General features: G+C 47.1%; 1 protein-coding gene across 6 annotated transcripts; it reads right to left on the bottom strand.

Moving 5' to 3' along the window:
• Window positions 1–21,945: 21,945 nt before the first annotated feature.
• On the bottom strand, window positions 21,946–57,698 carry LOC119956254 (EEF1A lysine methyltransferase 3-like). Of its 6 annotated transcripts, none has more exons than XM_038783351.1 (4): window positions 57,625–57,698; window positions 39,489–39,783; window positions 35,125–35,236; window positions 21,946–22,916 (listed from the first exon to the last, which is right to left on the bottom strand). In XM_038783351.1, exons 2-4 carry the CDS (start codon window positions 39,657–39,659, stop codon window positions 22,504–22,506), a joined length of 696 nt encoding a protein of 231 aa, XP_038639279.1. In that variant the 5' UTR covers window positions 39,660–39,783; window positions 57,625–57,698; the 3' UTR covers window positions 21,946–22,503. The 6 variants fall into 6 exon arrangements, with proteins under 6 accessions (XP_038639279.1, XP_038639241.1, XP_038639251.1 ...); XM_038783313.1 differs by lacking the exon at window positions 57,625–57,698 and adding an exon at window positions 57,082–57,253; XM_038783323.1 differs by lacking the exon at window positions 57,625–57,698 and adding an exon at window positions 57,104–57,235.
• Window positions 57,699–72,089: the final 14,391 nt, after the last annotated feature.

The following is a 72,089-nucleotide window of genomic DNA, read 5'->3' as shown; positions in this document are numbered from 1 at the left end:
GGTGTGTGGTGAGCAGTGTCAGGGGTGTGGGGGTGAGCACTGTCAGGGGTGTGGGGATGAGCACTGTCAGGGTTGTGGGGGTGAGCACTGTCAGGGGTGCGGGGGTGTGGGGGTGAGCACTGTCAGGGTTGTGGGGGTGAGCACTGTCAGGGGTGTGGGGGTGAGCAGTGTCAGGGGTGTGGGAGTGAGCACTGTCAGGGGTGCGGGGGTGTGTGGTGAGCAGTGTCAGGGGTGTGGGGGTGAGCACTGTCAGGGGTGTGTGGGTGAGCACTGTCAGGGGTGTGTGGGTGTGTGGTGAGCAGTGTCAGGGGTGTGTGGGTGAGCACTGTCAGGGGTGTGTGGGTGAGCACTGTCAGGGGTGTGTGGGTGAGCACTGTCAGGGGTGTGGGGGTGAGCACTGTCAGGGGTGTGGGGGTGAGCACTGTCAGGGGTGTGTGGGTGAGCACTGTCAGGGGTGTGGGGGTGAGCACTGTCAGGGGTGTGGGGGTGAGCACTGTCAGGGGTGTGTGGGTGAGCACTGTCAGGGGTGTGTGGGCGAGCACTGTCAGGGGTGTGGGGGTGAGCACTGTCAGGGGTGTGGGGGTGCGGGGGTGTGGGGGTGAGCAGTGTCAGGGGTGTGGGGGTGAGCACTGTCAGGGGTGTGGGGGTGAGCACTGTCGGGGTGCGGGGGTGAGCACTGTCAGGAGTGTGGGGGTGAGCACTGTCAGGAGTGTGGGGGTACGGGGCAGTGGGGGCGAGCACTGTCAGGGGTGTGGGGGTGCGGGGGTGTGGGGGTGAGCACTGTCAGGGGTGTGGGGGTGAGCACTGTCAGGGGTGTGGGGGTGAGCACTGTCAGGGGTGTGTGGGTGAGCACTGTCAGGGGTGTGTGGGTGAGCACTGTCAGGGGTGTGTGGGTGAGCACTGTCAGGGGTGTGGGGGTGAGCACTGTCAGGGGTGTGTGGGTGAGCACTGTCAGGGGTGCGGGGGTGTGTGGTGAGCAGTGTCAGGGGTGTGTGGGTGAGCACTGTCAGGGGTGCGGGGGTGTGTGGGTGAGCACTGTCAGGGGTGTGTGGGTGAGCACTGTCAGGGGTGTGGGAGTGAGCATTGTCAGGGGTGTGGGGGTGAGCACTGTCAGGGGTGTGGGGGTGTAGGGTGAGCACTGTCAGGGGTGTGTGGGTGAGCACTGTCAGGGGTGTGGGAGTGAGCATTGTCAGGGGTGTGGGGGTGAGCACTGTCAGGGGTGTGGGGGTGAGCACTGTCAGGGGTGTGTGGGTGAGCACTGTCAGGGGTGTGTGGTGAGCAGTGTCAGGGGTGTGTGGGTGAGCATTGTCAGGGGTGTGGGGGTGAGCACTATCAGGGGTGTGGGGGTGCGGGGGTGTGGGGGTGAGCACTGTCAGGGGTGTGTGGGTGAGCACTGTCAGGGGTGTGTGGGTGAGCATTGTCAGGGGTGTGGGGGTGAGCACTGTCAGGGGTGTGGGGGTGAGCACTGTCGGGGTGCGGGGGTGAGCACTGTCAGGAGTGTGGGGGTGAGCACTGTCAGGAGTGTGGGGGTACGGGGCAGTGGGGGCGAGCACTGTCAGGGGTGTGGGGGTGCGGGGGTGTGGGGGTGAGCACTGTCAGGGGTGTGGGGGCGAGCACTGTCAGGGGTGCGGGGGTGAGGTGGGGTCTGAGCTTTGTTGAAGGTGTTGGTCTGAGCTTTGTTGAGGACGTGGGTCTGAGCTTTGTTGAGGATGTGGGTCTGAGCTTTGTTGAGGGTGGGGGTCTGAGCTTTTGTTGAGGGTGTGGGTCTGAGCTTTGTTGAGGGTGTGGGTCTGAGCTTTTGTTGAGGACGTGGGTCTGTGCTTTGTTGAGGGTGTTGGTCTGAGCTTTGTTGATGGTGTGGGTCTGAGCTTTTGTTGAGGACGTGGGTCTGTGCTTTGTTGAGGGTGTTGGTCTGAGCTTTGTTGATGGTGTGGGTCTGAGCTTTTGTTGAGGACGTGGGTCTGTGCTTTGTTGAGGGTGTGGGTCTGAGCTTTGTTGAGGGTGGGGGTCTGTGCTTTGTTGAGGGTGTGGGTCTGAGCTTTGTTGATGGTGTGGGTCTGAGCTTTGTTGATGGTGTGGGTCTGAGCTTTTGTTGAGGACGTGGGTCTGAGCTTTTGTTGAGGACGTGGGTCTGAGTTTTGTTGATGGTGTGGGTCTGAGCTTTGTTGAGGGTGTGGGTCTGAGCTTTGTTGAGAGTGTGGGTCTGAGCTTTGTTGAGGGTGTGGGTCTGAGCTTTGTTGAGGGTGTGGGTCTGAGCTTTGTTGAGGGTGTTGGTCTGAGCTTTGTTGAGGGTGTGGGTCTGAGCTTTGTTGAGGATGTGGGTCTGAGCTTTGTTGAGGGTGTGGGTCTGAGCTTTGTTGAGGATGTGGGTCTGAGCTTTGTTGAGGGTGTGGGTCTGAGCTTTGTTGAGGGTGTGGGTCTGTGCTTTCTTGAGGGTGATGGTCTGAGCTTTGTTGAGTGTGTGGGTCTGAGCTTTGTTGAGGGTGTGGGTCTGAGCTTTCTTGAGGGTGATGGTCTGAGCTTTGTTGAGGGTGTGGGTCTGAGCTTTGTTGAGGACGTGGGTCTGAGCTTTGTTGAGGGTGTGGGTCTGAGCTTTGTTGAGGGTGTTGGTCTGAGCTTTGTTGAGGGTGTGGGTCTGTGCTTTGTTGAGGACGTGGGTCTGTGCTTTGTTGAGGGTGTTGGTCTGAGTTTTGTTGAGGGTGTGGGTCTGAGCTTTGTTGAGGACGTGGGTCTGAGCTTTGTTGAGGGTGTGGGTCTGTGCTTTGTTGAGGGTGTTGGTCTGAGTTTTGTTGAGGGTGTGGGTCTGAGCTTTTGTTGAGGACGTGGGTCTGAGCTTTGTTGAGGACGTGGGTCTGAGCTTTGTTGAGGACGTGGGTCTGAGCTTTGTTGAGGGTGTGGGTCTGAGCTTTGTTGAGGGTGTGGGTCTGTGCTTTGTTGAGGGTGTGGGTCTGAGCTTTGTTGAGGGTGTGGGTCTGAGCTTTGTTGAGGGTGTCGGTCTGAGTTTTGTTGAGGACGTGGGTCTGAGCTTTGTTGAAGGTGTTGGTCTGAGCTTTGTTGAGGACGTGGGTCTGAGCTTTGTTGAGGGTGTGGGTCTGAGCTTTGTTGAGGGTGTGGGTCTGAGCTTTGTTGAGGGTGTGGGTCTGTGCTTTGTTGAGGGTGTGGGTCTGTGCTTTGTTGAGGACGTGGGTCTGAGCTTTGTTGAGGGTGTGGGTCTGAGCTTTGTTGAGGGTGTCGGTCTGAGTTTTGTTGAGGACGTGGGTCTGAGCTTTGTTGAGGGTGTGGGTCTGAGCTTTGTTGAGGGTGTGGGTCTGAGCTTTGTTGAGGGTGTGGGTCTGAGCTTTGTTGAGGGTGTGGGTCTGAGCTTTGTTGAGGGTGTGGGTCTGAGCTTTGTTGAGGGTGTGGGTCTGTGCTTTGTTGAGGGTGTGGGTCTGAGCTTTGTTGAGGGTGCGGGTCTGAGCTTTGTTGAGGGTGTGGGTCTGAGCTTTGTTGAGGGTGTGGGTCTGAGCTTTGTTGAGGGTGTGGGTCTGAGCTTTGTTGAGGGTGTGGGTCTGAGCTTTGTTGAGGACGTGGGTCTGAGCTTTGTTGAGGGTGTGGGTCTGAGCTTTGTTGAGGGTGTGGGTCTGAGCTTTGTTGAGGGTGCGGGTCTGAGCTTTTGTTGAGGGTGTGGGTCTGAGCTTTTGTTGAGGACGTGGGTCTGTGCATTGTCAGATTGCTGGCTCGGGTGAGCAGTATCGGAATGTGAGCAGCTGTTTTTTTTCGCTTTTCTGAATCACTGTTTAACAATGTCCTTCACTAATAACAGTGGGCTGCACATGAGGTCAATATCTAAGTAGGTAAAGGGAATAAAGCCCAAGTCTCTGATACTAAAGTCAGTGTTAGAGACATCAGGCCAGGCGTTCTGATCTCCGGGGTGGTGTCTCTCAGTTGCACTGGCAACCATCCAATATTCCAAATTAAATTTTGGACTTTGATTGTTCTAGTTGCTTCACTAGAATGTTTACCCAGGAAGATAGTTGGTGAACAGGTTTTTTTGGTAAGAAGTCTTACAACACCAGGTTAAAGTCCAACAGGTTTGTTTCAAACACTAGCTTTCGGAGCACTGCTCCTTCTTCCTTCTACCTGAGGAAGGAGCAGTGCTCCGAAAGCTAGTGTTTGAAACAAACCTGTTGGACTTTAACCTGATGTTGTAAGACTTCTTACTGTGCTCACCCCAGTCCAATGCCGGCATCTCCACATCAGGGTTTTTTTTGGGGAGGGGGGGGGGGGGGGGGGGGGGGGGTACGGAGTGGCTGCGTTTTGGTGAGCCCCCTATTTTATCCCAGTGCACATTTCAGAATTGTCTTTTTTTGGGGATATATGTGTTGCATTGTGTCCCTGAATGATCCTGATTGGAGTTTTGCATTGAGGAGCTGAGTTGAATTGTGGAGCATCCTCATTTGTCTGTGGCGGTTGCATGTGGGGCCCTGCTTGCAGTGATGTTGTTGTTGGTGAGTGGGCCTTTGTCTTGGTGGTGCTGTGTGCATCAGGATCATGGCTGCTGTTGAGAATGCTCTTCCAGATGAGGATCCCCACTCCATGGTGCAGGTCTCTCGAGCTCACTCAGAGAAATTGTGAGGTATCGTTGGGAGAATGGTGGAGATGCAGGAGAGTATCATTCTGTTCGTAGAGCATTTTCTCTGGTAAGGCCCCGCCATCACTACTTTGAGGTCCTGCTGCATGGTGTGTCGCCTACCCTGATGGGTTCGGCAAGCAGGGGTGAGACATGGAGTGCCTGTGAGCCCAGTCCCTGTCGAGAAGTGGAAGATGAGTTCCCGATTGAGCTTGAATAGTGGCTGCCCTGCTTTAGTCATCTTGATCTGGATGTTGGCTGTATCAGGTTCGACGGAGAAGCGTATCCCCCCCACTCCACGGCCAGGGCCTAGGTTGTGGATCGCTTGGGCGTCGGGACAGTGGCACGGTGAAATTGAATTCTAATCATTGTGGTAATGGGAAAGGAGTGCTTTTGGAACACCCATCTCATTTATAATGAAGGTGAGTGGAGCCACGGTGGGGTGATGGGTGGTTGGTTGGTGTGGAGATGGGTGGTAGGGTTAGTTAAGTCCTCACTCAGATTCAGGATAGCCCCCAGGTTGAGCTAACTGTGTCAGGTCTCTATTTTATTTTTTATTCATATTGAATTTAAGAATCTTGTCTCCTTCGATAATCTGGGCAGGTTATGTATCCTGGGAGGACTGGGATTTTTCTGACTTTTCCTTGCGGTTGGTGATAGCTTGTTTTGGGTCTTTTTTTAAAGAGCTCTTCAAATAGAAGCAATTGAGTGGTGTCGCACTCCAAGGTGGGTTCGGTCAATCCTTGACTGATTTTTTGAAGAGAGAGACTGTTTGCAACGCCTCCACATTGGGGCAGCACGGTAGCATAGTGGTTAGCACAAATGCTTCACAGCTCCAGGGTCCCAGGTTCGAATCCCGGCTTGGGTCACTGTCTGTGTGGAGTCTGCATGTTCTCCCCGTGTGTGCGTGGGTTTCCTCCGGGTGCTCCGGTTTCCTCCCACAGTCCAAAGATGTGCAGGTTGGGTGAATTAGCCAGGCTAAATTGCCCTCAGGGTCCAAATTGCCCTTAGTGTTAGGTGGGGTTACTGGGTTATGGGGATCGGGTGGAGGTATGGGCTTGGGTAGGGTGCTCTTTCCAAGAGCCGGTGCAGACTCGATGGGCTGAATGGCCTCCTTCTGCACTGTAAATTCTATGTAATCTATGTAATTGTTGTAGCCCTTCCCTCGGGTGGGGATAGGTTTGGTGGTGAGTTAGATGCCATCCTCCAAGTGGCCCTATATGGTGACTTCGTGAGTGTCCTCCTTGTTGTGGTTGGGTTTTCCATGTGGAAGCAATGTTTGTGTTTATGTTTGAGGCAGTGCTGTCGTTTCCATTAATATCCTTTATGTGACGGTGTGCAGTGCAGGGCAGCAGCTAATATTCCTTGGTCAGTCGAGCATTAATCCCACAGGAGTTTCTTTCTTTTTCTCTTCATCTGAGTGGACAGTATGTTTTTATAAATCCTGGTCCGATCCTGTGGCCGACAGGAAGTTCCCTTTATTGTACCGGGGGTAAGGATTCGGTACGCCCTCCCTGGGTGCCCAGTTGTTGGGTGCCTTGACAATTCTTCTCTTCAGTAATGGGGACTCCCGATCTGGGGCTGGCATCATCTTTCTTTCAGTGTAAATGGGGATGGTGCGCTGCTCTGGGTGTGGTTGATGAGGTGTAGAATTGGCTGGGGTCTACGTGTTGGACTTTGCTGGAGGTCCTGGGGTGGTCCTGTGTGTCAGAATGTGCTGGGCGAGGCCAGTTTGGGTGCTGCGGTTGTTATCCTGTTGCCCCCTAGTGCTTGGGGTGTCCCTTCCTGAGAGGTTGGGACTTGCTTCTTCGATGCTTGGGTCATGGCGTTGAGCTGAGTCCTATACTTTGGTCAATATCCTGTTGCCCCCGTTCTCACCCAACGCAACCCCCCCGCCCCCAAAATGGTTGGGACTCTTTCTTGTTTAAATGAGCAACTTGTTCTCTTCTTCATTAATGGGTGATGGGTGTGTGTCGGGGAAATATGGACCAATGGCAGGATCTGATACATTGTTGTCCTGTGAACCACTGCTGGTAGCTCTAGTTCACCTTCCTTTTTGTTTTTCTTGGGAGGCGTTGACGGTACTGATCATAATCCGAGCATGTTACTGCTGGTCCTGTCTGTCTAAGTATGTGGAATGATGTTGGTTCTGTACTGGGCCTGAGACTGGGTTTTTGTTGCATGTTTCTTTTTTTTAAATGGGTGGTTAGAAAGAATCCGTGATTGGTCCCTTCAGTTGTGCAAATGGGTCTGATATCTGAGGCGAGGAGGTTGCGGTGTGTCATTGATGCCTCTGGCGCTGTTGCAGAGGACAGAGATTTATATTGATGCGTGCCCGAACACAGTGCAAAAGATTTATCCTGAACTCTCGTAGCAATTGCAAGCAATTGCTGTGTGGGAAGATGTGCACCAAAATACCATGTTTTCATGGTCTTATCGTATTTCTCCTTTGTTCTCTGGTTGAGCCGATAGAGGCATGAAGTTATGTCCAATGATTGTATTGGGCTAGCTATATTGTTGTTCTCCTGTTCCCCCCTCTGTATCCATGTTTGCTCAGCCTTATTTTTGCTTGCGGTGCTGTATCATTCTTGTGGCTTTGTTGCGTTATTTGTTAAGATGTAAAATCTTAATAAACGTACATTTAAAAAAAAAGAACAGGCTTTAGGGATTGAGGAGTTGAGTTACACACGGCGGGATTCCTGGCCTCAGAAATAAGAGCAGAAATAGGCCATCTGGCTCCCTGATCCTGCTCCGCCGTTCAATGAGGCGCTGGCTGATCTGACAGTGGCCTTAATTCCTCTTTCCTGCCTGCCCTCCCATAACTCTTGACATTTTTGTCAATGAAAAATCTATCTAACTCAGCCTTGAATAAATTCAATGACCCAGCCTCCACTGATTCCTGGGGAAGAGAATTCCAGAGATTACCGACCCCGTGAGAGAATAAATATCTCCTCACTGCAGGCTTGAATGAGACACCCCTTATTTTTAAACTGTGCCCCCTAGTTCTAGATTCCCAGACAAGGGGAAATGCTAAGTTGTTAATTAATTTAGCCATGCCCTGAGCCTTGTCAGTTTTCTATTTGTTGACATGAATGCCTGATGGTTGCAGACTGATTTTATCTCCCCTGAGCAGATGAACCCTTGACACTTTATCGGTCCTGTGCAACATTGAGTACTTTTCACTGTATGGTGAAATGGGAGTTAATTACACAGTTAATTACCTCATTTGGCTTCCTACTGCCTCCGGTAAAAAGGCACACAAGTCAGAACACATTAAGGAGTCAGCATGACGCTTCTCTTTCAGAAGTTTTCTGTTCCCCGCCTCAAAGCCATTTCTATGGGGCTGGGAAAATTTGGGCCACTGTATCTCTCTCCTTTATAAGTCAGTTCTTGAAACTTACCTCTTTGTCAAAGTGATTCATCATCTGTCCTGATACCTTTTTACAATGCTTGGTGTCAAATTTTGTTTATTAATGTTCCTGCGAACTGCCTTGGGATATTTTCAGAAAGACTCAGATTCATATATAAACTTTAGAAACCTCAGAACATGATAAAACTATTACCGTACACTTGCGAATAAAAGCAAACTACTCTGGTTGTTGGAAATCTGAAGCAAAAACAAAGTGCTGGGAAAGCTCAGTAGCTCCTGCAGCGACTACGCAGTGAGAAATATAGGTTGGAATTCACCGGCCATTCACGCTGGCGGGATCCTCGGGTCCCACTGGTGGTCCACCCTTGCCGTGGGTTTCTTGGAAGCATGGGGTGGATTCAATGGGAAATCCCATTGACAGTAACCAGAAGATCCTGCCGCTGGCGATCGGCATGCCATGAATCCCGCACAGGGTTAATGTTTCAAATCAAATGACTTCATTGGAATTGCGGGAAGTCAGGAATGTCATGGATCACATGTTATTGAAAGGGGGAGGTAAAACATAAGAACGAGGAGCAGGAGTAGGCCATCTGGCCCCTCGAGCCTGCTCCGCCATTCAATGAGATCATGGCTGATCTTTTGTGGACTCAGCTCCACTTTCCAGCCCGAACACCATAACCCTTAATCCCTTTACTCTTCAAAAAACTATCTATCTCTATCTTAAAAACATTTAACGAAGGAGCCTCAACTGCTTCACTGGGCAAGGAATTCCATAGATTCACAACCCTTTGGGTGAAGAAGTTCCTCCTGAAAAAATGAAATGAAATGAAAACTGCTTTCTGTCAAAAGTAGGCTTCAAATGAAGTTACTGTGAAAAGCCCCTAGTCGCCACATTCCGGCGCCTGTTCGGGGAGGCTGGTACGCTCAGTCCTAAATCTACTTCCGCTTAGTGGTCAGCACTGCTGCCTCATGGCGCCGAGGACCCAGGTTCGATCCCGGCCCCGGATCACAGCCCATGTGGAATTTACACATTCTCCCGTGTCTACATGGGTCTCACCCCCACAACTCAAAGATGCAGGTTCGGTGGATTGGCCATGCTAAATTGCCCCTTAATTGGAAAAAAAGAATTGGGTACTCTAAATTTATAAAAAAATAATTGTCTTCGGAAAGAAACAAGCATTGGTCCAGGGTAGGTATTTTAAAAAATAAATTTAGAGTACCTAATTCATTTTTTCCAATTAAGGGGCAATTTAACATGGTCGATCCTCTTACTCTGCACATCTTTGGGTTGTGGAGGCGAAACCCACGCAAACACGGGGAGAATGTGCAAACTCCACATGGACAGTGACCCAGAGCCGGGATCGAACCTGGGACCTTGACGCTGTGAGACAGCAGTGCCAATCACTGCGCCACCATGCTGCCCAGGTATTAATGGCAGAATAAAGATCAACTCTGAATGAAAGCAAACGCGTGAAGACAAGGTGTGTATTAGCAAAATAAATCAAAATACTTTTGATGTTTGGTCACACATATTAGGTAGGAAATGCAGCAGCCAATTTGCGCACAGCAAGGTTCCGCGAAGAGCAATCTGACAATGACACATGGTGGTGTTGATTGAGGGATATATATTGGCCAAGATACCTTGGAGAACTCATCAAAATTGGGTGTAGGGATTTTTTTTTACATGTATCTGAAAATGTGGATGATCAATGCCTCATCTGAAAGATGGCAGCCGGGATTCTCCAATCCGCACTGGGTTGGAGAATCGCCGGGCAGGGAGCAGGAGAAACGTGCCACGCCGCTCCGATGCTGGGCCGCTGATTGTCCGGCCACCGGAGAATCAGTGCCAATTGGCCCGCGGGGCTGCCGCGAGCCGGTCGGGGGCCATTGAAAGCGCCCCTCCACCCCAGCGATTCTCCGCGCCTCGATGGGCCGAGTGCCCAGCTGTGTGGGTTACATATGGTCCTACCCGGCGGTACCTTGGAGTTATGGCTGTGGGGATCCAACTCCCAAGCCGGGGGGGGGGGGGGGGGGGGGGGGGGGGGGGGGGGGGGGGGGTCTCCCTGGTGGCCAGGCCTGCGATCGGGGCTACCGATTTACAGGGGCTAATTCCGTGGGGGCCTATGTTCCTCCGCGCCGGGCCCCTGTAGGGTTCCGCCATATTGGCTGGGGGCCGGCACGGTGACGGCAACCCATGCGCATGCGCGGACTCGCGCCGGCCATGGCGCGCTGGCTTTCAAGTGCCGGAGTAGCGGACTAGCCCCCTAAGAAGGGGTGAATGCCTGGGCCTGGAGGCCCGTTGAAGCCAGAGTCGCTCGCACCGGTTTTGACGCCGGCGTCAACACTTGGTCGGGATTTGGGAGAATCTTTGAAAATGCAGTGCTTCCTTTGTGGTACATAAAAATGTCAACCTTGATCTAGTGTTCAAGTCTCTGTGAAGTAACCCGAATCCACAATCTGTTGGTTCAGAGCTAAGAAAACTACTGACTGAGTCATGGGGTTCGGAGGTACTAGAATTTACGGATTACACCTCGGCCCTGCCAAAAGTGTTCAACGACATTGCACGACCTCTACAACAGCAACAGCAACTTATATTTATGTAGTACTTTTAAGGTAACAAAACATCTGTGACATTTCAAGGTGCTTCAGGTATGACACCAAGCCATGCGCAGATATTAGGTCACGTGAACAAAAACTTGGGCAGAGAGGTGGTTTTAAGGACTATCTTTTTCCAAATAAGGGGTAATTTAGCGTGGTCAATCCACCTGCCCTGCACATTTTTGGGTTATGGGGGTGAGACCCACGCAAACACAAGGTGAACTCCACACGGACGGTGACCCGGGGCCGGGATCAAACCTGGGTCCTCGGCGCCATGTTTTAAGGACTGTCTTAAAGGGCAACAGTGAAGGTACAATGGCAGAGAAATGTAGGGGATGGTATTCCAAAGGTTGGAGACTCGGTAACTGAAGGTACAGCTCCAATGACGGTGCAATTAAAATTGGGATGGACAAGAAGCCAGAATTTGAGGAGTGCAAATACGTCACAGGGTTGCGTGCAGGAAGAGATTACAGAGATAAAGAGGGCAAGGCCATGGAGAGATTTGTAAGCAAGGATTCAAATGTTAAAATGAAGTAATTTGACCTGGAGCCTATGTAGGTCAGCAAGCACAGGGATGATAGGAGAATAGGACTGTCTTGGATAAATTCATCAGCAGCGAAATCTTGAATTACCTGAGGATTAAGGAGGATATATTGTAGGAAATTAGCCAGATGTTAATTGGAATCATTGAATCTAGGGATAAAGAAGCCACAAATGAGGGCCACGGCCTATGCAAGACTGTTTGGTGCCCTAGGACGAATATTTAGCCTTCTCACAATTCACTTGCAAAAAATGAATATTGTGCATGAATATGAATGAAAATCCTGCATTTTTTAAATATCAGAATTATTTTACATGAAGGAGAAATGAAAAATGAAAATCGCTCATTGTCACGAGTAGGCTTCAATGAAGTTACTGTGAAAAGCCCCTAGTCGCCACATTCTGGCGCCTGTTCGGGGAGGCTGTTACAGGAATCGAACCGTGCTGCTGGCCTGCCTTGGTCTGCTTTCAAAGCCAGCGATTTAGCCCAGTGTGCTAAACAGAAAGTTATGATACTGACCGTACATTCTCATTATTGTACACTTTTCAAAGGCTATGTACTGGAAGGAATGCACATTGTAATATGTAATTTGGCTCACATGGTGTGGTACCATGTGTTCGTGTAACAGCTACAAAATGATTTTATGCTCACTTTATACAATCAGGAATATATGACATTTTGGAAAAAACTGCAAAGTAAATGGAAATCTATATGTATGTCAGCATGTGTGGATGTATATCTAGACCTTTCATGTCCAAAGCTGAATATGTTTGTTCACTTTGGTAGTTTCATGAATAGTTCATTCAGTTTACTGTGGTATGCAGTCTGCCGCTCCAGTTGACCACCTAGTTTGCCTAATGGTTACACTGACCCCAAGGGTTTCAACGGCAGATAAGCTGAGACAGGTGTGAAGTCAGGGAATGTCAGAAAGACAGAAATGGGTGATCTTGGCGATGACACAAATACGAGTAGTTTTGGAATTTCTCAATTGTTGTGCCCCATTCTGTGCTACTCCAGAGTATTTGCCCCTGGTTCACAGGCATTAAATGAAAGGAATGAATAGGATGAGAATTTGGAATAATTGCCGAGTTATAGAGTACTGTGGATGCCAGTAGATCCTGGTCTCATCATAGTGATCTAAGCAAGGGAAGATGCCGATATTTCCCGAGCTGGTGTATGCAGCCTTAATGAAATCTGGCCTGGGTGTGAAATCAGATATTTGGAAGGGGGCCACATTCGTGCTTACCTCTTCAAACAAGGTCTGTTCAGGCAAAAGGAGTTAAGTTACCGAACTGGTTTTTATCTATTGTCTCGCACACGTTTTTTCAAACTTTTTTTTCCTGCGACCCACTTTTGCCAACAGGCCGACATTCGCGACCCATGCCGGCCAATCTTCATGACACATGCCACGTTCCCTTACCTTTAATGCAAAAGGGCAGCCGCTTGGTCCTCACAATCTAACTTGAATCAGGTTCAAAGAAGGAGCGGGCAATGCATGTATCAGCTGCAGACTGCAGCCAGTTCCTTTCTGCTGTCTTCATGTTTATGAAAATGGAAAATCCAACATCGCATGTGTAGGTTGTAGTGAAGGGCAATAGCAACAAATGCTTGTTTTATTCAGCACTTTCAGTTTTGGCCCAGAAGACATGCTAGGCATTGGACACATGGGGCAAGTACCCCCCCCCCCCCCCCCCCCCCCCCCCGCCCCCCTCCACCAGTCCCCCACCCCAACCCGATGGCGTGTTTTCCAGCAGCGGAGGCTGCTTGCCATTGGCCACTGACAGGTCGCTTTCAGGCGGGAAGGGCCGGAAAATCCTACCCATGGTTTGGGTAGTGTGGGAGCTATTGTTGATTGCAGGACACTGAATCTGTGAATTAATTTGGAATCATTTATCCACCTTTTGCCACAGAAGTCTGTGGAGGCCAAGTCACTGAGTGTCTTTCAGACAGAAATAGATAGGTTCTTGATTAATAAGGGGATCAGGGGTTATGGGGAGAAGGCAGGAGAATGGGGATGAGAAACATGTCAGCCATGATCGAATGGCTAAGCCGACTCAATGGGCCAAATGGCCTAATTCTGCTCTTATGTCTTATGGTCTTATGGATACTCCTGGGAGATGATACTCCAGAATGATGACAGTCATGGACTTTTGGCATGTTTTTGATGTGGTATCACAGGTCAACTACAGCAGTGTCATCTTTTAATGTGTAGTCAGCTGTAAATTAATACTAATTCTGGGGTCTCAACCACAAAAGGATTTTTTCACTCACCACTTCTCTTTCAAAATCTGAAACTTCTCCCATTTGCCAGTACTCTCTGCATCTAACACACAAGGACTTTGCATCCTTATTTGTATTGGCACAGAGTTACAGGATAGGGTGTGAGAATGGGACTTAGGGTACTGTTTCGGAAGGTCGGTGCAGAATCGATGGGCTGAATGGCCTCCATGTGCACTGCAGGGTCTCTATGACATCTCACGAGTACTGGAAGGATGATTCAACTTTCAAAATGAAAATCTGAAGTTTCACCTCTTCTCAGATTTATCAGACTTTTTACATCTCTTTTTCAGCAAGATTTATCTGATGGGTTTTTCCACACTTTTTAATAATTTTTCACATTTTTAAATGTGAAACATGTAAATGACTATTTAACAACACTCATCAGAGTTTTTAAACGTTTACCAGTATATCGCTTTTATACGCCACATCTGCTTTTTAAACTGTTTCAGTACATGACATTTTAAATAATTCTGATTAAATTGATCCTCCTTAATCTTTTACTCCTATTATATTGTAACCTGAATCTGTGATGACAGGTACTGCAGCAGCTTACTGCTGACAAGTTGAATGGACATGACTCTGAGCACCACATGATGTGAACCATCCTTTACTCACGCTAGAGGATGCTGCAGTGCCATGCTGAGACCCACGCTGTGAAGGATTCTTCCCTTCTGTCTTGTGAAATTCTCATCCTCACCACCCTGTTAGATAATTTCAGAACCATCGATTTGACACTGCCCATAAAATCGGGGCCCTAATTTATAGGGCATGAAAGGAGCTATAGAATTTCACCTTGTTGTTTTGTTCAGGCAAACCTGAACAAGCACAGACACTTGAAACTGTAATTTGTATAAAATCACGATAATGGTAAAAGATTCTATACAAGCAGTATTCATAGAATCATAGAACCCCTACAGTGCAGAAGGAGGCCATTCAGCCTATCGTGATTACACCGACCTTCTGAACAAGCATCCTGCCAAGGCCCACTCCCCCACCCTATCCCTGTAACTCCATAACCCCACTTAACCTTTTGGACACTGCAGGCAGTGTTGTGTGACCAATCCACCTAACCTGCACATCAGTGGACTGTGTGAAGAAACCGGAGCACCCGGAGGAAACCCACGCAGACATGGGGAGGACATACAAACTCTACACAGACAGTCACCCGAGGCTGAAATTGAACCCAGGTCCCTGGCGCTCAGAGGCAGCAGTGCTAACCACTGTGCCAACCCCAGTAACTAGTTTTCATGATATAGGGCGCAATTTGGGCGCACCGGGTGAGGGCAAAATCAAGATTCATGCCGGGCACGAACCATTTTGTGATTCACCTGGAGTGTTCCGGTCTCACCCAAAAATGGTGAGAGTAGCATTAACCCTAATTTGCATTCATTTCAATTTCATTTACCAGATTGATGTCAAAGAATTCAAAATTTTTTTTTAAACAGTGCAGAAGGAGGCCATTCGGCCCACCGAGTCTGCACCGGCTCTTGGAAAGAGCACCCTACCCAAGGTCAACACCTCCACCCTATCCCCATAACCCAGTAACCCCACCCAACACTAAGGGCAATTTTGGACACTAAGGGCAATTTATCATGGCCAATCCACCTAACCTGCACATCTTTGGACTGTGGGAGGAAACCGGAGCACCCGGAGGAAACCCACGCACACACGGGGAGGATGTGCAGACACCACACAGACAGTGACCCAAGCCGGAATCGAACCTGGGACCCTGGAGCTGTGAAGCCATTGTGCTAGCCATAATGCTACCGTGCTGCCCTGTCAAATGCAGCAGACTCCCGGGAATTACACGACTCCCCAGCAGGAAGTCAAGCAGGCATCGGTTAGTACTCCTTTTCAAAAACATGAAGCTGACGCATTGGCTACTTGGGAGAAGTGAGGAGGTAAGTGGCACTTTACATTTTCAGGTATGCAGCTCAATGGCACTGGAGGGGTGGCATGGGTTGGGTGTGTGTGCGGTGCTGGAGCATTCCAGGTCAGGGTCACCTGTGGGCTGGGGGGGGGGGGGGGAGCAGGGGTGAGGGGTTTTGTATCTGTGAGGCATTCAAGACAAGTTTTAAAATTGTGGACACCCATAACAGGGCCAGTCGCAGCTGCTGCCTGTCTGTCCTATCAAACTCTTCCAGGACAGGACCCTGCTGCAGCTTCTGTCCTGGAAGTCAATTTCACCCCCTTTGAACAGCCTCCAGTTTCACAGCTGAGGATAATTTCAAATGAAGGATTGGCCTTGTTACTTGTGACAGCACTTCACAGCTGCAGGTTGTGTTTGCTGCTTGTAGCTGCAAATGTCTGGAGGCTGCTGTTGTGGTTTCCTTCCCTTTTCTGTAGCCGGAAAGAAGGACAATTTAACTATGATAACCTGGGTCCTGGAATACCGGGCTCTGAGATGTATGAGTGCAGCAGGCAGTCCGGTTTGAAGCAAGAATACGCTGCGGGGCTTTGTGCATGACATTGATCCAAATGGACTGCCTGATGATGTTGTTGAAGAAATGCTTTTGGAGATTGCTGATGCTTTTCTTGCTGGTGTGGTGAGCGCTGCATGTAACTGGCACATCACCGTGGGTTCAACACGCTGGAGGTCAAGGAAGTTCAACTGCACCTTGAGCGCCAGTGAAATATGTGGACGGCAGGATTTGATTCCGGTGAGATTGCCCTGGGAGGGCCTGCACAAATGCAGCTCCTGGATGGAAAATGGCACTGTTACGTGGAACAAGTAACACATTGATGGATGGATCGTTTCTATGAAACAGTCTGGACACATTCTCAGGCTTGTCCTCTGATTCTGTTGAGGAACGTGTGAGGGCTGATACCGTGTTGGTTTTTATGGGAAAGTGAGCTGATATAGCTTTGTATTGGTACCAATGTGGAACAGTGATGTTTCCTTGTTGATTAATGACTAATATGATATGTGGAATGTTACGTGGTTGACTTTCAAATCTTTGTCACTGTTCACCATTTAATAAACAAAATATTCTCAAGTGCCTCCTCAAAGGGCAGCACGGTGGCGCAGTGAGTAGCACTGCCACCTCTTGGTGCTGAGGTCCCAGGTTCGATCCCGGCTCTGGGTCACTGTCCATGTGGAGTTTGCACATTCTCCGTGGGTTTTCACCCCACAACCCAATGATGTGCAGGGTAGGCGGATTGGCCACACTAAATTGCCCCTTAATTGGAAAAAATTAATTGGGTACGTTAAATTTGTATTAAAATAATGTGCCTCCTCAAAGGCACAAGTGTCTCAGAGGATGATTACTACACTACATGTCCAGCAACCTTTGCCGGAACAGCATGCTTGAACATGAGGAGCATCAACACCTTGGAGCCAGCTGCCAAAAATGAAACACTAAAAGCAGGTCTTCATGAATGAGTACTCTTGTGGCCAAAGAGTAAGTGTCTGGATGAGCAAGGACAGCTGAGCACGGCTCCCCCTAGTGTTCCCGTCAAAGGTCTGGGGTCTGGGAGCTCCTGATGTGATCAAGAGTGACTGTGCAAAGCAAGGTTTCCAACATAAGTGGCTTGCTGGATGGCATTCTGAGAGGAGGTGGGTAAGTCATGGTAAGGGTGGGGGAGGCTTGGGGGAGTTGAGGGTCCCGGGATGGAAGCCCTCACTGATTGTCGGTCTCTCGCAGCACGGGAGCATTGTGGATAGCACAATCGCTTCACAGCTCCAGGGTCCCAGGTTCGATTCCGGCTTGGGTCACTGTCTGTGTGGAGTCTGCACATCCTCCCCGTCTGTGCGTGGGTTTCCTCCGGGCGCTCCGGTTTCCTCCCACAGTCCAAAGATGTGCAGGTTAGGTGGATTGGCCATGATAAATTGCCCTTAGTGTCCAAAATTGCCCTTCGTGTTGGGTGGGGTTACTGGGTTATGGGGATAGAGTGGAGGTGTTAACCTTGGGTAGGGTGCTCTTTCCAGGAGCCGTGCAGACTCGATGGGCTGAATGGCCCCCTGCACTGTAAATTCTATCTATGTGAATTCCATCCTTTGCTGATGTGGATCCTTGTGGCAGCTAAGGCGGGCAGATACCAAAGATGGCAGAAAGGCCAACATTGATTGGAGGTGGCACCACATGTGCAGGGGGCCACCGCACACCTTGAAGACCTGCTGCCCATCAGGCTGAGCACAGGACCAGAAGGGAGGCCAGTTTCAGCCCAAGGTGCACAGGCATTGTTTGTCCTTCCATGAGCAGACAAACAGCAGATGACTGCGTCTCAACAGGTAGACATTGCGGCACCTGTGCCATGTCCTTGCGGTCATGGCACCCCGTGGAGGAGGAGGACACCTGCTCCTGGTGGCCATGAAGGTCACTGCACCCCTAAACTTTTGATGGCACTGGGCCGTTCCAGGGCTCAAGCGGGGATCTGTGAGGCATATTGCAGTCTCCACCCCATTTATGTATCCAGGAGGTGATGGATGCTCTGTGTACCTGGGCATCAGACTATATAACCTTCGAGCTGGACCAGGGCTGCAGGATTCACCATCATCGCTGGGATGCCCCAGGTCCAGGCGGTGATCGATGGCATGCATGTTGCCCTGCGAACACCGAGCATCAGGGAGTGCCCTATATTAACAGGAAGGGATCCACTCCCTGAATGTTCAGATCATGTGAGGCCTATGCCTCAGAATCATGCACCTGTGTGCCCTCTAATAATAATCTTTTATTGTCACAAGTATGAAGTTACTGTGAAAAGTCCTAGTTGCCACATTCCAGCTCCTGTTCGGGTAACCTGGTATGGGAATTGAACCCGCGCTGATGGCCTTGTTCTGCATTACAAACCAGCTGTCTAGCCCACTGAGCTAAACCAGCTCATACTACCCTGGGAGCATGCATGACAGCTACATCCTGGGGCTCTGAGATCTTCAATGTCTTCGAGGGTGACGGGTTGGCTCGTGGAGGACAAGGGATACCCACTGAGGACATAGCTGATGACACCGATGCAGAAGACTGAGACCATGGTGGAGACCCGATACAATGAGGCCCACATTTCCACCTGTGATGTCATTGAGCAATGCATTGTCCTGCTAAAGATATGATTCTCGTGCCTTGAATGTCCTGGAGGAGCCCTGCAATACACCCCCAGAGATTTCCCTCGGTGTGGTGGTCTGCTAAGCCCTCCAACATCTGGCACAGCAGCAGGTCAACATGCAGGAGGAGGAAAAGGAGGTTGGAGGAGGGGCTGCGGCGAAGGTATGACATGTCAAGAGCATCAGGGAGGCCCTAATTGTCCCCAGATTCTTCTAGGATGAGGCTGAGGCTGTGTCCATCTGTTCAACACCCCCCCCCACCCAATTTCCTTCCCAACTCCCCCTCCCCTTCCCCCATTTCCCCCTTCACCCCATTTCTCCCTTTCCCTCCCATTCCTCCCCGCTCTTCCCCCACATCACACTGACCCCCCCCCCCCCCCCCCCCCCCCCCCGCCGCCCAGCCTGAACACCCTGGCCAGGATTCTCCAAAATCCCGGCTAAGTATTGACGCCGTCGTAAACATCGGAGTCATTCACGGCGTCGTCAATGGACCTCTTGGCCCAGCGATTCAGTGGTCCACAGGGGGCCAGCATGGTGCCGGAGTGCTCCACGCAGCTCCAGCGCCGACACGCAGCCCTGCATTGCTACTGCAGGTCCGCGCATGCGACGGTGACCTTTTACGTGTTGGTGCATGCGCGTGGTGGCGTTTCTGCACTGGCACCGTGCAACACGATGTAACAACACAGCGGGCCCTTGCAGAAGAAGGTAGGCTTACCCCCAGATCACGCCCGCCCACTGATCAGCAGCCCCCAATCGTGGGCCTGGCCATCACAGAGCCCCCTCCCTCGAGTCTGAAGCCACCCCCCCCCACCCACCAGGACAGCCACCGCGATCGCGGGTCCGAGCTCCCGCCGGGTGGTACCATATGTGAACCACGCTAGTGGAACTCGGCGGGTACTTGGCTGGTCGACCGCGGAGAATCGGCGCGGGAGCCTCTTTCAATGGCCCCCGATCGGCGACGCGTCAACCGCGCGCGACTAGCAGTAATGCTCCGGTCACCAGAGTCGGAGCGGCTATGCGGGAATTTTCAGCGTCAACGCCGATTCTCCGACCCGCCGCATGTTCCTCTTTCCAACGGTCTGCGTAACGTCTCTCCAGGATGATGGGCCTATATTGGCACTGTCAGCAGGTCAATATATATGGCAGGAGAGTGATGGTCACTCACTGTGACAAACGTTGTGGTGCTTCTCAGGATCTGATAAAACCCGACTCCTGTCTTTCTGCTGACAGGGCACTCATACCCACCCTCATGATTGAGTCTGCTTTGGTGGCTTTTGATTTTGGGCCAACGTGCTGGGTGGCAGGGGGACTGCAGCCTGGCCCACTGTGAAGAATAGTGTGACAGGGGCTTCACATGTATCAGGTGTGAAATGTTTTAATATTGGGAGGTTTGAACCACCTCTGGTGGCGGCGGAATCGGCGGCGCGAGCGGGCCCCCAGGGTCCGGGGGGGGGGGGGTGCGTGGCGATCGGACCCTGGGGGGTGCCCCCACGGTGGCCAGGCCCGCGATCGGGGCCCACCGATCAGCGGGCGGGCCAGTGCCGTGGGGGCACTATTTCTCTTCCGCTGTCGATACGGCCTACACCATGGCGAAAGCGGAAGGGAATCCCCCAGCGCGCGTGCGCCAGTGGTGACGTCAGCGGCAGCTGCCGCTGACGTCACCACCGGCGCATGCGCGAACCAGCGAAGTCCTTTCAGCCTGCCCCGGCGCCGTGCGGCGGGCATCAAAGGCCGTTGGTGCTGGTTTTGCCACCAGTCGGCATGGTGCCAACCACTCCAGCGCGGGCCTAGCCCCCAAAGGTGCGGAGAGGGGAGGCCCGATGCCGGAGTGGTTGGCGCCACTCCGCTACACCGGGACCCCCCACCCCGCCGGGTAGGGAAGAATCCCGCCCCAGATGTACTGCAAAGTCACGTTTTACGTCTGCGTAGACTCTTGACACGATTGTTCCTTCTTCATCGGTGACGGAGCACATTTCCTGATGCTCAACATTGGGAACTTCATTTCAATACCGTGTCATTATCAGGCCCCTACACCTGAATCATTCTCCCCATCCATGAGAAAATCCATCGACGGTGGCGTGACGGCAGAATGGGATGAATCGCGACTGGTCTCCCAAGGCATGCACCTGGCAAGCAGACCTCGCAGGGGAGCTCAGGTTAATGCAGAGTTGAGGCGGGGGATGGTCATGTCCAGGCAGTATCTGGCAGTGCCAGGGGGCAGTGGCAGGGGAGTTTTGGTGGGGAGTACCAGAAGGGTTCCAGGGTGAACTTCTTTGATCTAACTTCTCTGGAGCAGCCTGACATCCTGATCATTGGCTGTCTAAGTTGTTGGTGGGGCGGGTGGGTCAGAGGCTGCCCCACCAGCGATATGTCATGGAATTTGATAGTTGAAGGTTTTTCCCCCAATGTTCTGGACCATACAGCAGAGAAAGCCTCCATTGCTCTTGGCGCAGTTTTTCCTGGCCGTCAACGGCCTTTGCCAATTTCTGGGAGCATCTCACACCCCAACATTTAACAACCAAATGCAGATGATCCTTCCATCTGTACACACTTGGAGGCCAGGCTCCAAGCCATCATCTACCTTCACTGAGTTTTATGAGAGCATGGACATTATACTAAACATCCATCAACCTTCCCTCGCCACACAGCACTGAACCTGTACAGTACTTGGGAGCCTACTCTCAACAAAGACATACATCAACAGCAACACCGCCTCCAGTGTGCCAGTTCAGCCTATGGTTGCCTGTGGAGAGAATGTTCGATGACTAGAACCTCAGTCCTGGTACGAAGATCACGGTCTGGAGAGCAGTAGTGATACCCACCCTCGCAGGGGCTGAACACCTTGAGTTTCATCGCTGAGAGTAAGCTGAAGCACAGTGTCGACAATGAAAGGAACGCATGGCAACCGAGGCACTCACCCACCTGCTCCTTTAACCACCGTCTGCCCCACTTGTCATAGAGACTATAGGTTGTGCATTGGAATACTTAGACACCTGAGAATTCATTTTTAGTGTGGAAGCAAGTTATCCTTAACTCCGAGGGATCGCCTTAGAATCATGAAATGAAAATGAAAATCACTTATTGTCACGAGTAGGCTTCAATAAAGTTACTGTGAAAAGCCCCTAGTCGCCACATTCCGGCGCCTGTTCGGGAACGCTGGTACGGGAATTGAACCATGCTGCTGGCCTGCCTTGGTCTGCTTTTAAAGACAGCGATTTAGCCCAGTGTGCTAAACCAGCACACCCAGTTGGCTGAGATTTTGTGCTCAAGACTTGGCGTGGGATTTGAACCCCTGATCTTTTGATTCTGAGGGAGAGTACTATGCCCACAATTTCCTGATACATGTGTGAAAAGGTATTCACAAGGACTTTTGCCCATCATTATTTCTATAAACTTACATAACAACCAGAGAGAAGCTGCTTTGAGATTCAGCACAATGTAGAACAGGTTATATTACAATTGCACTCACTTTGGGATATTAGCAAATAAACAGAAGACAGTTTGCATAATTACATTGCTTAACAATCGTTTTATTTCATTCCAAGACACTCAAGTGTGATACATATTTTAACGTAACCATTAGACAAAATAAAATTTCACACCAAAATCACATTGGGACAGCATTAACTGGATTCAATACAGCTTAGACCGAATACTAATTCATTATTGCGATATTAATAGGAGCAGCCTAACATTAAAATGTAGTTTCAGAATTTTGGTAAAAGAAAATAAAGATTTGTTTTTATAGCCTTTCACAACCTAAGTGTATCCTTCAGGATCACAGCTGGAGGGAGTGCATTGCCCTTGATTAACAGCTGTGGTTAGGGTACCAACTTCCATGGGGGCAAAGGAGAACATTTAAAAAAAAGCAAGTTAAAACAGCAGCATGTTAAATCATTTTCAAATACATTTTTGAAAGGGGAGTGAACAAAGAAATGTTTTTTTTCTGAACAAAGTCCACATTAAGCAAAGGTCCATCGTGCTTATTTTGGCGGAGGGGCAGCTAAGAGCTGGCACGTGCATGATGGGCCAAATGGCTTCCTCCTGTGCTGGGCAGTTCTATGATTCTACATCAGCTGGTCATCTCTTCCCTTTGAACCCAACTTGCTAACCTTGTACACGTTAATATTTTTGTCCTCGACTCTGTGAACAAGTTGGCAATTGAAATGCTGAGGTAAAAGCTTCTCGTGGAAAGTAGTGGACTGGTTCCCTGTTCGTAATTTTGAAGCGAGGTAAATGATGGTTGGTTCGTTGGACAGATGTAGCAGAGTCTCTAACAGCAAAGGGTAGGCAAGAGAAGTATACACAATATCTGAACCCAAGATGAAGTCATAGTCGGCAGGGAACTTTATGTGGTCTTTACCCCAGGAAAGGGCACAGACCTTCGAACGATGTCTGAAGGTAGAGGGGATGTTGGTGGAGACATTATGTTCTATTTGACTCAATACATTCTCTTTGTCTGTCATAGTGACATCACCACCTGACAAAAGAGTGAAAAGATATTATCAATGCCCATTTATATGACAAGTCGATGACAAACCTGATCCTCAGTTTTGGTCACACAGTCAAAAAGGATATAGCCTACTACATAGGAGAGTAGCACTGTACATTGATTTTACTCAGACAAGGTCAGTTATACATAGGATTCTGAAGCGGAGCATCTGTCCCAGGCTGGCACTCTGGTCTGTCGGAATGACTAAAATATGTGCTGAAATCAAGCCATCACATTTCCGCCATGAAGGCTGGCCATAACCCAGCTTTGTAACTGAACCAAATGGAACATGATTTATCCAAACAAAGTCTATGTTAGTGTGACAAAAGTCAACCAGTCTGTAATACATAGCTGTGGATTATCCTTCTCGTCATAGAAAATAAATATATACTTAACATCAGGACAATCTACGTTGTCACAATTCTCCATAAAATATTGGTTATGTTGTTGAAAAGAGGTAAAAAAAAAATACAGAATCATTGGGAAAGAGCAGGCAAACTTGGTTGACTGGTTAGCCATTCAAAGAGCTGGCACCACCATAATGAGCCAAATTACCTCCTCCTGGAAAGTACTTGCCAATTCTCTCCAGTCCTGAAAAGACCCTGGTCAGAGGATCTGGCCAGTACTATCATATTATATTAGTGGCTTTCTGCTATCAAAATAAATTTACAGAATTTATTTTCTGATGGCAGCATTCAGTTATTGCTGCAATGCATTTTGGCTGCATGCAACATGGTACATTGTCTGCAAGTGATAATGTGGCAAAAGCCCTTATAACCACAGGATGTTTTTATTTTGGTGTATCTAATTACCCTGTTCAAAAAGTGCAGAGTAAAATTAACCAGGAAGGAATCTGTTCCTGTACTTGCCCTTGAAGTACTCAGGCACTCAAATGCATTCTTTAGAATTCAGCATTTTATTGTGTTATACAGCATTTGGAGACAACAATTCAAATATTCACACATTTAGTAACTTAATGCTTGTTCATTAGGATTCTTGAGATGAAATTCCTTGAGCCTGGCGGTGCATTAAAAAGCATAAAGAATAATTTACTAAAGTATTTTGTCCCCAGCTGTCCTTGTCACACTATATTTTTAAAATAGGTTGCAGTGTAGCATTACTGCAGGTGTTATTAATATCTACTGAGAGAACATTCCTGTAAAGCTGTGTTCAAGACAGCCAAAAGCATTTAAACTGCTCAAAGTAGTAAAGGGATTGCGCAAATCAATGTCGGTCATATATAAAAGGCACTTATATTCTCACAATGGCATCCAGTGATTTACTATAAACTGTATTTGATGTATGCATATATGTGTATCTATATATATGCATGCATATGTGTGCATATATTAATGACATGTATGTATGCTTATGCATGAGCGTATGTACATACCTGGCGTTTTCTGATTTATATATGTGTATGCATATTTGTGTGTGTATTTTAACATGTGTGCTTATGTATGTCTGCATGTGTGGTAGCTATGTTTCTGGTCGTTTGGGACAGAATTCACCAAAAGTATTTCCAGGTGTGGTCTCTGGCGGGAAACAAGGTGTGATTCCGGCCAGGTGGATTGGTCTGATCTGGATTGAAATCTCCCCACATTTAGAAATTATTTTGGAGACAGGGAAGATTTGTGCCGTGCGATGCGAAGAAGCCGGAAAGGGAGGAGCCTCCGAGATCGGGGCGCCTTTTGAAAGACCGGCGTAATCTCAGAAGAACCCTACTACATATCACTGGCAAGGCCACCCCCCACCCACCCATCGCTGGCAAGGCCGCTCCCAAAATCGCTGCCAAGGCCCCATCTCCCACAAGTGAATGACACACTGTTACGGGCTGTTTCAGGCCCACCCTCTTCCGGTCCCTCACCCCAGGCCCCACTTCAGGCCCCTCTCCTTGGCAGTGCCAATCTGGCACTGCCAGGGAGCAGCACTCAGGCAGAGCACCTGGTCTTTCTCGGAAGGACTTCAGAACAGAGGGAGCCCCAGCAGAAGCAAACACTCAGACAGAGCACCTGGTCTTTTGAGGAAGGACTTCAGAAAAAGAAACAGCCTCTTACAAAAGTGCAGTCAAAAACAACACCTGCTCGGGCTTCTGGTGGTGGCATGTAGAGGGAAAGTCGCACGTTGGGTGGCTCCTACCGAGGCTTGTTTTTAAGAGTTTTAATGCCCAGTCCCAGGGGCAAATTTTTAATGGTTGTGTGTAGGAAGGCAGATAATTTCGAAAAGTCAGAAGAAAGCTGCCTTGAAGAATGGAGCGAGTGAGGGTTCACCGTTGAGTAAAAGCGCCAGCCTGGGGGCTGGCAAGATGGCGGAGGCTGGGTCGCTGGGTGGGGCTGCACTGCTTACAGCGGAAAAGATGACCCAGGTGATGGTCTTGCAGTTGGAGAAACAGTTTGCGAAGCATATGGAGGTGCTGAGGAAGGAGATGACGGTGGTATTGAAGGTGTTGGTGGAGGAGGCAATTACCCCGCTGAGGATGGCTGTGTCAAAGGCATCGGCCGAGGTGCGGGAGCAGGGTGAGAAGATGAAGGGAGTGGAGAAAGCCATGTTGCAGCACAGCTATCAGCTCTCCTTGAAGGGGGATGAGGTGCGAAGGGTGGTGGAGGCCAACAAGGGGCTGCGAGCAAAGTTGGAGGATTTGGAAAACCGTTGCAGACGGCAGAATTTGAGGATTATGGGCCTACCTGAGGGTGTGGAGGACCTGAGGCCAACGGAGCATTTTGCCAACATGTTGGCAGAGTTGATGGGGCAGGGAGAGAAGCCCTCTCGGTATGAACTGGACCAAGCTCATCGGTAGCTAAGACCTAAGCCTAAGGTGAACGAGCCGCCATGGGCAGTGATTATCTGTTTTCACCGGTACCACATGAAGGAAAAGGTCCTGAATTGGGCAAGCAGAAGGCAGAGGTGCAGTAGGCTGGTGCTGATGTATGCATTTACCTGGACTCAACGGTGGAGCTGGCAAGGAGGCGAGCGGCTTTTGGCTGAATAAAGACGGCACTGTATAACAGTGGGGTGCGGTTTGGCATGGTGTACCCAGCGAATTTGAGGGTAACCGACAACGCCAGAGACTTCTATTTTGAAACGGCTGAGGCGTTTGTGAAGGCAGAAGGCTTTGAGCAGAAGTGAGGAAAGGGGAGCTGGGAGAGTGTATATATACAGTTTGGGTTTATATGTTTACTTCACGCTGTTATAGAGGTTAAGTTTTCTTGTTTTTTTGTGGTGACGTTTTTTTCTGAGATTTGTATGTTTATATGCGATATGTTGGGTTATGTTGGGTTGAGGGGGGTATGTTTTTCTGGATGTTTTCCTGGCACTGGATGGGGAGGAGGGGTGGGGGTTCCTGGGCAGGGGCCTTCGCACTAGTAAGCTTTAGTCAGCTGGTGAACGGAGGTATGGTGGGGGGAGAGGCTGCGGACATTGGAGCCTGGAGAGCAGATTTCGATGGGCATAGGTGGTGCGAAAATGAGGGGGATGGGATCGATACTGGGTGAGGCTTTTTCGAGAGTAAGTGGAGGGGGGATTCTGGGAGGGGGGGAGGGGAGGGGTTTGATATTAACAATGAATGGAGACAGGTCCAGTCCAGAGGGCAGGGCCCGGAGTTATGATAATGGTGGCTAGGAAGGGATGGGCGAGGGAAGAGACCCCCGGCTAGGTTAGTTACATGGAATGTGAGGAGGTTGGGAGGACCAGTGAAGAGGCCGAGGGTGCTTGCGCACCTGAAGAGTTTGAAGGCTGATGTTGCTCTGCCGCAGGAGACTCATTTCAGGATGAAGGATCAGTGAGGCTTAGGAAGGGCTGGGTTAGTCAGGTGTTTCACTTGAGGTTTGATGGCAGGACATGGTGTGGGTAGCGGTCTTGGTTAGTAAAAGGGTGAGGTTCCAAATAGAGAAAGTGGCGTAGTGGTGGCGGATCAGGGAGAAGGTATGTGATAGTGACAGGGGCCTGGAAGGGGAGGTTGGTGGCATTGGCAAGCGTGTATGGTCCTAACTGGGATGATGTATGGTTCGTGAGGAAGGTCTGTGAGGCCTTCCCCTTGGATTCACATGAGTTGATAGTGGGTGTAGACTGGAACTTGGTGCAGGAACCAATGTTGGACAGGTCGCGGCTGCGCTTGCTGGCCAAGTCCGGGGTGGGGAGGGGGGGGGGGGGGGGGGGGGGGGGTTGCGCAGGTGGGGGGGGGGGGGGGGGGTGCAGGCGTTGACTAGACTTATGGAGGAAATGGGAGGAGTGGAGCGAGAGTATTGGTTTTTCTCTTAGTCCATAAGGTCTGTTCGAGGGTAGATATCTTTGTGGTGGGGAAGGCGCTGTTGGATGGGTTAAGGGAATGTAATAACGGATCATGCACCACATTGGGTGGACATGGTCTTGGAGAAGGGGGCAGTGCAGAGGCCCCAGTGCAGTGGAGATTGGATGTGGGTTGTTGAGGAACTAAGGGTTTTGTGATAAGATTGGGAAGATAATTGAGGAATATGTGGGGTTTAATTGTACAGGGGAGGTTTCGCAGGCGGTGGTTTGGGAAGCCTTGAAGTGAGCCTTGGTAGTGAGCTGGGAGATGATATTGTTTAAGGCAAAGGTGGACAAAGAGGAGAGGATGGAGAGGCAAACGTTAATAGACAAGATGTTTGAGGTGGACAGGAGGTGTACAGAGGACATGGATCCAGCGCTTTTGGAGAAGAGGAAGGAGCTGCAAGCGAGCTTTGATCAGTTGTCCACAAGGAAGGCGGTGCACCAATTGAGGCAGGCGAGGGGAGCAGTCTATGAGTATGATGAGAAGGTGGGACGCATGCTGGAAGGCCAACCGCGGAGGAAGGCGGTAAGGGAAATTGTTCAGGTGTGCGATTAGTGAACCTGGACCAGATTAATAGGGTGTTTGAGGAGTTTTATGAGAAGTTGTATAGGTCGGAACCACCGAGGGAGGATCGGGGAATGCAGGAATTCCTGGATCGTTTGGAATACCCAAGGTTGGGGGAGGAGGATAGGGCCACATTGGAGGGGGCAATAGAGAAGTAGGAGATAAAAGAAGCGATTCGGAGGATGCAGTAGGGGAAGGTAGCAGGGCCAGATGGGTTTCCGGGGAGTACTGTAAGAAATTTTGGGAAAGGTCGGCGCCGCTGATGGTAGGTATGGTTGAGGAAACAATAGAGGAGGGGGTGTTACCTCAGACTTTGGGGTAGGCCTCAATCTCCTTGCTGCTAAAGAAGGATAAGGATCCAACAGAGAGTGGGTCGTACAGACCTATATCACTCTTGAATGTAATAATAATCGCTTATTGTCACAAGTAGGCTTCAATTAAGTTACTGTGAAAAGCCCCTAGTCGCCACATTCCGGCGCCTGTTCAGGAAGGCTGGTATGGGAATTGAACCCGCGCTGCTGTTCTTGCTCTGCATTACAAGTCAGCTGTTTAGCCCACTGTGCTAAACCAGCCTCTGTGGATGCAAAGGTATTGGCAAAGGTGTTGGTGGTTAGGTTGGAGGGGTTTACCGCCCAAAGATGATAGGGGAGGATCAGACGGGATTTGTGAAAGGGAGGCAGCTGTTTTTGAATATTAGGCGGGTACTAAATTTAGTTATGGCACCGGCAGAGGGGAGGGAGACAGGTGGTGGTTGCGCTGGACGCCGAAAAGACATTTGATCGGGTAGAGTGGGGTATTTGATGGCAGTGTTAGAGTGATTTGGGATTAGGTCATGATTTGTGGAGTCGGTCCCATTATTATTATATAGGGAGCCGAGGGCGAGTGTCCGCACAAATAGTACGAGTTTGGGGTACTTTGCTCTGCACCGGGGGATCAGGCAGGGATGTTGCCCCCCCTGTTATTTACGCTGGCGATCAAGCCTTGGCCACGCACTGAGGACATCGGGGGTGTGGAGGGGATAGTGCTGGGTGGGGGTGGGGGGGGGGGGGGGGTAGAACATAGGGCATCTTTATACGTGGGCATCTTTATACGTGGATGATTTGTTATTGTACATGTCGGAGCTAAGTGCATTGATGGGAGGTATATTGGAGCTGCTCCAAGTGTTTGGATTCTTTCGGGGTACAAGCTAAATTTGAACAAAAGCAAATTTTTTGTAGTGTCCTGACCAGAGATGGAGGCGGGGGCAGGGGTGGGGGGGCTGCCATTCCGTATGGTGGTGACCCACTTTAGATACCTCATGGTGCAGGTGACACGGGATTGGGGGAGGCTCCGTAGGTATAATCTTACTAGTCTGGTGGGGAGGGTAAAAGCGGACTTGGTAAAGTGGGAGGTGTGGTGATCCACCACTATATATATATATATATATATATGTGTGTGTGCCTGTATTAGGGGATGTACAGCAGTACCTGCTATTACAGGTTTGCCGGTAAGCCCCTGCTGGCTAGCTCCGCCCACAGGGAGCAGTATAAATATTCATGAGTTCTCATGAGCTGCCATTCTACAGCTGCAGTCGAAGGAATAACATCTCACGGTAATAAAGCCTCTCTTGTACCGATTCGAGTCTTTGTGTGCAATTGTTAGCGCATCAGGTGGGTCTGGCAGGTTGGCTGCAGGCGATTAAAATGAATGTGTTGCCGTGGTTTTTGTTTATTTTGCAGTGCCTTACGATCTTTTTGCCAAAAGCGTTTTTTAAGGAAGTGGAGAAGATGTTACCTTGCTTACCTTTGGGGGGTTGGGGGGGTGGCTAGGATTAGGAAGGTGCTATTGCAAGGAGGATGGCAGCCAGGGGGGTTGGGTCTCCTGAATCTACTATATTGGTATTGGGCAGTGAATGCTGAAAAGATGAGAAGCTGGGTTATAGGGGGGACTCCCAGTCGGTTAGAATGGAGGAAAGTCTGTGCAGGGGGTCAGGGGTTAAGGGCGTTGGCAACAGTGCCACTCCCGATGGCCTCGAGTAAATATTCAGGGAGTCCGGTGGTGGTGGCGACTTTGACGATCTGGAGACAAGTGAGGCAGTACTTTAAGTTGTGGACGGGATCAAGAAGATGCTGATTAGGGGAACCATAGGTTTGAACCAGGGAGGTGAGAAGGAAGTTTTCAGAGATGGGAGGAGAGGGCAGTTAGGGTATGAAAGGATTTATTTCTGGGGGGCCAGTTTGCGAGGCTGGAGGAGTTGGGGAAGATATATCAGCTGGGGCAGTGGGAGATGTTTAGATATCTGCAAGTCTGAGATTTCGCCAGGAAGGAGGTTCAGAGCTTCCCGAGTGGCGCTTGCCCCCACAGCCCCCACATTGTTGGAGGAGGTATTGATGGCAGGGGGAATGGAGAGGGGTGTGATGTCGGCGGGCGATTCTGGGGGAGGACAAGGTATCATTGGAGGGGATTAAGGTGAAGTGGAAGGAAGACTTGGGAGAGGGCATGCAGGATGGGTTGTGGCATGAGGTGCTCTGGATGGCGAATGCCTCAACCTCATGTGAGAGGTTGGGACTGGTACAATTGAAGGTGGTGTACACAGCGCACCTAACAAGGATGAGGATGAGCCGACTGTTTGAGGGGGTGGCAGTATCTCGAGGGTGGTGCACTTGAGCTTCGAACCAGGGCCCCTAGAAGCCATATTCGGGGTGTTGGAATAGCCAGGATTGGAAGCGGGTGCAGGGGTAGATGTCTTGGCCTTCGCCTTGCTGATTGACCGAAGGCGGTTTCTGTTGGGGTGGAGGTGGACTACTGTGCCCTGTGCCTCGGCGTGGTGGGGGGACCTGCTGGAGTTCTTAACAATCGAGAAAGTAAAGTTTGAGTTGAGGGGGAGGATGGAAGGTTTCTACAACTCGTGGGCCTTGTTTATCGTGCCCTTTCAAGAATTGGATGATAGCGATCATTAGGGGGGCGTTAGTTGGGTGGGGGGGGAGGGTTTGAGAGTATGTATGGGATGACCGTAGATTCTCTTTTTCCTTCTTGTATTGTATTTGAGATGTTGGGGGGGGGGGGGGGGGGGGGAGGCGGGGGTGGGGGGGGAGGTGTTGGGGATTTGCAGGATAACGGGATTGTTGGTCAGGGGCCTGCTATTATAGACTATCTGTTGTTGGGTGTATATTTGATGAAAATGTGAAAAACAAGGAGAATAAAAACATTTTTTTAAAAAAGAAACACCTCTTTCTAGGAAGCCATTCATAACAAAAAAAACAGCCTCTTGAAAAACACTGTGGTGAGAAACAACACTTGCTCAAAACAGGAAGCACTGCAGAGTTAATGGACCACGAAGAGCTATAAAAACACAATGAATCCCTCCATTGAAATAACCTCCACCTGGTAATCAAAAGGCTTGTAAAAGGTCATGGACGGTAAAATTGACCGTAAACAATGCAGTTCAAACATTTAGGCTTCTCTGCAAACACAACGGCTTGAAAAAGTTAAAAGGAATGAAATTGAACGTGTAAAAAGCACTTCAAAGATTTCCAACATGTCAAAGAGAGCACTTTTACCTTTGTCTGACTGATCATTGACATTGACATGCTAGGAGAGACATCAAAGGTTTGAAGGCTGCTGAGGGAAAACTTTTACCTTCATCTGTAAACCATTGCATTTGACATGCTGAAAGAGAGCTTAAAGGTTTTCAAGGCTATAGAGGGCAGACTTGGCATATGACTCGCATTTCACTCCTCTTACCTGCGCCCCTCCAGCCCAGCATAAGTCCCCCCTGTCCCACCTCCTCTGAAGGACCTCCCTCACTACACTGGAGGTAAGTGTAGGGAGGATACTTACCCCCTTTCTCCCCCACAATATCCCTGGCACCCGGTCCCCACTTTTAGGGACCAGTAGTGATTCGCACCCGCAAGACCTATCGCTGGTGGTGAACGCCAGGGGGCCACTACATTCAAAAATGAATGCAAATGAGTTGTGATCAGGTTCATGCCCTTTCTGGGTGAGACCCTGATCATGTCAGCTGGAGCGGGCCAGGAGAATGGGAAATTGCATTTCGTGCAAATCCTGTTTTGGGACTCTCCATCAATTCTCCCAATATAGCGGGATTTGCATTGGGCGCAATGTGGCATCATCCCCTTTGTCTCAATGTGGACATTGTGAGAAACCTGGATAACTCTTATTTGTTTTGCTAATCAATAAGAACTAACTTGCAGACTAATGACTGACTGTATACTTTTGTATTTTATGTGATTTTGCAATCCTCTGTCTTTTTAAATGACTTTCAAAACACTGCAAATTGGAGTTTTGACATGACAGTGTTTGCAATGAACTGTACATTAACTCTGTTTGTAATATGACCTGTTAGATTTTTATTGACCCCACAGGTTTTAAGAGGCACCAAAAGGTCAAAAGCTAAAACATCAACAGGAATTTAAGTTGAGTATGAAAACAGGTGGCCGGCTGTGTGAGAACTATAAGGTACTATACGGAGGACAAGCCCTCCGTATACACAGGATCTGCTCAGACAAGGAGGAGCGCAACAGACACCTACAGATGCTGAAAGATGCCCTCGTACGAACGGGATATGGCGCTCGACTCATTGATCGACAGTTCCACCGCGCCACAGCAAAAAACCGCACCGACCTCCTCAGAAGACAAACACGGGACACCACTGACAGAGTACCCTTCGTCGTCCAGTACTTTCCTGGGGCGGAGAAACTACGACATCTTCTTCGCAGCCTCCAACACATCATCAGCGAGGATGGACATCTTGCCAAGGTCATCCCCACACCCCCACTACTGGCCTTCAAACAACCGCGCAACCTCAAACAAACCATTGTTTGCAGCAAATTACCCAGCCTTCAGAACAGCAACCACAACACCACAAAACCCTGCCAGGGTAATCTCTGCAAGACATGCCAGATCATCGACATGGACACCACCATTACACGTGGAAACACCACCCACCAGGTACGCGGCGCATACTCGTGCGACTCGACCAATGTAGTCTACCTCATACGCTGCAGGAAAGGATGTCCCGAAGCGTGGTACATTGGCGAGACCATGCAGACACTGCGACAACGAATAAACGGGCATCGTGCGACTATCAACAGGCAGGACTGTTCCCTTCCAGTTGGGGAACACTTCAGCAGTCAAGGACATTCAGCCTCTGATCTCCGGGTCAGCATTCTACAAGGAGGCCTTCAGGAGACGCGACAACGCAAAATTGCTGAGCAAAAACTTATAGCTAAGTTCCGCACGCATGAATGCGGACTCAACCGGGATCTGGGATTCATGTCGCATTACATTCGGCCCCCACCAACAAGCCTGGACTTGCAGAGGCCTACCGACTGAACTGGCTTGGGACAATTCACACCTCTTTAACCTGGAGTTACCTCTCTCTCTGCATCTTTGATGATTTGATTGCCTGCAGGTGCTCGCATTCCGGGCATCCCTGACTGTGTCTATATAAACATTTCTGGAACAAGCCTTTCCATTCACCTGAAGAAGGAGCCGTGCTCCGAAAGCTCGTGTTTGAAACAAACCTGTTGGACTTTAACCTGGTGTTGTAAGACTTCTTACTGTGCTCACCCCAGTCCAACGCCGGCATCTCCACATCATAACTATAAGGTAAGCATCTTAGTGGAATTCCAGAAGACGTGTGAATAATCACATAGATCCTTTGGTTGGAGCCAGCATGTGGACTGAGAATCTTTTTCTGACCGCTGGTTTTCATAAATTCATCGTTCAGATGGATTTTAATGTTTTGCTTTTTTTGTGGACCTTCTAGTCCCCCATGTACTGTGAAGTGAAGCTGTGACATGGAATATGATACTGAGTATAAGACCATGCAATGTAGGAGCAGAAGTAGGCCTTTTGGCCCAATGAGTCTGCTCCGTCATTCAATGAGATCACGGCTCATCTGATATAATTCTCAACTTTTCTGCCTATCCCCATAACCCTTGATTCTGTTACTGATTAAAAATCTGGCTATATCATCCTTAAACATACTTAACGACCCAGCATTAACAGCTTTCTGCGGTAAAGAGTTCCACAGATTCACCACCTCTGAGAGAAGAAATTCCTCCACATCTCTGTCTTAAATGGGACATCCCTTACTCTGAGATTATGCCCTCTGGTCCTAGACTCTCCCACAAGAGGAAACATTCTCTCAGCATCTACCCTGTCAAGCCCCCTGCGAATCCTATATGTCTCAATAAGGTCGCCTCTCATTCTTCAAAACTCAAATGAGTACAGGCCCAACCCACTTAAGCTCCCCTCATTAGAAAATCCCTCCATACCCAGGATCAATTTAGTGAACCTTCTGTGGACTGCCCCCAATGCAGTATATCTTTCCTTAGATAAGGGTATCAAAACTGTTCACAGTATTCCAGGTGTGGTCTAACTCATGCCTTGTATCGTTTAATCAGGAATTCCCTATTTTTATAGTTTTGTAGTTTATAGTTTTATAATGCCATCCCAATTACCTGCTGAGCTTGCATGCTATTTGTGATATATGCACGAGGACCCCCAAATCCCTCTGTGCAGTTTTCTGCAGGCTTTCTCCATTTAAGTAATAGTCAGTTCCTTTATTCTTCCTACTAAATTGCATAACTTCACATTTTGCTACATTATGTTTCATCCACTAAGTTTTTGCCCACTCGCCTAACCTGTATATTCTTTGGGAAGAATTCTCCATTCATTCACAACAGCGGGATTCTCTGTTCCTGCTGCAGTGAATGGAGATTTGGTTGAGTGCCAAATTCTCCGTCCTCGCCAGCAAGTGTAGTGGGGCGGACTCGCAATGGAGAATCCCGTCCCTTGTGTCATCCTCACTACTTGCCTTTCTACTTATTTTTGTAAGAGACTTACAACACCAGGTTAAAGTCCAACCTGGTGTTGTAAGACTTCTTACTGTGCTCACCCCAGTCCAACGCCGGCATCTCCACATCATACTTCTTTTTGAAAACTTGGCAATAGTGCATTCACTTCCCTCGTCCATGTCATTGACACTGAAGGTGACATGGAAAGTGATGCTGTGAATGATAGGGAGTGTGATGCTGACTATGATACTGTCTGTGATCATTGAGTGCAGTATATTTGTCTCCTACTGACCTTACTTGAATGATGATGACTTCCCCTTTGTGAAACACCATAGATCCTTCTCTTTACATGGACTGCTGACATTCCTTCGGAACGGAGGAATGATTCTTTCGCACAAGTAGATGGATAACTTCCATCTGTATTGTTGTATTGTATTGTTGTGTGTGTGTTAAATATATACTTCTATATATTACCTCCTTTGTCATTTCACATATAATTGTCACATTAACAACATAAATTCACAGACACCCTTTAACTCACCCAGCAAAACAGCTAGAATACCCACAATTCCAGTTCCAGATCCAAGTTCAATCACCTTCCTCCCAGAAAAACTGATCTTCTCCTGCTCAAAGTATTGGCAAAGGACAAGAGCCTGGAAAAAAAAGTCCGACGCTCACGTCAGAATGAATTAGCTGAGAAACATGATGAAATGCATTTCAGTAATAATTGTGGAATCATAGAAGGTTTAGCACAGGAAGAGGCCACTCCGCCCATCATGTCTACACCAGCCAGAAAACAAGCCACCCAGCCTAATCCCACATTCGTGCATTTGGTCTGTAGCCCTGAAGGTTACAGCACTTGAGGTGCATATCCAGACACCTTTTAAATGAGTTAAGGGTTTCTGCCTCTACTTTCCTTTCAGGCATTGAGTTCCAGAACACCCACAAGCTTCAGGGTGAAAACATTTTTCCTCATCTCTCCTTTAATCTTTAGACCAATCAGTTTAAATTGATGTCCCCTAGTCACTGACTTCTGCTAAGGTAAATAGGCTTTTCTCATTCACTCTATCCGGGCCCCGCTTAATTTTGTACATTCAATCAAATCTCCCCTCCTATTCCTCTGCTCCAAAGAGAACAACCCCAGCCTATCCAATCTTTCCCCATTTTTCCAGTCCTGACAACATCCTAGTAAATCTCCTTTGCACCCTCTGTTGTGCAATTACATCCCTTCTTTAATGAAGTGATCAGAACAGCACAAAGTACCCAAGTCGTGACCTAACTAATGATTGACACAGTTCCAGCATAACCTCCCTGCTCTTATATTCTACACCTCAGCTAATAAAGGAAAGGAATCCATATGCCTTCTTAATCACCTTATTGACCTATCCTGCTACCTTCAGGGATCAGCAGACATTCACTCCAAGGTCCCTCATTTCCCCTACACCTCTCTATATTCTCACATTCATTGTGCATTCCTTTGCCTTCCCCAAATGGACCACCTCACACTTCTCGAAGTTGAATTCCATCTTGCCACTTTTCTGCTCACCTGACCAGCCCAGTTATATCTCCTGTAGCCTATATCTATCCTCTTCACTTTCAAGCATATGGCCAATTTTTGTGTTCTCTGTAAACTTCTTTGTTAATGCATACCAGGGAAAATAAGGACCTAGCACTGGGCACTGCGCAACTCGGCTGGAAACATCGTTCCAGGGGGTGGCACAGTGGCACAGGGACCACAGCGCCTGGGATCCAGGTTTGATTCTGGCCTTGGGTGACTGTCTTGTGTGGAGTTGCACATTCTCTCCGTGTCTGCATGGGTTTCTTCCAGGTGCTCCGGTTTCCTCCCACAGCCAAAGATGTGCAAGTTAGATGGATTGACCATGACCGATTTGTGGGGTTATGGGGATAGGATGGAGGAGTGGGTGCAGATATTGTGCTCTTTCAAAGGGCAGATTCGCTGTGCTAAATGGCTTCCTTCCCGTGCCACGTGCTAGCGAGACAAGGAATAGGGAGAGAGAGCAGTTGAACACGTGGCTACGCGGATGGTGCAGAAGGGAGGGTTTCACATATCTGGATAATTGTGGCTCATTCTGGGGTAGGTGGGGCCTCTACAAATGGGATGGTCTACACCTGGACCAGAGGGGTACCAATATCCTGAGGGGGAAATTTGCTAATGCTCTTCGGGAGGGTTTAAACTAATTCAGCAGGGGGTTGGGAACCTGAAATGTAGCTCCAGTATACAGGAGGTTGAGAGTAGTGAGGCCATGAGTAAGGTTTCAAAGTTGCAGGAGTGTACCGGCAGGCAGGAAGGTGGTTTAAAGTGTGTCTACTTCAATGCCAGGAGCATCCGGAATAAGGTGGGTGAACTTGCAGCATGAGTTGGTACCTGGGACTTCGATGTTGTGGCCATTTCGGAGACATGGATAAAGCAGGGAAAGGAATGGTTATTGCAGGTTCCGGGATTTAGATATTTCAGTAAGCTCAGGGGAGGTGGTAAAAGAGGGGGAGGGGTGGCATTGTTAGTCAAGGATAGTATTACGGTGGCAGAAAGGACGTTTGATGAGGACTCGTCTACTGAGGTAGTATGGGCTGAGGTTAGAAACAGGAAAGGAGAGGTCACCCTGTTGGCAGTTTTTTATAGGCCTCCGAAAAGTTCCAGAGATGTAGAGGAAAGGATTGCAAAGATGATTCTGGATAGGAGCGAAAGTTACAGGGTAGTTGTTATGGGGGACTTTAACTTTCCAAATATTGACTGGAAATGCTATAGTTGACTGGAAACGCTACAGGATGTTGCCTGGTATGGAGGGAAGATCTTACGAGGGAAGGCTGAGGGACCTAAGGCTGTTTTTGTTGGAGAGGTGGTGGTTAAGAGGTGACTTAATTGAGGCATACAAGATGATCAGAGGATTAGATAGGGTGGACAGTGAGAGCCTTTTTCCTCGGATGGTGATGTCTAGCATGAGGGGACGAAGCTTTAAATTGAGGGGAGATAGATACAGGACAGATGTCAGAGGTAGGTTCTTTACTCAGAGAGTAGTAAGGGCGTGGAATGCCCTGCCTGCAACAATACTGGACTCGCCAACATTAAGGGCATTTAAATGGTCATTGGATAAATATATGGATGATAAGGGAATAGTGTAGATGGGCTTTAGAGTGGTTTCACAGGTTGGCGCAACATCGAGGGCTGAAGGGCCTGTACTGCGCTGTAATGTTCTATGTTCTATGTTCTGGACTTCAGGGATTCTAAGTTTGCATAAACACCCGCCCACAATTACTCTTTGTTTTCTGCCACAGTATCAATTTTCTATCCAGCTCACTGCATTCCTTTGCATCCATGGGCTTTTTCTTTTAAGCCAAGAGTAGGGGGAAGGAGGGTGGGATGATGGGAACATTGCAGAAAGTAAAGAAGCTAGTGATGGCAGCTGTTTTTATCCTGTCATAAGCCCACCCTTCCTCGTTGATTGAGAGCATCACATAGTCAAGCCAACTGAAGAAACCATTGACATTGCTGGATTGAAGAGGGGAGGAAGCAATGCACAGGAGGAGAGTGTCTGAAAGTCAGAGAAGTTCACAGGGCAGTTTTAGCGTTAAAGTGGTTGTACAGGAGTGCTGTGATTATGGGATTTAAACACTAGAACCAGGACCCCGTGGCAATTGGTGGGGTAGATGTTGGGGTGAGAATGTGGTGGTGGTTGCTGTCTGTCATCAATGTAGATGCATGTAGACGGGAAGGATGGATGAATAAGTTATGACATGAGCAGCAGAGTTGTAGATGAGTTGAGATTTCTGGAGGTTCAGAGGTGTGCAAGGAAAGGATTGAAGTAATTGAACCGGAAGGTGACTAAGGCACATGTGAGGATCAGGTGCAAGATGGGTGATGTTTTATGTGAGTGACTGAAAATCTTTGTGATTGAAAGGGTATGGGGGTTGGGAAGTGGCTGGTTCAGCCTGGCCAATGGCCTGATAATGAGCTGAAGTCAACAAGGAGGGTGCAGAATCTATGATGGATCAACGATCTTCCCAATGTCTGGCTAGAGCAAGCTAAGACTGGTTTTTTTTCAAGATTGGTAGAATTATAGTTGTCTTGATAAGTAAAGAGCTGGTGCTTGAAGAGGCGATCCATTTATATTGTCACAAAAGACCTTGAGGACTATAAATTCTGTTCTTGGTTTGTACCAAATTGCATTATCTCAGGTGTGGTGGCACCAGAAGTGATACATTTCTCCTGAGCACCCCCCTGGCTGGTGAAAGGAAATTAGTCAGGTCTCCCATAGTTAAAGCAGTGACTGATTCAGCAACATAAACATAACAAGGGGTTTAGTCATAAAATGAGGTCAGTCAGTTATACAGTGTTTCCTGATTTTATGCATGTGTCTAAAGTGTAGTAGATATCTGTAACTCTTTCCCCAGAAGTGTGTAGATATTGGTTTAATTGAAATATCAAAATACTGAATTCATAGATTCTCTTCGGATACAAAGAGATTTGGAGGAAAATTGGGTAAATGGAGTTAAGCTATTGGGATCAGCTACAATCTAATAGCATGGAAACAGGCTTGAGTGGCTGAACTCACTTACTCCTGTTTATATGTCCCTTTAATGTAATCATGTGTGAAAACGAATAAATTAGCTGTAGTGCATGTGCAATCTCCTACAGAAATTTGAATATAACAAAAACACAAGACAAGATACAAACAAGAGCTTATCTGTCCCCAATATACTGTGTGAAATAATACCAAGCTCCTACTCTCTACCACACAAAACGACAAATCCATTGCAATGGTAAAACATAGAAACACAGAAAGATGTTTTATAAATAAAAGAAATGTTCTTATTAACATCTGAATCATGGCAGAATAACTTTTTCCTGCCCAATCAATGGACTGGCATCGAGGCCAAGTGACTTACAGATTCCCAGATAGAAGCGGAGAATCCCAAATCGCCACCAAAATATCGAGCGATGTTTAAAGGGTGTCCGCAGAATTCGAACTGCTTTTCGCATATAAAAGGATGTGGTAAAAGCCAGTCAATCGTGGTGGATGAGGTACTAGAATTCGCCTGATTCAGGGTACTCTCCATCTTTGCCAGCTTTTCCTTGAAACTTCCGTGATTGCTGATGGTTATTTTCCGATCAGCGGAGAGATTTTGGCCTGTTGCCTGATTCTGGTCTGAATCAGTTGATGTTCCACTTGTACGAGCTTGCCTAATTGAAAAATCATGAACTCTTTACAGACAACATTGTTTGGCAGGAAAATACCAGCTTGTTCATCAATCCTGCTCCTCCCCGCTAACTTCCACAAACCCCACCACCCATCCATGAAATGTGGAAAATCATGGTCAATCACATCCTAACACAGTACCCCGGCCTGTCATAATCCCTCTGGCAGTAGTTTGCATCTCCTTGGAGAAGCAAAAAAGCAGAGAAATAATCTGGCCAAATGACAGATGAATATGTTGGAAAAATTGCCCTCCAACATCCCCTTCCCCCCTGCCTGATGATCAAAATCAGTTTAGCAGATTATCATAGATTATCATAGAATTTACAGTGCAGAAGGAGGCCATTTGGCCCATCAAGTCTGTACCTGCTCTTGGAAAGAGCACCCTACCCAAGGTCAACACCTCCACCCTATCCCCATACCCCAGTAACCCCACCCAACACTAAGGGCAATTTTGGACACTAAGGGCAATTTATCATGGCCAATTCACCTAACCTGCACATCTTTGGACTGTGGGAGGAAACCGGAGCACCCGGAGGAAACCCACGCACACACGGGCAGGATGTGCAGACTCCGCACAGACAGTGACCCAAGCCGGAATCGAACCCTTATCACTTAGATCACTTAGAGTAAGTATTATCTACAGGCAGCTTAAGTCAAATTCAATATGAAAAGCTTCCTACCCTAATTAACAATGAATCCACCAGCCTCCTAAAGCATGCAGGAAATAATCACCCAGTACATCCGCTTCAAATGCATTCCAGAGGCTTACTACCCAAGAGGGAAATGGAAAACACCTAACACTCATGCATTCCCACTCTTACATAGTTCAAAACTGATTTCTCCTACCCATGAAACTGAAATTATTTATTAATAGGCATACTACCCAGTTTGTTAATAGTTTTATCGGCCTGTTCCAGGACAGGCAGTTTTATCAAGATCATTGGGCCTATCTGACGAGCTAAGTTTCTTTAAAATAAGAATCATTCCTGTAGATCTCCTCTCCTTTTCCCAAGCCACGATGTCACCAAATCTAACCAAAGTAATGAAAAAATGTTGTTCTTTGATTTATACTGTAATGTTCTATTGATGTACCCAAATACATAGCTATACAATTCCATAGATTACCTACAGTACAGGAGGATGCCATTCAGCCCATTGAATCTGTATCAATCCTCTAAAAGAGCATCCTACCTAGACCCACTCCCCCAATCTATCCTTCTAACCCCTCCTAACCAGCATATTCTCGAACACTAACGAACAATTTTAGCATGGCCAATCCACCTAGCCTGCACATATTTATACTGTGAAAGGGAACCCACGCAAACACAGGGAGAATGTGCATACTCGACACAGAAAGTCACCTAAGGCCCCAGTTGAACCCAGGGCTCTGGCGCAGTGAAGCAGCAATGCTAACTGCTGTGCCACCGCACTGCCCATTTTGATTGTAAATTGTTTGTGTACACTAACACCTTTTTTCTCGCTTTCAGTGATATTCCCTCAAAATTATAACATGTATTCTGTGTTGGCCCTATTAACTATTCAACAATATGTTTAATGAAATTATATGCCATTTGCCAATGTGTGGCTTGCTCTCCAACGACGACTAAATCTTTTTGCTTATGATTTTGTTCCTTTACCATCTTAACCCTTGCAGAGGGCAGCACGGTAGCATAAGTGGATAGCACTGTGGCTTCACAGCGCCAGGGTCCCAGGTTCAATTCCCTGCTGGGTCACTGTCTGTGCGGAGTCTGCACGTTCTCCCCGTGTCTGCGTGGGTTTCATCCCGGTGCTCCGGTTTCCTCCCACAGTCCAAAGATGTACAGGTTAAGTGGATTGGCCATGATAAATTGCCCTTCGTGACCAAAAAGGTTAGGAGGGGATAGGGTAGGTTATGGGGATTGGGTGGAAGTGGGTCGGTGCAGACTTGATGGGCCGAATGGCCTCCTTCTGCACTGTATCTTCTATGTAAGAGCTTCTATTTTATTTGTTTTATTTAAAGTCTGTATAATACCTAGATCAAGACTCACAACATAATGCACATTATGCTTAGTTAACCAATAATCATAACTACAACTATTTATGAAAATAACAATTTATAAAAGGTACTTTGGGATTTTCTGGCAGCCTTTCAACATAATAAAGATAAGTGTTACTTAAATTCACAGTCTCTGCAGTTTTTCCAATTAGAGCTTAACAGTTAGTTAGAAATTATACATTTTGTATGGATATAGTTTCAAATTTTAAATAGTCTATTTACGGCTAAATAAGATGAATTTTACAATATGTAGCCAAAGGGTCATATTTGGAGTGCTAGCTGTCATAATATACACACAAGTATATGATGGTGCACAGACAGGCATTGATTGACACACAGAATGACCAATGAACACACAGAACACAGCAGCCAATCACCAGACAGGACACGACCACTATAAAGCCAGAGGGCACTAGTTTTCCCGCTCTCTTGGGATCCAGCCTCTGAGACAGACAGAGTCCGTGAGCAACAACTAGAACACACACTATGTGATAGTAAGATAGTCTGGTCAGGTTAGCCTCAGGTCTCCAGTCAACTCAGCATAGTGTCAACTCACAGTTAAAGTATGTATGATAGTTAATAGTTCAATAAAATCGAGTTGCATTTCTTCAGGTGTTGGAAACCTGTCTCTCTGACTGCTGCAGTAAACACAGTCCTCGCAGACTCAGCTTACCCAACACATCACTAGCCTTGTAGCATTATCTGTAAGAAACCAGACTATTAGGTATACAATGAGAATAATGGTCAAGTACTGAGCTAAAGCTGCTGACTGGATAACAAAATATTTTTGGTTTTGAGCAGCCATTTTTGGTCTGCGTTCATAGAATCCCTACAGTGCAGAAGGAGGCCATATAGCCTTTCGAGTCTGCACTGACCCTCTGAAAGGGCAGCCTACCTCGGGTCAGGCCTGCACCTTATCCCCATAACCCATTAGCCCCACCTATCTATTTGTACATGAAGGGGCAATTTAGCAAGGCCAATCCACCTAACTTGCACATCTTTGGACGGTGGGAGGAAACCAGAGCACCCAGAGGACACCCAGGCTGACAAGAGGAGAAGAGCAAACGCCACACAGACAGTGACCCAAGACCGGAATTGAACCCGGATCCCTGGCACTGTGAGGCAGCAGTGCTAGCCACCATGCCACCCCAATTTCATGGAGTAAATACCATATGAAACTATGGGATTACCAGGTTGCTCAGAATCAACTGATGAAGTAATAAACTTCAATGTGAGAAAGAAAAGCCAGCAGAGGAAACAAGAGAAGAACTAAAGGCACAAAGAATGAGAGTCGAAAGGTCATAAAGGAGAATTAGAGGGTCCAACAGGAGTAAAGTAGCAACACAAGGAGAATCAGGGATTGCAAAAAATGAATCGAAAGATTCAACATGCAATCGGAGTTTTCAATCAGAGAATTAGAGGCTCAAAAAGGGAAAACAGAGGCTCATAAAGAAGAATCGGAGACTGCAAAGGAGAATGAATGAGTCCAAGAGGAGAAATGGACTGAAAAAGAATCACAAACAGGAAAAGAAACAAAAACAAAAGTGCTAAATCTGACTAGAAAGATCCAAAAGGACATTCAGGAGGCAGAAAAGCAACATTCAGAAGCAGCAAAAGTAGAATCGGATTGGACAAGAATCAAAGGCAGGGAAACCAGAATTAGAAACATTAGAACCAAAAAACGTATGTTCCAAAAGGACAATCAGGGGCAGCAGAAGGAGAGTTAGTAGCAGTAGGAGAAAAGGATGCATTAATAAGACAAACAGAAGGAGCAAAGATGAAGCAAGGAGTCACAATCTGTGATAGAAAAGCAAAAATCAGAAGCAGCAAATGAAGAAGCAGAGATTCCAAAAAGTAGACTCAAAGGGAGTAAAAGGGGAAGAAGAGGGTCCGAAAAGAGAACAGGAGGCATCAAAAGGGGAGTTAGAATCAGTAAAGAAAGAAAGGGAGGAAGCAAATCAAGAACCAAAGGTTTTAATGGGTGCACCACAGGCAGGAAAAGGACAATTAAGCGCTCGAAAATGTGTCAAATGCTGCAATGGAAAAAACAGGTGGCGAGATTTTAATGGACTCAAACCCACTCACTCACAGAGTTGAAATTAGACCCAGAGTGTCCAAAAGAAGGAGAATCAAATGGACAAGTGGCAACAGGTAAAGGAGAACAAGGACCCAAAAATATACAGATGGAACAATTAAAAATGTCTGAGAGCAAGAATATTTGTTAAAAAATTGCAAGTAACTGAATTGTAGAATAGAGGCATATGGAAAAGAGTGGTAGAGGATTAGTTATTATCTGTTATGTGCAGTTATGTTAAGGTGCAGTTACTGTTGAAAAAGTGCAAAAGAGAGCCATGGAACGATGGTTTTGTACTGATGCACAAAATGTCTGTTAAAATGATAATTGTCCACCATACCATATTGCCTTTTATTTGTGTTTGTTTCAAAGGCATCTGTAATAACAAATTGGTTATTGGAATACTGCTGGGGTTCAGAGTGAATTGAAATCAGTTTTAATCTCTTCAAAAGGACCCTGTTGAACCTGACACCCAGTGTTGAACTTCCAGTTATCTGTGAGATCTTGTATGATCTATTACAGAAATGTTTGAAACATTCTTGAAATAGTTAGACTGCTTGTCTGACATCTCATAATTGATGAGCAGATATTTTCTGTAACTAAATATTGAGAACAATGAAACCATTGCCTTGAGCTCTCAAAACAATCTCCTAATTATTATAAAATCTGCTTCATCCGTCAACCCTGTTCTCACTGTTTTTCTTCACTCCCAATTAAGTGAATTAAATATTCATCCTTGATTTCCTCACGCCGCCAAGGTCCCAGGTTCGATCCCGGCCCTGGGTCACTGTCCATGTGGAGTTTGCACATTCTCCGTGTTTGCGTGGGTTTCATCCCCACAATCCAAAGATGTACAGTGTATGTGGATTGGCCACTCTAAGTTGCCCCTTAATTGGAAAAAATGAATTGAGTGCTCTAAATTAATTTTGTTTTAATCTCTGTAATCTCCTTCAACAGCACACTCTCAGATATCCAAATTCCTCTAATTCTGTCCTCTTCTGCACCTCCAATTTTAACGCCTCCACCATTGGTGGCTGTGTGTTTAACTACCTGGGCCTCTCAAACTCTTTACTTTGCTTTCCTCATTAAAGACACCCTTTATAACCTACCTCTGACAGAATAGTTAACCATCTACCCATCTATCTCCTTATGTCACTTGATTTCATTTTTTAAATTAAAAATTGAAGTGTAAAGATCATTTTATTATGTTTAAAGGTGATACAAAATGAGCAGCACGCTGTGCAGTGGTTAGCAATGCTGCCTTACTGCACCGAGGTCCCAGGTTCAATCGTGGCTCTGGGTCACTGTCTGTGTGGAGTTTGCATGTTCTCCCCGTGTTTACACCCCCACAGCCCAAAGATGTGCAGGGTAGGTGGACTCTCCACACTACATTGCCCCTTAATTGGAAAACATGAATTTAGTACACTAAATTAAAAAATTGTTTTTTGCCACAGAGCAGAAAAATGAATATTTGTCTACAATGCTGATGTAATTAAATGACCTGACTGAATAATGCACCTGTGACCATTTCACATGATAGAATGTATTCTTCCTGCATTATTACACCCAATAACTGTCATGGATCAATCTGATTATCCATTGGAGGTGAAATTCATAAGCTAGCATTACATTCATCATCTCTATTTAAGCCAGAGGTTTTTTTTATTGTTAAGTCAGTTAATAGTTTAATAAATAGAGACACAACAGGACACTCAGTCCCATGAAGTGCCCATCCTGTTCATTGTGGGAACATAAAGCCAATACTTGTAACCTAGCAACCACATGTGCAGGAAGTGTTATTAGCTGGCTAGAGCTATCATTACTAAATGAGTACTTGGTACCTGTCTCAACCAAGAAAGAACATGTTGCGCAAATCGTGGTGAAAGAGGATGTGGTTGAGGCACTGAATGGGCTACACAATTGATGGCAAGATGTTAGAAAGGCTGGCTGTACTTAAAACTTGTTAAGTCAGGAGGGCCAGAGCAGATACATCTGAGGATTTATTAAAATAAATTTAGAGTACCCAATTATTTTTTCCAATTAAGGGGCAATTTAGTGTGGCCAATCCACCTATCCTGCACATTTTTTGGGTTGTGGGGGGTGAAACCCACACAAACACGGGGAGAACGTTCAAACTCTACACAGACAGTGACCCAGGGCCGGGATTCGAACCTGGGTCTTCAGCGCCGTAGGCAGCAATGCTAACCACTGTGACACCGTGCTGCCCCATATCTGAGGATATTGAGGATATGGAGTGAAGTAGCGATAGAAGTTGCAGAGACACTGGTCAAATCCTGTTTGATACAGTGGTGCTGCCAAAGGCCTGGACGTATGTTGATGTTATACCACTTTTGTTTTAAAAGGATAAGCCCCCCATGTGTAGTTGATTTAACTTCAGTAGTGGACAGTTTTTTAGAAATGAAAATGGAACACAAAATGAATAATCACTTGAACAAATGTGGATTAAAGAAAAACAGTATGTATTTGTTAAAGGCAAATCATGTTGAACTAACTTGATGCATTTTTGATGGGGTAACTGAGTTTTGATTAGTGTAATGCAGTTGAAATAAAGTGAAATGAAAATCGCTTATTGTCACAAGCAGGCTTCAAATGAAGTTACTGTGAAAAGCCCCTAGTCGCCACATTCCGGCACCTGTTCGGGGAGGCTGTTACAGAAATTGAACTGTGCTGCTGGCTTGCCTTGGTCTGCTTTCAAAGCCAGCCATGAACTCCAAAAGACATTTTATAAAGCACCACATAAAAGGCAAGTCACTGATGTTAAATTCCAAGGAATAAAAGAGTCAATGGCAGATGAAGTTGGCTGATTGACAGAAAACAGAGTAGTGTTGAACAGTTTTCTTTTTGATTAGGTGGTATACCAAGGTCACTATTAGGACCACTACTTTTCTCTATCCACATGAATGACCTAGACGTGTACATGGAGGTTGGTTATCTCAGTTGGCTGGGAGGCTAATTAGTGATGCGGAGCGACGCCAACAGCACGGGTTCAATTCCCATACCAGCTAATGTTATCCATGAAGGCCCTGCCTTCTCAACCTTGCCCTTGCCCCAGGCGTGGTGACCCTCAGGTTAAATCATCACCAGTCAGCTTTCTTTCAAAAGGGTAGGAGCAGCCTCTGGTCCTGCAGGAAATGGTGACTTAAAAACAAGGAGGTCAGTTTCAAAATTTCCATTGATAGAACATCCAGAACCAGATTTACAATGACTGACAATGTCAGTTGTGTTTTTTCTGGTGTCAACCAAGTTTCAACTTGAGCCAGCTATTGATTCAATAGTTACTTTGTTTGGAAATACTAAACTCTAAGATTCGGATACTCGGCTTAAAGATGCTCCATTCTCCCTATTGTTGCGCACCTCTCTGCCTTCTCCAAATTTCCAACCTCTTTAAGTTCCCTAATTGGGGCATGTTTTAACACTCCCAATTTTTCCAGAGTAAAAACTCAGAACATCTTCATCGGCCAGTGTTGCACTTTCATCCACTGTGCCCCACCATCGCCCTATGTAACTGTTAATCCCAAAACATGTTTCTGCTTGGGTTTCTTCTTCGAAAATGTTTTGCTGAGATCTTGTCGTTTTTTGGTCGGTGGGCATAGCAAAGACAGACCCTTAACTGAAGATCTCGATCCAATTTGGTTTCTTTACGCACATTCTCAGCATTGCGTCGAATGTTGTCCGACCCATCAATGTTGTTCCTACAATGTAAGCACTTGCCCGAGTTTCCTCTATGGAATATGGATGCAGATATCTCCTGTAATCAGTGTTTACAATGAAATAATAAACAGATTCATAATACAGCTATGATGATTCGACAGTGTTTACTAACTGGGCCTACCTTCTTGGCAGAATTTAAGTCATCGATGGTTTTGAAGTTTCGATCCTATTACTTTTTTCAAGGGTCTGATGTTAATTTGTCAGCTTTTTCTGGGTGGGGCCTGCCTTGATAATTTTGTCTCTTCTATGATTGGCTAAAGGCTTTCACCAAGCTACACGAATAGCAGAGATGCTGAGATCTTTAGCATTCCCGACTTCTTCCTAAATTCTTGACCTTGACTGTGCATGGATCATTGACACATGAAACTTTATCCACCAGAATCTCTCGGGGCTGCAGTTTCCACCGGGTGGGGAGGTGCAACAATTGGGTGGGGATTCAGTAGAACGAGATTCCAGGGGATATATAATGGGCCTTTTAACGAGTTTGAACGTGGTGACCCAGACTTGGACGATTTGCTGCTTCCTGCTTCTCAAAAAGGTAAGTATTAAGAAACGAGTAACCCTCAATACACACCTTGCTTCTCGCATCCAAAATTAGGAAAATGTCCGGCCATTCTCCATATTTGGAGATTTCCTGCAGTCCATCGTGCGCAAGAGAGAGAACAAATTAATTCAGCCCAACGAAAGTTGGCAGTTTTCGTTCTCGTGTCAAAACGAAAATCCTCTCTGGCTATTTAATTCTGCTTCCGCAGACAACAACAACAATCTGGATTTACCTTTTAAGTAGAAAACATTCCACGTTCTTTCACAGAAGAAGAATGTAATGCAAGTAGAAAGATAGAAATAAGGGGGTATTGGGAAAGTTAACCATCAGCTTGGTTGAAGTTGTGGATATTACAGCAGCAGCACAGATGTGGAGAAGGAACACTTTTAAAGAACCAGTGACAACTTGCACTTGAACGGTGCCTTCCAGGACCAAGAGGCATACCAAAGCTTTTCAGAGCCTATGAAGTGTGGTTAAAATGTAGTTCCTGTTGTAAAAAAAATAATAGTGCAGGAGACGTAGCAATAAATTAGCGTGTAGGGACAGTTTAAAGGCTCACCTGAATGACAGCACCTCGGACAGTTCAGATTTTCTTGAGGACTGTATTTGTTGGGAGATTTTTCATGTCTTTGTGATGGGCCTTGCCTTGTACCTTTTGTCTCATTGGTGAGAGTGCCACCCACTCATTCCAGAGAGTTTTGTTGACTGAACTATGCCAATCAATTGTGCCGGAAAGACAAGGGGGTGCAAAACAGACAAGATACCGAAGAGTGGAGAGTCGGGGGAAGTGAATTAGAGTCATGGAGGTTTACAGCATGAAAACAGACACTTTGGCCCAACTTGTCCATGCAGCCCAGTTTTTAAACCACAAAACTAGTCCCAATTGCCCGCATTTGGCCCATAACCCTCAGGTGATTAGAGAATGCACACCACAATTAGTGTTTTGGCCTTTTTAAGGTTACCTCCATTCACTTTAGATGGTTAGACAATAGTTTGATCCGGCTTGAAGGCGGAATTCCATGACTATGGCAGCTAATGTGTTTTATCTGCTATATTTTAGTTGCACCGAATATAATAACCTTCATGAAAGCCTAATGGATCCATAAGCAAAAATGTGATTCTGCTAAGCCTACCCACAAGGAATAAAGTCCTAAAGAATGAGCTAAAGATAAACTGACTCTAACTTTTATGACCAGGCGGAGCAGGTGCAAGGCATATTCATAGACTCAAATGGATTCCATTTTGTGCAGTGTTCAAATAACAACTGCGACCTACATTTATATAGCGCACTTACTACTGTAATACATTCCACTGCGTTTAACAATAGCCATTCAGTATTCATACTTGAAACTGAATCATAATGGTAGAAATCAGGAAAGATGACTAAATGCTTGCTCAAATAAATTTATTCTTAGGACCGTCTTAGAAGAAGAAAGTGAGTTTAAGAGGTGAAAAGGTTGACGGAAGGAATTCAAAACATGGGACAAAAGCACGGCGGTGAAAAATGCGGAAGCAATTAAATTTGCGGTGCACAACACATCAGAGGAATGCAGAGAGCTGGAAGGTTCATAAGGCCTTTGTCTTATAAAAGGAAGCATTTCTCAAGACTAGGAGGCTGGGAACACATGAAGCAAGGGTGGAATACAAGGAACGTAGGAAGGAACTTAAGCAAGGAGTCAAGAGGGCTAAATGAGGTCACAAAAGTCATTAGCCAGCAGGACTAAGGAAAATCCCAAGGCTTTCTGTAAAGAACAAGGGGGTAGCCAGAGAGAGGGTTCACCCACTCAAGGACAAGGGAGGGAACCTATGCGTGGAGCCAGAGGAAATGGGCAAGGTGTTAAATGAGTACTATGCGTCAGTATTCATCAAAGAGAAGGACTTGGTGGATGATGAGTCTGGGGAAGGGTGTGTAGATAGTTTGTGTCATATTGAGATCAAAAAGGATGTATTAGGGGGCCTTGAAAAACATTAAGGTAGACAAGTCCCCAGGGCCTCATGGGATATACCCTGGAATACTGGGAGAGGCAAGGAAGGAAATTGCTGGGGCTTTGAGAGAAATCTTGGTATCCTCACTGGCTACATGAGAGGTCCCAGAGGATTGGAGAATAGCCAATGTTGTTCCTTTGTTTAAGGAGGGTAGCAAGGATAATCCAGGTAATTACAGGTCGATGAGCCTTACGTCAGTGGTGGGGAAATTATTGGAGAGGGTTCTTTGAGAATTTACTCCCACTTGGAAATAAGTGGACATGTTAGCGAGAGGCAACATGGTTTTGTGAAGGGGAGGTTGTGTCTCACTAACTTGATCGAGTTTTTTGAGGAAATGAAGGAGGTGATTTAATAAGGTAGGGCAGTGGATGTTGTCTACATGGACTTCAGTAACGCCCTTGACAAGGTCCCTCCTGACAGACTTGTACAGAAGGTGAAGTCGCACGGGATCAGAGGTGAGCTGGCAAGATGGATACAGAACTGGCACAATCACAGAGGGTAGCATTTCTGAATGGACGGCTGTGACTAGTGGCATTCCTCAGGGATCAGTGCAGGGACCCTTGCTATTTATAATATATATATAAATGATCTGGAGGAAAATGTAACTGGTTTGATTAGTAAATCTGTGGAAGACACAAAGGTTGGTTGAATTGCGGATCCATGAGGACCGTCAGAGGATACAGCAGGCTATAGATTGGTTGGAGACTTGGACGGAGAGATGGCAGATGGAATTTAATCTGGACAAATGTGAGGTAATGCATTTTGGTAGGTCTAATACAGATGGGAAATATACAGTAAATGGCAGAATCCTTAAGAGTATTGATAGGCCGAGGGATCTGGGTGCATAGGTCATTGAAAGTGGCAACACAGGTGGAGAAGGTAGTCAAGAATGCATACGGCATGCTTGCCTTCATTGACCGGGGCATTGAATATAAAAATTGGCAAGTCATGCTGCAGCTGTGTAGAACCTTAGTTAGACCACACTTGGAATATAATGTTCAATTCTGGTCACCACACTACCAGGAAGATGTGGAGGCTTTGGAGAGAGGGCAGATGAGGTTTACCAGAGTGTTGCCTGCTATGGAGGGCATTAGCTGTGAGGAGAGGTTAAAGAAACTCAGTTTATTCTCGCTGGAATGACGGAGGCTGAGGGGTAACGTGATAGAAGTCTACAAGATTGAGTGGCAAGGACAGAGTGGATAGTCAGAAGCTCTTTCCCAGGGTGGAAGAGTCAATTACAAGGGACATAGAACATAGAACATAGAACATAGAACATAGAACAGTACAGCACAGAACAGGCCCTTCGGCCCTCGATGTTGTGCCGAGCAATGATCACCCTACTTAACCCACGTAACCGGTATACCCGTAACCCAACAATCCCCCCATTAACCTTACACTATGGGCAATTTAGCATGGCCAATCCACCTAACCCGCACATCTTTGGACTGTGGGAGGAAACCGGAGCACCCGGAGGAAACCCACGCGCACACGGGGAGGACGTGCAGACTCCGCACAGACAGTGACCCAGCCGGGAATCGAACCTGGGACCCTGGAGCTGTGAAGCATTGATGCTAACCACCATGCTACCGTGAGGCCCTTAGGTTTAAGGTGTGAGGGGCAAGGTTTAAAGAAGATATACGTGGGACTTCCGGTGATGGCGGTTGGGAGGCAGCCACGCAATGGAGGGCTCCCGTTCGGGAATGGCATTTTCGGGGCTTTAAGTCCGGTCCCAGGGTACACGGAGGCGGCAAAAGCAGGGAGAAGGCACAGAGGAGGCACAGTGAAGGGACAGTAAAGGGGAATGTCGAGAGTGAGCAAAAAAAACGGCCGTAAAAAAAACAGCTGAAGGTCCGTCGGGGAGTGGAAAGGTCACCGCGGGGTCACCAAGGAAAACGGAGGCTGGAGCACCAGAGGAGGCCGCATTGCTTACGGCTGAAGAAATAACTAAGGTGACGGCTGCGGAATTCGAAAGGCAGTTTACAAAATACATGGACACAATGAGGAAGGAGATGAGGGAGGTTTTGAGTATGCTGGTGGAGGAGGCGATTTCCCTGGTGACGACGGCGGTGGCGAGCGCAGTGGTGGAGGTGCGGGAGCAAGGGGAGGCACTGAAGGAAGTGGAGGAGACATTATTGCAGCACGGTGATCAACTTACCTTGATGGGGAAGGAGATGCGGAAGGTGCTGGAGATTAACAAGGATCTGCGAGGAAAACTGGAAGACCTGGAAAACAGATCCAGGCGACAGAATTTGAGGATTGTGGGGCTGCCCGAAGGAGGTTGAAGGGCTGAGGCCGACTGAGTATTTAGCCACGATGTTGGCAAAACTATTGGGGGAGGGGGAGGATCCCTCCCGATATGACGGGATCGGGCTCATCGGTCGTGGAGGCCTGTACCAAAGGCGAGTGAGCCGCCAAGGGTAGTGACTCTGTGCTTCCGTAGGTACAGTGTGAAGGAGAAGGTCCTGTGCTGGGCCAAGCGGAAGTGAGTGGTGCAGTGGGCTGGAGCTGGTATACGTGTATACCAGGACTTTACGGTGGAGCTGGCGAGGAGGCAGGCTGCTTTTAATCGGGTGAATAGGACACTGTACATTAGCAAGGTGCAGTGCGGCATTGTATATCCAGTGAAGTTGAGGGTGACTTACAAGCTCAAGGACTTTTATTTTGGAACGGCAGAAGCAGCGGAGGAGTTTGCGAAGGCAGAAGGACTGTGGCAGAACTGAGAAATTGAGAAATGGCCATGTGCCGATGTAACCTCATGACTGTATTTTCTTCTTTTTTGTTTCACTGCGTGCGGGTGTATGGGCTAAAGGAGCCAATGTTGTATATATTTGGACAAGGGAAGTGATGGGACTTTCACTCAAAGTGAGGGCTCTTTGGGGTGTAGGTGGATATGCGGGGTTTGTGTGCTAATAGAGGATTTTTGGGCTTTCCTAGGGCCGGGCAAGGGGGAAAGGTTTTACACAGAGGGTGTTGGGAGCCTGGAACTCACTGCAGGGAGAGATAGTGGAAGCAATACAATAGTGACTTTTAAGGGGCGTCTTGACAAATGAAAATGAAAATCGCTTATTGTCACGAGTAGGCTTCAAATGAAGTTACTGTGAAAATCCCCTAGTCGCCACATTCCGGCGCCTGTTCGGAGAGGCTGTTACGTGAATCGAACCGTGCTGCTGGCCTGCTTGGTCTGCTTTCAAAGCCAGCAATTTAGCCCTGTGCTAAACAGCCCCAAATTGGATGGGAATAGAGGGATATGGTCCCTGGAAGGGTAGGGAGTTTTAGTTTAGACAGGCAGCATGGTCAGTGCAGGCTTGGAGGGCTGAAGGGCCTGATCCTGTGCTGTAATTTTCTTTGTTATTTGCAGGTGATTTTAACATTTTGGATGGATGGTTAGGGCAGTTGCACCTGGCTGGACAATGGGGCAGGGCATTAGAAAGGGATAGTGTTGTAAGATGGACAGGTTAAGCATGATGAGAAGGGGTGGTTCCCCATACTCACAGGCATGGAGAATGTTATTTATCATTTAACAAAGGCCCTTTCATTATTGTGGCTAGGTGGGAAATCTGATTGGAAGGAATGAAACATATAATTGTGGGAAAGAATGACATGATTTTGAGAAGCACGAATATGAAGGACTTTGGAAAGAAAAAGTAGTTTTGAAGGACTGGGGCAATGAGCGGAAATGGAAGAGCACATGAGGAAAAACATTGTGCTAGCAATATCAGTTCAACTGGGACCAGAAAGTTTGTGGTCAACAGTTTGGTTGGCAAAAGATCCCCTCTTGGGCAAGGTCGAAAAGAGCATTGCAGTAGATGGAGTGGAATCGAAAGAAAGATGCCAGTTTAAGAGTAGAGCCGCAGAGAGTTTCGTGGAAAGTTTATCCCGACACCGGCTGGAAGGTGAGGTCTAGTTCAACTCGTGGGCTCCATAAGTGTGATTATCAGATTACCAATGACACCGGGAAATCTTGACCGTTTATTTAACTGAACCTCAATTTATATTTCAAACACAGCAAAATGTTTGTTGGTCTCTTGGAACTCCGTGCCTCATGCCAAAGCACGGATTTGTTCACACGGTATTTATTACAAGTTAAAATAGCAAATAATATTACCACAATTAGCAATAAGAATTTTCACAGTTGTTGATATCTATCTATCTGCACTTCGTCATTCATTCCATTGTTCAGAATCTACGGCCGTTCGTGACTTATTTCCAGTTGCTTTGCCCAGGCATTTCCAGTTAAATGTTTGCTGATTTTTCCATGTGTAGCTCAGTGGGCTAGACGGCTGGTTTGTGATACAGAACAATGTCGGCAGCTTGGGTTCCATTCCCGTGCTAGCTGAGAATTCTGAATTTTCCCTGTGTACCAGCACAGGCGCCGGAATATGGCTACTAGGGGCTTTTCACAGTAACTTCATTGCAGCGTTATTGTAAGCCTACTTGTGACAATAAAAGGATCTTTATCTGTTATGTAGTTATGGTTATCACTGAGTAAGAATTGTGTAATGGCAACTCTGACTCAGAGAGTGAGAGAGTGACAGATAAAAGGAAAATATTGAGGGAGTGCACTTGTGCGGAGCTATGGGGTGGGATAATTTGTGTTATCACTAGGCCTGCCAAATGGGAAACTTCACATTTTTGCAACATACAGTCGTTGCAAAGCAATAACAGTACAAAGTGCTTTTCAAGGTGAAGATTGAGTTACACTGGTTGATTCAGTCGATTAGGACACTTGTGTTCTGTCCCCTATGTCAAGGGTTAGATCCCAGTTGGGACTGTCCAGGCATTGTCACCATTAAGAAACATTTACCAACATGTGTCTACTTCAAGCATCCTGAGCCACTGTTTGACTGGTTAGTACAGCTTTCCTTCCAATTGCTTCTGGTATACACATGTGTACACGGAGACAATTCACAGCAGTACATGGTATTTTTAGACACGCATGACAATGAGACATAGTTTTACATGGGCAGATGTTTACAAAGGTTCCAGGTTGTGGGTGTTCTATAACAACCCAGGATACAACCCACCAGCTGGAACACCAGATAACGTCTCATTAATAGTCATACAATTAATGTCATTGAATATGTTCTTATTCGCTGTGAGTACAAGATACATTTGCTGATGGCTCCATATAATAAAGCCATATATATCTCCCCCACCCCCTGGTGCTCGGAAAGCCAGAAATGAAAGGCCCCTGATTTCATTGTGCTTTTTAAAAAAAAAACGCTGGATCACCTGGGCCGGCAACAATATATTTTAAATATAGTCAGAAGTCTTACAACACCAGGTTAAAGTCCAACAGGTTTATTTGGTCACTCACTTGATGAAGGAGCTACTCTCCGAAAGCTAGTGATTCCAAATAAACCTGTTGGACTATAACTTGATGTTGGAAGACTGCTTACTGTGCCCACCCCAGCCCAACACTGCATTTCCACATCATGGCTACTTTAAATATAGGCTCGATTGCGCCATCTCCCCGAGGTAGAATTCCATTGAAATGAAAATCACTTACTGTCACAAGTAGGCTTCAAATGAAGTTACTGTGAAAAGCCCATAGTCTCCACATTCCGGCGCCTGTTCGGGGAGGCTGATACGGGAATTTAACCCACGCTGCTTGCATGCCTTGGTCTGCTTTAAAAGCCAGCTATTTAGCCCTGTGCTAAACATATAGAATGAAGGAAGACCGAGCACGTAGGAAAGAGAGAAGGATTATAGAATCCTTGCTCACTCCAGAACTGAATCTCAGAATGAGGCGCGAGTGGGAAGGGAACTGCTGTTATTAATCTGACACTACACACACGTACAAACACATCCTTAGTTTGTCAGATCCTTATCTGTAACATTCCCGTTCTGACATTTATATGTAGACTAGCTCCCAACGGAGAAAACACAAAATCTTTGCTCCAGTATGCCTACTGAAAAATTCTGATAATTTCCAGATATATTTTCATACACTTTTCTTACATTGCCCCTGCTTTTAGCATGTGGTACGGTTGGTATCTGCTATTCGCGGGTAAAATCGCTATACTTAACACATATCGCCACGTGAACCAGCTTCCCAGTCAAGTTAATGTGAATCCACAATAATAAAAGGTTTGATTTGTCCCATATTTGTCCCATGTGCGGCACACATTTTCTCTCTGAAGGAATTTGCATATGCGAATAAGCCCAAGGGTTTAAGTACCAGCCTCCCTGTACCAGTTCCCGTACCAGCCTCCCCAAACAGGCACCGGAATGTGGCAACTAGGGGCTTTTCACAGTAACTTCATTGAAGCCTGCTTGTGACAATAAGTGATTTTCATTTCATTTTTCAAGTGCATGCCCTGATGTTCCAAGGCCAGGGATTGCAATGTGGACAAGGATAAGAGTTTGGCAGTATAACAAACGGACAGAAGCCTGGTTGCTTCCTCCAGCCTGGTCTCTAAATGCAGTGGGCTGCAAAAAATACCTGAAGCCGAGTGGGAAAAATCCCGGCCCTCAGTGATAGATCTGCTACTCCCAATGCAAAGAAAGAGGGGAAATCTTCGGGTCCATTATTAGCAGGACGCTGGATAACCGTGGCGTAACCTGAGTCAGGTGTTAACCTGCAGTCCTCTGCGTTAGATTGCCACCGTTCCGGGTGGACTAGTGAGACATCACGACCTCGAAGAGACTTCACTTATTTCCCTCAGTTATTTATTTTGAGTGAGTTTAAGCGGTACAAGAGCCCACAAAGGAATGCTACACACGCCAAGCGTTCAATCGCCCAAGTTTTACACAGTCCGTGAAAGCGCAGCCCAGCTCACTGGGTGAATGGGAGGGAAAGTGCAACGCACTCCTCTCCGCACTATTCCTCCTTTACCTCATCCTGCTACACGCGAGTTTAAACCAGCTGCAGTATCCTTAAAATTCTCCCGAATCACAGTGATGCTGACTTTTGCTTCTCCATAGATTCACGTTTTCTGAAGAGTCTGCGGAGAAATGATGCAGCACAGCTTCCCCTCAGTGTCCCAGTGCTCGCCTGCCGGACACAACTTCGCGCCATGCTGCCATTAATGGAGTTTAAGTCCTTCTCTGCTATTTTTAGAGAAAGGGGTTAATGCCTTCGAGCTAAATTCCAACCATGGCTATTTCAATTCGGTCATTAATCTGTTTATTTTAACTGCGTTAATGATTGCATGCAAACGGGGTTGGCAGCAAGTTAAACTAATACTGTTGCCAGCTGCACCATAAATAGCGCGCGCAGTGAGTCCTCCAGATTCAAACTGCAGTGAGTTATTGTTAATGATCCAGGAACAACTCATTAGCGGAGCCGATACTTTACCACCGTCTCCCCTAACATGACAATGTCATGCAGTATGCTCAGGCTCATGCCCAAGGGAACATGGGTTCAAATCCACCCCCACCCCCCCCAGCTGGTGGCATTTAAATTCAAATGACAAAATCAAGTCTGAGTAATGGGAACCAATCTGCTTCACCTTTTGGGAAGGAAATCTGCGTCCTGACCTGATCTGGCCGGTCGCTCGAGACCCTGGGAGATGTGGTTGATTCTGAGCTGCCCTCTGAAATGGTGGGCGACTCAGTTCAAGGACAATTTGGGATGGGCAGCGATGCCTATGAAAGTTTAAAATAAAACTGGCCGCCTAGAACTGCACTAAAACTGCCCCTGTCTCCCCTCAATGCTATGTGTTATTAAACCAGGAGTCCCTGCAGATTTTACCCTGGTGCAATTTAATTAAGCCTCTGCTTGCGTTGGGGAGGTTTTCCTCAAACCTCGACGATAGAGAGCGCAGATCCCCCCTCTGGTTTGTTCTCACACGATTTCAGTTGACTGCTCTCCTGATTTGGGATCAGACCTTCGAACTTGTTCATATTACCATCAACTGTCCCAGGGGCTTAGAAATTCGCCCACTCGTCAGTCTGATATGTTTAGGGTTTCGCACTAACCAATCTGCATTTGATTTCATGTGTGGGCCACTTTTGTGAATCGCGTTGGAAGTTGCCAGTTGTAAGTCTGATTTAGATTGCTAAACGCTGGTTAGAAGCCAGAGAAGTGTTCATCCAGGCATTTTTGTCTTAATTCTCCAGTTTAGGATCAACCTCTTGTAATTTACCCGCGTTATCACTTCGGAGAGAGGTCAGCTGGCTAAGCCGGGTTATCCAACAAGCATTCAAAGTTGAAAACGATCCCTCATGCTACGTCAGTGCCTTTTCTTAGGTTCCGGCCAAATATTGATTGCCAACTAAGTGTGTTATTTAGCATTTTGACAGCACCGAGGTCTCGCCTATACTTTGAAGTTGCTTAATAGTACACTGTTTTGGAGATAAGAAATCCATGCAGCACCAGTCATTGGGACGAATGGAAATTCGGCAAGTAGATTGTCCACTGCACGTATACATTTTACAGCTGGTTAAGGAAATGAAATCGCGGGTTGCGGTTCAGATTTCTGATGATATATCCATCACGTGTTCGAATGCTGAATCCATGAGATATACACTATGCAGTGAGGTAGATCAGAACATAACCATGAGATATATACTATACAGTGAGGTATATCAGAACATAGCCATGAGATATACACTATGCAGTGAGGTATATCAGAACATAGCCCTTAGATATATAACTATACAGTGAGGTATATCAGAACATAGCCATGAGATATATACCATGCAGTGAGGTATATCAGAACATAACCATGAGATATATACTATGCAGCGAGGTATATCAGAACATAGCCATGAGATATACACTATGCAGTGAGGTATATCGGAACATAGCCATGAGATATACACTATGCAGTGAGGTATATCAGAACATAGCCCTTAGATATATAACTATACAGTGAGGTATATCAGAACATAGCCATGAGATATATACCATGCAGTGAGGTATATCAGAACATAACCATGAGATATATACTATGCAGCGAGGTATATCAGAACATAGCCATGAGATATACACTATGCAGTGAGGTATATCGGAACATAGCCATGAGATATACACTATGCAGTGAGGTATATCAGAACATAGCCCTTAGATATATAACTATACAGTGAGGTATATCAGAACATAGCCATGAGATATATACCATGCAGTGAGGTATATCAGAACATAACCATGAGATATATACTATGCAGCGAGGTATATCAGAACATAGCCATGAGATATACACTATGCAGTGAGGTATATCGGAACATAGCCATGAGATATACACTATACAGTGAGGTATATCAGAACATAGCCATGAGATATACACTATACAGTGAGGTATATCGGAACATAACCATGAGATATACACTATGCAGTGAGGTATATTAGAACATAGCCATGAGATATACACTATACAGTGAGGTATATTAGAACATAGCCATGAGATATATACTATGCAGTGAGGTATATCAGAACATAACCATGAGCTATATATTATGCAGTGAGGTATATCTGAACATAACCATGACATATATATTATGCAGTGAGGTATATCAGAACATAACAATGAGATATATACTATGCAGTGAGGTATATCAGAACATAGCCCTTAGATATATAACTATACAGTGAGGTATATCAGAACATAGCCATGAGATATATACCATGCAGTGAGGTATATCAGAACATAGCCATGAGATATACACTAAACAGTGAGGTATATCGGAACATAGCCATGAGATATACACTATGTAGTGAGGTATATCAGAACATAGCCTTGAGATATACACTATGCAGTGAGGTATATCAGAACATAACAATGAGATATATACTATGCAGCGAGGTATATCAGAACATAGCCATGAGATATACACTATGCAGTGAGGTATATCGGAACATAGCCATGAGATATACACTATACAGTGAGGTATATCAGAACATAGCCATGAGATATACACTATACAGTGAGGTATATCGGAACATAACCATGAGATATACACTATGCAGTGAGGTATATCGGAACATAGCCATGAGATATACACTATACAGTGAGGTATATCAGAACATAGCCATGAGATATACACTATACAGTGAGGTATATCGGAACATAACCATGAGATATACACTATGCAGTGAGGTATATTAGAACATAGCCATGAGATATACACTATACAGTGAGGTATATTAGAACATAGCCATGAGATATATATTATGCAGTGAGGTATATCAGAACATAACCATGACATATATATTATGCAGTGAGGTATATCAGAACATAACCATGAGATATATACTATGCAGTAAGGTATATCAGAACATAACCATGAGATAAACACTATGCAGTGAGCCATATGAGAACAAGATAAGAGGTTTGAGGAGTAGGACATTTGACCCGTCCAGCTTGTTCAACCATTCAACATGATAAGGACTGAACCTCATTTGTTTTACTAAACATTTTATTGAGGTATTTGTGGTATTGTAACAACAACAAAATAAACAATGTACATGAAACTATAAACATAGTGAAAAAGCCGTCTCCCTTCCTTACAGGTCCCACCTTTATTAACCCCCTACCCTAAGCTAAACTAACCCACCCCTCCTTCTGCTGACGATTAATTTTCCACGAAGAAGTCGACGAATGGTTGCCACCTCCGGGCGAACCCTAACAGTGACCCTCTCAAGGTGAACTTGATTTTCTCCGAACAGAGAAAGCCAGCCATGTCCGATAGCCAGCTCTCTGACATCGGGGGCTTTGAGTCACTCCAAGCTAATTGTATCTTTTCTCGGGGCTACCAGGGAAGCAAAGGCTAGAACGTCTGCCTGTTTCTCCTCCTGGATTCCTGGGTCTTCCGACACCCGGAAAACGCCACCTCTGGACTCAGAGCCACTCTTGTTTTTAACACCATGGACATGACGTCTGCAAACCCCTGCCAAAATCCCCTAGGCTTCGGACATGGCCAGAACATGTGGACATGGTTTGCTACTCCTCCCGCACATCTTGCACACCTGTCTTCCACCCCAAAGAATCTGCTCATCCGGGCCACTGTCATGTGAGCCCAGTGAAAGACCTTGAATTGTATCAGGCTGAGCTTGGCACATGTTGCGTTGACTCTACTCAACGTGTCCGCCCATAAACCATCCTCTATCTCTCCTCCCAGCTCCTCCTCCCACTTGTGCTTCAGCTCCTCAGTCTGCGTCTCCTCTGACCCCATAAGTTCCTTGTAAATGTCAGAGACGCACCCTTCTCCTACGTACCCTCTGGAAACTACCCTGTCCTGAATCCTCCTTATCGGTAGGAGCGGGAAGGATGACATCTGGGGTGGAATTCTCCGACCCCCCGGGGGGTCGGAGAATCACCCGGGGCCGGCATCAATCCTGCCTCCGCCGTGTCCCGAATTGTCCGCCGCCCAAGATTCGCGCTGTGCCAGCCGGCGGGCCCCCCCCCCACGCCGATTCTCCGGCCCGCAATGGGCCGAATTCCCGCCGCTGACAGGCCTCTCCCGCCGACGTGGTTTAAACCACCTACCTGACCGGCGGGATTGGCGGCGCGGGCGGGCTCCAGGGTCCTAGTGTGGGGCGCGGGGCAATCTGGCCCCGGGGGGTGCCCCAACGGTGGGCTGGCCCGCGATCGGGGCCCACCGATCGGCGGGCTGGTCTGTGCCGTGGGGACACTCTTTTTCTTCCGCCTTCGCCATGGTCTTCACCATGGCGAAGGCGGAAGAGACTCCCTCCCCTGCGCATGCGCCGGCATGTCATCAGCAGCCGCTGACGCTCCAGCGCATGCACGGACTTACGCCGGCCGGCGAAATCCTTTCAGCCCCGGCTGGCGTGGCGCAAAAGGCCTTTCACGCCAGCCGGCGTAATGGGAACCACTCCGGCGCAGGCCTAGCCCCTCAATGTCAGGCCTTGGCCCCTAAAGGTGCGGAGAATTCTGCACCTTTGGGGCGGCCCGACGCCGGAGTGATTCACTCCACTCCGACATGCCGGGAAGTCCCACACCTGCAGATACCTGAATTTGTTTCCCCTCGCCAACCCAAACTTCTCCAGCGCCTTCATACTTGAAAAGCTCCCCACTATAAACAAATCCCCCATGCTCTCAATCCCTGCTCTCCGCCATAGCCTAAAACTCCCCATCCATACCTCCCGGGGCAAACCGGTAATTATTACAGATTGGGGGCCAGCCCGATGCTCCCTCTGCTCCCATATGTCTCCTCCATTGCCCCCAGACTCTCGAGGCCGCCAGCACCACGGGGCTGGTGGAGTACCATGCCAGCGGGAACGGCAGAGGTGCAGTTACCAATTCCCCCAGACTGGTGTCCTTGCATGCAGCCGCCTCCATACGCTCCCATGCCGATCCCTCCCCCACAACCCACTTCCTGATCATGGCTATATTCGCCGGCCAGTAATAGTTACTAAAATTTGGCAGTGGCAGCCCGCCCTCTCCCGAACTCCGCTCAAGCATTATCTTCCTTACCCACGGGGTCTTGCCCGCCCAAACAAAGCCAGTGATCACTTTGTTGACCCATTTAAAAAAGCACCGCGGAATAAAGATGGGGAGATACAGAAAAACAAACAGGAATCTTGGGAGGATCATTCAACATGATCAGGACTGAACTTCTATCTCAACTTCACCATTCCGGGATTCCCCCATATCCCACAATTGCCGTAGTTCGCAAAGATCTATCAAACACTGTCTTCAAAACACTGACTGACTGAGCAGTGTAGTGCAAAGATACACAACTGTTTGACTAAGAAATGTCTTATCAGCCCAAAATGGCTTAGTCTAAGTCTGTGGCCTATCTTGCAGATCCCCCAGCCAAGGGGGGAATAATCAACAACTATCTTAGTTCCTATGATTTAAAGAATGTAGGAATGCCATGAATCTAGGAGCTATTGTGGAGCAGAGATTTTGAGTCCATGAAAACATCACTTCAAACAGTTAGACAAGTATCAATCAAAATTTAAAATGGCCAATGGAATTTCAATGGATCTGCTATCCAAAGGAGTGGATGTAATGGAACAGTTGTATACAATTCTGGTTGGATCACATCTGAAGAACTGGCCAGCCACAAGCTAGGAGAAAACTGTTGGTCTCAGAGGGAATCCATTGCAAATTCACCTAAAGACCTGGGCTGAAAATATTTAAATTACAGGGAAAGGTTGCATCGGTGTTGCTTTCTCTCTATCACCCCTTTAAGTCACACGCTGAAACATACTTCTCTGACCATACTTTGGTGCCTGTACAGCTGTGACTTCATGTCACTCCGTTTTGTTTCTTTTTAAGATCATTCTCTTCTGAAATCTTTTGGACCTTTTTTCAGCGCCAATGGCAATAGAGAAATGCACACTGCTGGTGTTACAGCAACTCGATGTGTAAGACGTACTGCTTGCATCCCCAAGCACAAGCTTCTCAAAAAAGATACATTTTAAAAATAGTTTGCCTCCCAAACCCACAGGTCGAAGCAAAAGAGAGTTAAAATGGTGACATTTTATTCGATCGCCTGAAAGGATCCTCTCGGCAAGAATGATCATAATATGACAGAATTTCATTCACAGTGAAACTAGTGTCTTAAATTTAATTACAGGCTATCATAAAGTTATACAGATAGAGTTGGCTAAAGTGGAAATGGGAAAATCGATGCATAGATAATATGGAGAAGCGGGCATTAAATGGGATATTTCAATACTCTCAAATATAAATTCCGTTGAGCAAGAATGACTCGACAAGAATAATGCACCAACAGAACTTGAGGATGGTATTGAATTTTTAAAAAAAAACACACATTGATGTAAAGATAATAGGCCAAAGACTGGGGAGGGAGGGGGGAATTGAAATTAACAAAGGGTGACAAAAATAAAGAAGGAGAAATTAGATCATAGGTGTGAAATATTTAAACCAATCAGTAAGAGGTTTTACAAATATATAAAATGGAAAAACAATACTTGGGTAAACATTCATTCCTTAGAAGAAGGGATGAAGAATTAATAATGTTAAGAAAGGAAATGGAAGAGACTTTAAACAAGTCTTTTATATCTGTCTTGATGGTAAAGGACACAAAATGCATCCCACGAATAAAACCAGGGGGCAAAAGGGAGGGAACAACATTGGAGAAAACATACCGGGATAACTAATGATGCTGATGGCTGACAAGTCCCTTTATATGGCTTGCATCTACTGATCTTATAAATGTGGCTGCAGAGATAGTGGATGCATTGGTTGTAATCTCCCCAAATTTTCTAAATTCTGGAAGCAAGCCAAAAATCTGAAAACCACAAATGTAACGATTCTATTCAAGAAACGAGGGAGACATAAGGAAGAAAATTATCAGTCAATTAGTTTACATCTAACATTAGGAAAATACTTGAATCTATTAATAAGAAAGTAGCATCAGAATATTTAGGCAATCAAAATACAATCAAGTAGAGTCAACATTGTTTTAAGAAAGGGAAATCATGTGCACAAATTATTAAAGTTCTTTGAGGATGGAACAAAAATAATGGATAAAGGGGAACCAGTAGCTTTAGTGTATTTGGATTTCTAAAAGGCATTTAATACGGCGCATACCCACTAAAAGCTAGCAGGACCAGTTGGTTGAGAGAGTGATACAGAAATATGAAAACCTTTCGTTCATAAATGATCAATATTCACAATCTGATAACAGGATACAAACTCCACAGAAAATAAATTTGCCCAGCAGACAGCCAAAACTGAAGTTCAGAGGATACAGCAGGATTTAGATCGTTTGGAGACTTGGGCGGAGAGATAGCAGATGGAGTTTAATCCGGGCAAATGTGAGGTAATGCACATTGGAAGGTCTAATGCAGGTAGGGAATATACAGCGAATGGTAGAACCCTCAAGAGTATTGAAAGTCAGAGAGATCTAGGTGTACAGGTCCACAGGTCACTGAAAGGGGCAACACAGGTGGAGAAGGTAGTCAAGAAGACATACGACATGCTTGCCTTCATTGCCCGGGGCATTGAGTATAAGAATTGGCAAGTAATGTTGCAGCTGTATAGAACCTTAGTTAGGCCACACTTGGAGTATAGTGTTCAATTCTGGTCGCCACACTACCAGAAGGATGTGGAGGCTTTAGAGAGGGTGCAGAAGAGATTTACCAGGATGTTGCCTGGTATGGAGAACATTAGCTATAAGGAGCAGTTGAATAAACTCGGTTTGTTCTCACTTGAACGACAGAGGTTGAGGGGCAGCCTGATAGAGGTCTACAAAATTATGAGGGGCATAGACAGAGTGGAAAGTAAGAGGCTTTTCCCCAGGGTAGAGGGGTCAATTACTAGGGGGCATAGGTTTAAGGTGCGAGGGGCAAGGGTTAGAGTAGATGTACGAGGCAAGTTTTTTTACACAGAGAGTAGTGGGTGCCTGGAACTCGCTGCCAAAGGAGGTGGTGGAAGCAGGGACTAGTGTGACATTTAAGGGGCATCTTTACAAATACATGATTTGGATGGGAACAGAGGGATACGGATCCAGGAAGTGTAGAAGATTGTAGTTTAGTCGGGCAACATGGTCGGCACAGGCTTGGAGGGCCGAAGGGCCTGTTCCAGTGCTGTACTTTTTTTTGTTCTTGTTCTTTGTTCAAAAGAAAATGCCACGTTTTGAAGAACAAATGGTAGACAGAGATGTTTGAGGAAATCCAACTCCTTGTACACATGCCAGGGACCTGTGTCTTTTCAGGGCAACAAAAGAGATCTATGGAATATCAACAGATGGAATAACGCAAGTCAAATCCAAATATGGAAAAATAAATTCTCCTCAAAGGTGCAAACCCACTAGAAAGAACACTTTGGAGAATCAGTCAATCGGAGCTTTGTGGTGCGCATACCTCGCACAAAACAAAATGTTTGATGACGTGATAACTGTTGGCAACCAGCTGAAAAATAAGAAAGCTGATGGTCCTGACATCCTGCAGATGTATTGAAACACAGAGGAGGCAATATTGGTCTCTTAGACATTACCATATGTGTGAAGTTCCAGCAGAATGAACAAAATTCCGTGACCTTAGAGCCGACATAGTGATCATGATGTAGTTCATAATGGCTCCAGTACAAACCCTTTTCCTGTCAACACAGTTGTCAACAGCCATGTATCATTGTATCATTGTTTTAAACTCTATTATCAATCCTTCTTGTAGCAACATTGCCACTTCCTACTGATAAATTTCCTCCAGGTGTGGTAATATCTCATCACACTGATGACAAACTCTTCTGCCTGAATGCCAAAACCAAAACAACAACCACTAATGTCATAGAACTACAGTATGCGGGTGATGCATTAGTAAGTGCTCACTCTGAAGAAGAGTTACAACAGATGGTTGACATATTCACTGATGCTTACGAGAGCAGAGGACTTGTCCTGAACACAGGGTGACCAGGCAAAGTCCTCCAATAACCCATACCAAATGTATCAAATTCATGTCTTTAATTGAGATTCGTAGTACGTTGTCTGAAAACACCCCTGCCCTCCTATATCTTGCAGGTTATCTACTCTATAAAGCTGGCATTCATGAAAGATAGGCAATATGTCAGCTATAGAATATTGACCTATAGAATATGACCTATAGAATATTGTGTACTCGAATATTCAAAAAATATATCAAACCAAACGGTAAACTCAAATTCTATCGAGCAGTGTCTATTCCATATTTGCATAATCTATTGGGGCACTCTTCAAGCATCTAACGTCTATTCTATAAAATTACCATGTACAGCTATGGATGGTTTCCATAAGTAAATTGGTGATATCCAGTTCTGCATTTCTGCACATGACCCCATCACTGCTTCTGTTTCTGTGATTCCATTCTCTTGCCAACCACTGTCCTGGGATCAACTAGCCCGTTATAATGTAAGACTGCAGTGCACTTCGACCACGTAAAACCATAGAATTCCTACAGTGCAGAAGGAGCCCATTCAGCCCATTGAGTCCGAACTGACTCTCTTGAAGAGCATCCTACCTAGCCCCACTCCCCTGCCCTATCCCCATAACCCCATAACCCCACCGAACCTGCATGTCTTTGGACATAAGGGGTAATTTAGCATGGCCAATCCACCATTTTGGACATGCAGGGCAATTTATCATGGTCAATTCAACTAACCTGCACATCTTTGAACTGTGGGAGGAAACCGGAGCACCCGGAGAAAACCCACGCAGATACAGGGAGAATGGGCAAATTCCACACAGTGACCCAAGGCTTGAATTGAATCTGGGTCCCTGGTGCTTTGAGGCAGCAGTGCTAATCACTGTGCTACCCATATCTTATTCAATGCAAAAACAACCTATTTAAACCAGCAGCATCATGTGCTCAACTGAGTTCACCCAATCATAGAGTCATAAAGTCATAAAGGTTTGCAACACAGAGAAGGCCCTTCAGCCGATCGTGTTTGCGATGATCAAAAACAACCACCTAACTATTCTAATCCCATTTTTCAGCACTTGTATGCCATGGCATTGCAAGTGCACATCTAAATACTTCTTAAATGTTATGAGCGTCTCTGCCTCCACCACCCTTTAAAGCAGTGAGTTCCAAAGTCCCAGCACCCTCTCGGCTTTTCGTCAGATCCCCTCTAAACCTTCTGCCCCTTACCTTAAATCCAAGCCCCCTGGTCATTGATCCCCCTACCAAGGGGAATAGCATCTTCCTCTCTGCTCTATCTATGCCCTCATAATTTCATACATCCTTATCATAACCCCCCTCAGTGTCCTCTGCTGTAAGGAAAACAAGCCCAGCCTATCCAATCTCTCTTCATGGTTAATATTCTGCAGCCCAGGCAATATCCTGGTAAATCTCCTCTGCATCATTTCAAGTGCTATCACATTCCTCCTATGACGGCAGCACAGTAGCACAGTGGGCAGCACTGTTGCTTCACAGCTCCAGGTCCCAGGTTCGATTCCCAGCTTGGGTCACTCTGTGTGGAGTCTGCACGTTCTCTCTGTGTCTGCATGGATTTCCTCCTGGTGCTCCGGTTTCCTCACACAAGTCCCAATAGACGTGCTGTTGGGTAATTTGGACATTCTGAATTCTCCCACTGTATCCCTGAATGTGGCGACTAGGGGCTTTTCACAGTAACTTCATTGCAGTAATGTAAGCGAACTTGTGATAAAGATTATTATACTGTGGATTCCAGAACTGCACACAATACTCCAGTTGGGACCCAGTCAATGTTTTACGCAGTTCCAGCACCACCTCCGTATTCTCAAACTCTATGTCTTGGCTGATAAAAGCAAGTATACCATATGGCGTCTCAACCATTGTATCCACCTGCTCTGCTACCTTAAGGGACCGGTATAAATGCACACCAAGATCCCTCTGATCCTCGGTGCTTCCCAGGGTACGCCATTTATTATATATTCCCTTGCCTGTTTGTCCTGCCCAAGTGCATCACATCACACTTAGCTGGATTGAATTCCATTTGCCACTGATCAGCCCATCTGACCAGCCGACTATATCTCCCTGTAATCTAAGGCTATCCTCCTCACTATTTACCACTCCAACAATTTTTGTATCATCCAGGGCAGCATGGTGGTGCAGTGGTTAGCACTGCTGCCTCAAGGCGCCGAGGTCCCTGGTTCAATCCCGGCTCTGGGTCACTGTCTGTGTGTAGTTTGCACATTCTTCCTGTGTTTGTGTGGGTTTCACCCCCACAACCCAAATATGTGCAGGGTAGGTGGATTGGCCATGCTTAAATGCCCCCCTTAATTGGAAAAAATGAATTGGGCACTCTAAATTTTAAAAGAAATTTTTTTTTTGTATCATCTGCAAACTTACTGATCAACCTTCCTGCATTCATGTCTAAATCATCTAAACAAACCACAAACAGCAAGGGTCCCAACATTGATCCCTGTGTTTCCAATCAAAGTCAACACCCCCTCAACCATCACCCTCTGCTTCCTGCCACTCAGCCAATTTTGGATCCAAGTTGCAACATTTCCTTCGATCCAGTGGGCTCTTACCTTGACTATCAGTCTCCCATGAGGGACATTATCAAAAGCCTTGCTGAAGTCAGGTTAGACTACGTCAAATGCATTATGCATTACCCTCATCTCGACACCTGGTCACCTCTTCCAAAAATTCAATAAAATTGGTCAGACATTACATGCCCTTAACCCATGTTGACTGTCTTAATTAATCTCTACCTCTCCAAATGCAGATTAATATTCTCTCTCAAGTTATATTGTATGATATGACGATATGATATTTATTTCTGCATTGTTTGATGTTAATGCCGTGTTTACAATAAATTAAAATATCGGTGAGATTCTCCATCGGCTCATGCCGAAATCGGGAAATGCGATTGGGCGGAGAATTGGTTCTGATTCCGAAATCGTGACAGATGGCGGTTTCACGCCAAATTGTAATTCTCCAGTGCCTTAACAGTGGTGTCAATGTGTTCCACTCTGAATGTACAGTAAATGCCATTGGCATATCATTATGTGACCTGGTATTCTCTGGGGTCTCCGAGATTCTCTGCTGCCACTGGGGGGGAAATTCTTGATGGCAAGGTCCACTTGTACTTTTAAAAATCGGGAAACAGGCACCGTGGCTGATGAGGGAGAGGAGGTGGGACACTGAGAGGCATGACCCTGGGCTGCTGATCCTGTCTGGGGGGAGAGGGACTCTGCCAGGGCAAGGAGGGGGTGTGTGACAGGGGCGATGGGAGAGACCCACCACGGGACTGGGACGGCGTGCAGACATGGACCCCCATTTCTGCAGCCCGCAAGGCAGCCACCTTTCTGCACACCCCACTGACCACGCACCTTGGTCCCTGGTTCTGCAGAGTGACACCTGCTGTACGAATGCCTCCACCCCTCCACCCCCTCACTCCAGCCCCCACCCTCCACCTTACCCTCCACAATACCAACCCCCTCAACCGGCTGACACCCGCTGCCAGGGCGGCAGATGGCCCACCCAAGGGCATAGTAGCCCCTACAGGTGACAACGGAAGGTAGCTGCAGAGCATACTGCTGGCACGGGCACTGCAGCTGTACGAGCTGGAGCTACTCCAGAAGGAGGACGATGCAGCAGTGGAGCATGTCCCAGAGGAACAGGAGAGAGCTGCTCAGGATGGAGAGCTGGATTCCCAACATGCCGAGGAGGAGGAGGTGCAAAGTAGGCGCCACATGAGGCCTCGTGTGTACCAGCTGCACCTGTCATTCGAGGACCTGCTGGACCGGGAATGCCGTTGAAGACTCTGGCTGAGCAGGGGGACAGTGCAACCTATCTGCCAGATCACGGCACCCCTGGTGCTGCAGGGGAATGGGAGAGGACACCCACACCTGTTGGCCGTCTTTGATGGTTGCCCATGAACTTTACCCCATGGGCTGCTTCGAGGTGCCGAGTGGGGACCTCTCCGTAATCTCACAGAGCTCAGTGCACAGGTACATCCATGCCACCATGAAGGCCTTATACGCCAAGTCGGCACAATCAACTTCAATGTGAACAGAGCCCACCAAGATGCTCAGGCAGTGGGGTTCGCCACCATCAGTGGGATGCCCTGGGTCCGGGGGGTGATCGTCGGGATGTATGTCACCCTATGAGCACCTGCAGATAACAGGCCACTTGACACAATTCAAAAGGGGTGACACTCGATGAACGTGCAGCTGGTGTGTGACCATCAGATATACATCATGCACGTTTGCACCCGATGCCCAGGCAGTGTGTACATTGCCTTCATTCTGGCACACTTGAGGAGGAGACTGAACGTCAGTCCTTATTCAACAAGGAGGATATGGGGGAGACCAAGGATAGGCTGGATATTGGTCCCAGGCAGGCACAGGAGGCCGCACAATGTATGCACCAGGGCCAATGCCCTTGAGATGCTCTGATCGCCTCCAGGTTCACTGACTTGGGAGAGAACGACTGGCCAAGGCAACGGACACCACCCCTCCCCCTCACACTCATTTCCCCCAACCTCTCTGGCCAGTCACCCTGCCTGCAACCCCCTCCACAATACATATCTGCCACCCAAGGGGTGTGGGCCCTGGGTTGGCAGTAAGAGCAGGTCAGGGCCAAGGGATGGAGGATGGTTCTCTGGTGCTCTGCATCCTTTGACAATGTCTGACTCCTGCCCATGGTAGCACTTTCCACCATCCATCAGATCTCTGCATGTGAGTTGACCATTCCATCACACGGTCCTATCATGTGCCAGAAGTGGGGACGGTCAGGGGTGGTGGGACGTGGGTGGGACACCAGTGGTCCTTGAACCAAGCCCACCCCCATTGTCCAACCATTCCACCCCTCTCCCGTGCATCCTCTGCGGCCAGCCTAGAGCAGCCCACCCCTCATGCCCATCTGACAGAGCACCGAGTCAGGTTATAACATTGTGCACATGTGTTTAATGGGAAAACATATAAACAGATACGTGCCCTAGCCTGTGCCAACTTAACTGGTGTCTACTTTTCTGGCCTTACGGGTCCTAACGTTAAGCCAAGGTGGATCACCAGATGGTACATCAGGAGTGGAGGTGGCCTGCTGTGATTCCCCTAGTTTCCCTGCCATTGAGATGAGATTAGGCGTGTCATTTCCTGGTTTATGACTTCATCCTTTGAATAATGGTACCACATTGGCTATCCTCCAGTCCTCCGGCACCTCTCCTGTGGCCAGGGAAGAATTGAAAATTACTACCAGCGCCCTTCCTATTTCCTCCCATGGCTCACTCAGCAGCCTGGGAAATATTTCCTGCGGCCCTGGAAATTTGCCTACTTTTAAGTCCGCCAGACCACTCAGAACCTCCTCTCTGCCCATGATAATCTCTTTAATTTTATTCACAGCCCTTGTCCCTGATTTCCAAAACTACACTGCCTCTTTCATGACTCAACACTGACAAAAAATATTCATTTGGAACACTACCTACATCCTCCAGCTCCACACACACATTACCACTGTTGTCCTGAATGGGCCCTACTCTTTCCGTAGTTATCCTTTTACATAGAATTTACAGCGCAGAAGGAGGCCATTTGGCCCATCGAGTCGGCACCGGCTCTTGGAAAGAGCACCCTACCC

Source organism: Scyliorhinus canicula, chromosome 2 (assembly GCF_902713615.1).
Source record: "Scyliorhinus canicula chromosome 2, sScyCan1.1, whole genome shotgun sequence".
Taxonomy (NCBI): domain Eukaryota; kingdom Metazoa; phylum Chordata; class Chondrichthyes; order Carcharhiniformes; family Scyliorhinidae; genus Scyliorhinus; species Scyliorhinus canicula.
Note: the sequence above shows the minus strand (reverse complement) of the source record. Positions and strands in the feature narration are given on the sequence as shown.

Coding starts and splice junctions, on each gene's coding strand:
- LOC119956254 (XM_038783313.1), bottom strand. CDS start 57,191: ATGGCGCGAAGTTGTGTCCGGCAGGCGAGCACTGGGACACTGAGGGGA. Junction 39,784..57,081: donor GAATCTATGGAGAAGCAAAA/GTCAGCATCACT, acceptor TTTTTCAATTAG/GCAAGCTCGTACAAGTGGAA. Junction 35,237..39,488: donor CCGCTTCTATCTGGGAATCT/GTAAGTCACTTG, acceptor TTTTTTTTCCAG/GCTCTTGTCCTTTGCCAATA.